The sequence below is a fragment of the Budorcas taxicolor genome, chromosome 2, assembly GCF_023091745.1.
Source record: "Budorcas taxicolor isolate Tak-1 chromosome 2, Takin1.1, whole genome shotgun sequence".
NCBI lineage: Eukaryota > Metazoa > Chordata > Mammalia > Artiodactyla > Bovidae > Budorcas > Budorcas taxicolor.
The window spans coordinates 76317073-76389161 of record NC_068911.1 but is presented as its reverse complement, the minus strand read 5'-3'; positions in this window follow the sequence as shown (position 1 = coordinate 76389161).

Here is a 72089-nt window from a genome sequence, read left to right as displayed (position 1 = left end):
TGAGAAATCTGTATGCAGGTCAGGAAGCAGCAGTTAGAATTGGACATGGAACAACAGACTGGTTCCAAATAGGAAAAGGAGTACATCAAGGCTGTATATCGTCACCCTGCTTATTTAACTTATATGCAGAGTACATCATGAGAACACTGGACTGGAAGAAACACAAGATGGAATCAAGATTGTTGGGAGAAATATCAATAACCTCAGCTATGCAGATGACACCACCCTTATGGCAGAAAGTGAAGAGGTACTAAAAAGCCTTTTGATGAAAGTGAAAGAGAAGAGTGAAAAAGTTGGCTTAAAGCTCAACATTCAGAAAATGAAGATCATGCCATCTGGTCCCATCACTTCATGGGAAATAGATGGGGAAACAGTGGCAACAGTGTCAGACTTTATCTTTTTGGGCTCCAAAATCACTGCAGATGGTGATTGCAGCCATGAAACTAAAAGACGCTTACTCCTTGGCAGAAAAGTTATGACCCACCTAGATAGCATATTCAAAAGCAGAGATATTACTTTGCCGACTAAGGCCCGTCTGGTCAAGGCTATGGTTTTTCCTGAGGTGACGTATGGATGTGACAGTTGGACTGTGAAGAAGGCTGAGTACCAAAGAATTGATGCTTTTGAACTGTGGTGTTGGAGAAGACTCTTGAGAGTCCCTTGGACTGCAAGGAGATCCAACCAGTCCATTCTAACGGAGATCAACCCTGGGATTTCTTTGGAAGGAATGATGCTAAAGCTGAAGCTCCAGTACTTTGGCCACCTCAAGCGAAGAGTTGACTTATTGGAAAAGACTCTGATGCTGGGAGGGATTGGGGGCAGGAGGAAAAGGGGACGACAGAGAATGAGATGGCTGGATGGCATCTCTGACTTGATGGATGTGAGTCTGAGTGAACTCTGGGAGTTGGTGATGGACAGGGAGGCCTGGTGTGCTGCGATTCATGGGGCTGCCAAAAGTCGGACACGATTCAGCGACTGAGCTGAACGAACTTACACTATTGGTGGGAATGCAAGCTAGTACAGCCACTATAGAGAACAGTGTGGAGATTCCTTAAAATATTGGAAGTAGAACTGCCTTATGACCCAGCAATCCCACTACTGGGCATACACACCGAGGAAACCAGAATTGAAAGAGACATGTGTGCCCCAATGTTCATTGCAGTACTGTTTATAATAGGCAGGACATGGAAGCAACCTAGATGTCCATCACCAGATGAATGGATAAGAAAGCTGTGGTACATATACACCATGGAGTATTTCTCAGCCATTAAAAAGAATACATTTGAATCAGTTCTAATGAGGTGGATGAAACTGGAGCCTATTTTACAGAGTGAAGTAAGCCAGAAAGAAAAACACCAATACATTATACTAATGCATATATATGGAATTTAGAAAGATGGTAATGATAACCCTGTATTCAAGACAGCAAAAGAGACAGAACTGTATAGAAGAGTCTTTTGGACTCTGTGGGAGAGGGGGAGGGTGGGATGATTTGGGAGAATGGCATTGAGGTATGTATGGTGTCATGTGTGAGGTGAGTCGCCAGTCCGGGTTTCATGCATGATGCAGGATGCAAATTTGGAATACTCAGCAGTGGCCACAGTATTGGGGAAAGTTAATCCTCATCCAATTCCCAAGAAGGGCTGTGGTTTGAACTAAAGAGTGTTCAAACCACCGGACAACTGCATGCATCTCCCATGCTAGTAAGGTTATGCTCAAAATCCTGCATCCTTGGCTTTAGCATTACATGAACTGAGAACTTCCAGATGTTCAAGCTGGATTTAGAAAAAGCAGAGGAACCAGAGATCAAATTGCCAACATTTACCAGATCATAGAGAAAGTAAGGGAATTCCAGAAAAACATTTACCTTTGTTTCATTGACTACACTAAATACCATGACTGTGTGGATCATAACAAACTGTGAAAAATTCTTAAAGAGATGGGAATACCAGACTGTCTTACCTGTCTCTTGAGAAACCTGTATGCTGGTCAAGAAGCAACAGTAAGAAACTTGTATGGAACAACTGATTGGTTCAGGATTGACAAAGGAGTACAGCAAAGATGTTTATTGTCACTCTGCTTATTTAATTTATAAATGAGTAATGGCAGGCTGGATGAGCTACAAGCTGGAATCAAGATTGCCAGGAGAAATTTCAACAACCTCAACTATGTGGATGATATCACTCTAAAGGCAAAAAGCGAAAAGGAATGAAAAAAACTTCTTGATGAAGGTGAAAGAGGAGAGTGAAAAAGTCAGCTTAAAACTAAATTTTTAAAAACACTAAGACCACAGCATCCGGTCCCATCACTTCATGGCAAATAGAAGAGGGAAAGGTGAAAGCAGTGACAGATTTCCTCTTCTTGGGCTCTAAAGTCATTGCAGATGGTGACTGAAGCCATGAAATTAGAAGACAACTGCTTCTTGGCAAGAAAACTATGACAAACCTAGAAAGTGCATTAAAAAGCAAAGACATCACTTTGCCAACAAAGATCTCTATGCTAAGTCACTTCAGTCATGTCCAACTCTGTGCGACCCCACAGACGGCAGCCCACCAGGCTCTCCCGTCCCTGGGATTCTCCAGGCAGGAACATTGGAGTGGGTTGCCATTTCCTTCTCCAATTTACGAAAGTGAAAAGTGAAAGGGAAGTCACTCAGTCGAGTCCGACTCTTCACGACCCCATGGACTGCAGCCCACCAGGCTCCTCCACACATGGGATCTTCCAGGCAAGAGTACTGGATTGGGGTGCCATTGCCTTCTCCGAAAGATCTCTATAGTCAAGGCTATAGTCTTTCCGGTAGTCACATATAGCTGTGACACCTGGACCCTAAAGAAGGCAGAGTGCTGAAGAATTGATGCTTTTGAACTGTGGTACTGGAGAAGACTCTTGAAAGTCCTTTAACAGCAAGGAGATAAAACCAGTTAATCTTAAAGGAAATCAACCCTGAATACTCATTGGAAGAACTGATGCTGAAGGTGAAGTTCCAATACTTTCGCCAGCTGATGTGAACAGTCAACTCATTGGAAAAGACCCTGATGCTGGGAAAGATTGAAAGCAGAAGGAGAAGAAAGTGACAGAGGATGAGATTATTGGATGGCATCCCCGATCCAGTGGCAATGTGGTTGGACAAAATTCTGGAAATGGTGAGGGACAGGGAGGCTTAGCATGCTGTAGTCCATGGGATCACAAAGAATCAGACTTGACTTGGCAACTGAACAATGAGCAACAGCATTAGTCACTTAGTTGTGTCCAACTCTTTGTGACCCATGGACTGTAATCCTCCAGGCTCCTCTGTCCATGGCATTCTCCAGGCAAGAATACTGAAGTGGTTCGCCATTTCCTTCTCCAGGGCATCTCCCTTACCCAGGTATCAAACCCAGATTTCCTGCAGTACAGGCAGATTCTTTACCTTCTGAATCATCTGGAAAGCGATATAATTATATTAAATCCTCATAAGCCAGGATAATACTCCTATTTCATTGTCAGTTGATCAGTAGTGTAATTCCATCTGCAACACAACCCCACCCCCCACTCCTGCAGTATTTAACCTAATATATTCAAAGAATGGAGTGTTTACGGTGTGGGCATTTTGGCAGAGCCATTGTTCTGCCTGCTGCAAACAGGATAAGCTAAATTATACTGTGATAACAAAGAAACAAATACACAGAAACTCCAAAATTTTTAGTGACTTACAATAACCAAGGACATATTCCCTAATTGTGCAGCATGTCCCTTTTAAATCAGCATGTAATCTCTACTCATTGCATTTAATGAGAAATAGAGGCGGACAGAGCAGTTGCCATCTTGAACACAGCTAATTGATGTGCTCAACAGAATAAAAAACTCCAGGGCATCAGCCACTAGTAACTAAATGCTCAGCCCCAAAAGCAACATGGGTCACATTTGCTCAGAATTCACCGTTGAGAACATGTCCCTTGACTTCACCCAACCTCACAGCATTTATCCAAGATAATCCTGATTTGTGCTTTGAAAGGGAAAAATCTGTATTTAGTAAGCAACCCAAATAACCATCATCCAGTTGTCACAGCACATATAAATATTGGATAAATAGAATAAAATGTAACTGACTGATAGCAGAGTTTACAAAAATGAAAGTGAAATTTTCAGATGCCAGAAGTAAAAATCCAGAATCATAAGAATATAAGCTATTAATGCTGCTGTTTTGAAGATGGAAGAGGGAAACAGAGAATAGTTGATTAGACCCAGTAAATACTAAGGGACTGAAGTTTAACATCCTCATAGTGAGGTAAGACAGGGCTACAGCCAGGAGGACAATAGGATTTGGGATTTCTGCATAAACTTCAGTTCAGTTCAGTAGCTCAGTCGTGTCTGACTCTTTGCGACCCCATGAATCACAACACACCAGGCCTCCCTGTCCATCACCATCTCCCGGAGTTCACTCAGATTCACGTACATCGAGTCAGTGATGCCATCCAGCCATCTCATCCTCTGTCGTCCCCTTCTCCTCCTGCCCCCAATCCCTCCCAGCATCAGAGTCTTTTCCAATGAGTCAACTCTTCACATGAGGTGGCCAAAGTACTGGAGCTTCAGCTTTAATATCATTCCTTCCAAAGAAATCCCAGGGCTGATCTCCTTCAGAATGGACTGGTTGGATCTGCTTGCAGTCCAAGGGACTCTAGTGTCTTCTCCAATACCACAGTTCAAAAGCATCAATTCTTCGGTGCTCAGCCTTCTTCACAGTCCAACTCTCACATCAATACATGACCACAGAATTGCTAAAAGGATATGCCACTTGTAAAAGAAGAACTAGAGGGAAAATTCTATTTAACTAAATAAGAAAAATTGTGTTTTCTACCGATACTGTAAAGGAGAGGTAGGCGTGCTCCTGAAGAAATCCAGCTCAGCAGTATGTTAAATTCTCCTACTGTATGGATTTGTTTTTTCTCCTTTTATCTCTATGTATTTTTTAAATATATTTTGAATCTTGATTGTTACATAGACTTATATACAAACTATATCACCAGTGTTCTATGGATCCTTTGATTATTATGAATTTTTTAAGTCTCTAGTAATAGTTCCTCTTTTTTTATAAAGATCATTTCATTTATTCACTTTTTTGGCCACACCACACAGCATGTGGGACTCTAGCTCCCTAACCAGGGACTTAATCCATGCCTTCTGCTTTGAAAGCATGGAGTTTTAATGACTAAACTGCCAGAGAAGTCCTATTTTCTGCCTTAAAGACTGGTTTTTTTTTGATAGTTACACCCTCAACTTAGGTTAGTGTTTGTTTAGTACTTCTTTTTCCACACTTTGCTTTCTTTAACCTTACATTTCAGTTTTGTGTCTTTTAAGCAACATGTAATTGGTTGTATTTTTAATGAACATTTTCAATCAGAATATCTAGCAAATATGTGTATGAAAAAAATAACATTGCCACACTAAAAACCAAGCCATAGAAAAAGATATTACTATAACCTGGTGATTGCAGCCATGAAATTAAAAGATGCTTACTCCTTGGAAGGAAAGTTATGACCAACCTAGACAGCATATTTTAAAGCAAAGACATTACTTTGTCAACAAAAGTCCGTCTAGTCAAGGCTATGGTTTTTCCAGTGGCCATGTATGGATGTGAGAGTTGGACTATAAAGAAAGCTGAGCACCGAATAATTGATGCTTTTGAACTGTGGTGTTGGAGAAGACTCTTGAGAGTCGCTTGGACTGCAAGGAGATCCAACCAGTCCATCCTAAAGCAGATCAGTCCTGAATATTCATTGGAAGGACTGATGCTGAAGCTGAAACTCCAATACTTTGGTCACCTGATGTGAAGAGCTGACTCATTGGAAAAGACCTTGATACTGGGAAACATTGAGGGCAGGAGGAGAAGGGGACAACAGAGGATGAGATGGTTGGATGGCATCACCAACTCAATGGACATGGGTTTGGGTCAACTCCAGGAGTTAGTGATGGACAAGGAGGCCTGGTGTGCTGTGATTCATGAGGTCGCAAAGAGCTGGACATGACTGAGTGACTGAACTGATATAATAGGCTATATATAGGTCCTACAGATAAAAAAGAAACAGATGAATATCCTAATGGAAAAATGAGCAATGTACATAAACAGGCAATATTCTGAAGATGTACTCAAATGGTCAAAGATCAAAAGTAGTGTGGTTTCAGTAGTAATCAGAGAAGTGTGGATTAAACTTACATTGAAATACCATTTCTAAACCATCATATTGGCATTAAATTTTTTTTCATACCAATGGAGTAAATAAGGAATTAGGTTCAGATATCAAAGCAAAGCAATATTAAATGAGGTACACATCTGGGAACTTCCAAAAGTTTCCACTTCACACATTCAGGCATGCATCCAAGAAAAATAAAGTTGTTTCTATGCCTAGAAGCTCACACAAATCCACTTGTGTAATGTTATTGTTATTTAGTCAATAAGTCATGTCTGACTCTTTTGTTACCCCATGGACTGTACCCCGCTAGGCTCCTCTATTCATGGGATTTCCCCAACAAGAATACCAGAGTGGGTCACCATTTCCCTCTTCCTTCTTCAATGCATCTTCTGCATTGGTGTGTGGATTCTTAGCCACCTGGGAAGCCCCTGTACTTGTGGAATAGTCAGATTTTTAATGAAGTAAGGTTTTTATTTAATTGGGTTACCTGGAATTGAGCCTCAACTATTTTCTCCTTCAACTAGAAAGACAGAATTGTATTTAATATCTATACATGTTTTCAGCTGGGTATTTCCAGAAGTTGCTGAGATAGCAGAAAACACAAGTTTCTGCAGAGTAATCAGGCAGAGGCCAGAAGAGTGTGTTCTTTGGGAGTCATCAGGAGACGTGGCTTGAACAGCCAGTGCACACTTTCATATACTCAGGAGCATGAACTGTTGTAAAACTTTGTCAGACAAGTGATCTCAAGTCTCATGGCACTTGGCAAATGTAGCAGGATTCTGAATCAGCAACAATGTGAGAAAAGTAAACTTTTTTTCTAATTTAGGTGCCAGTGTCAAAGTCTGGACAGTCCTCTAGGATAAGGCCAGCAATTTCAGTGGCATATGTCTAAGCTAATTCTGATCTTTCAAATACCTGTTCAAGTTATGGGGCACTATCTGTTGAAATCTAACCTCTCAAGGACGCATGCATAGGAAAGCAGATGGCTTGCAACAGACTGTTTAATCCCAAATCAAATAACAGAATCAGCACTTCAGGATGACTGCTTATATAGACACTTTTGTCAGATAATGTGACTGAGAGCTACACTTCCCACACAATAAGCTCCATAAAGAGTTTGTGATACACTGATTGATCAGTGGCAAATTCATTAAGCTTATACAGCAAACAGTGAGCTGCAGAGTGCATAATAAACACAGTCCCCGACTGACATGAATTTACATTAGAAGATAACAAGACATTAAGCTTTTGGTATCTAAAGCTTTTTTATCATTTATTGTTTTCATTTCTTCTTATAGACTGCAGGGAGAGGTACGGAAGTTTGACAATGAGGCTGAAGACAGGAAATATATTTCCTTGATTTAACATAATTGAGGAAGATTTCCATGAAGACATCACTGAAAATACTTCCAAATTAGCAACTTCTGGTATAAATCATCTGCATAAAATCTCCTGCCATGTGAAACAAGCCACTAATGGTGCTGTTCTTCCTAGGCAGCTTTATTTTGGTTTCTGGCCTTGGTGGTTGCAGTTTGCTGGAATCTCTACCTTTTTTAAATTAGGGCAACCCCAGACTTTGCTTTCCTTTTTAAAAGAAAGCTCTGAAATGTAAATAGGTAGAAGTGATAGCATTAAATGGCTTTTCCCAAAATGTGCTCTTCATACTACACTTCTAAAAATTTACTGTAGGAGTGACTCTATGGTCAAGTAAATTTAGCATTTTTTTTTAAATGCTAAAAAGAAAAAAGATGCATGTTTCCACAAGACTTCTCATAAATAACTTCAAGTTAAACTGGTGTGAATTTGACTCTACAAAAGAATATATTGTATGAAACATTTCCCAAGATTATTTGAGAACAAAAGTATGTGTGTGTGTGTGTGTGTGTGTAATATCTCAAGAGACTAAAAGTTCCATGGGACGCACTTTTTGAAATGTTGATGATCGTTTTTACCTTCAACAAACAGCGGCTTCTGCTTTTCAACATGTTCATTTTGATGTTAAGCCATTTTCTTTCCTCTGGTTCAGACACGCCAATAGATACATGGACTTCATAGCAATCTGGTAGTTGAGATGGAAGAAGAAAGATATGGAGGCAAGAATGTGGAAGATCGCAACAGTTGGAGCAGAAATAAAAGAAAATAAAAGAAAGTAGATTGGGGTCTTGGTGGTGGAAACCAAAAAAGAAGAAACCGGCTTTTCAAACATTATAAAAGAAATGGCAGGACATAGAAAGGTCCTAGATGCAAGGTAGAAAGAGAGATAATCAAAGATGGACTCAAGGTTGTAACCCTGGGTGATAGGAGAGTTGTCGTGCTGCTAGCAATAATGGAAAGTAGAAGGGGGAAAATGATAAGCCTGGACTATTATTATGACATTTTTAACTGAAAGGGCACAATGAAGGAGGTTTTTATATGTGAAGGGAAAAAAATTCAAAATCAAGTATGAATTTAGAAAATGTAAAAAATTAAACATTTCCCAAGCAAATGTTAAAAATACCTCTGAAATAGGATCTTATTTTTAGTTGGTACATATAAAGCTAATTGATCTGACTATTGTGGCATAATGTGTTTTTGGTTTCTTCCTCAACATTAGCATTTTAATTCTACTAATAACATATCCTTCATTAGCATTTTAATTCTACTAATAACATAAAGACACACATTATATATTCTATATATTAAAGGCATACATTTTTGTAACAGTGTATGCATAAAAGCAAATATATACCTTTTATATTCAGAAATTAACTTGACCCATAAATGCAAATACCTTAGCTGGGAAAGCAAAGGTAGTCTTGAAAAAAACCTGAAAATTGAACACTGTCAAAGAGTTCTGATTCAATTTGCCAGTCTAATGCAGATGGGAATGACAAAAAGTCTCTATTTGCTTGAAGAGCCTCTGAGGTTTTCAGTACCATTGAAATGCTGTCCTCAACTCAAGTACTTTTCATGTATCAGAGAAGTGGCAAATTTAACAAAGCCTGCAGTAATGTTTTGTATTTCTATTCTAAGTGAAATGCTTCAGAAAGTAAACATGAAGATTCAACAGTACTGCAACTGAAAACAATGAAAACTGCTCTTGTTTCTTAATATCTTGATAAGTAAATCATTTTAAGAGGCAAAGAGTATTGTTGAATGCCGAAAAACTAAACTAGTGATTTAAAAAAATAGACCATTAAAGTACTTTTGTTAATTTTGTGATGATACAAAAATATTGGCATATATATGTTTTATAAAATGCAAAAATATTATGTAGATAATTTAATATTTAAAAACATTCTGAAGAGCAAATCCAAACTGTTACTACTGGAACATTTTTAACACTATGCAGAGCAATGAATCCCCAAATAAGAAAAAGAAAATAAAGGCAGAGTAACAAATTTTCTTTGAAATAATTTCAGAGAATCTAGAAGATTTAAATCAAGAAATTGTATTTTTCCCTAAAATTGCATCTTTCTCATGTCTTTAATAATCAAAACCTGCATGTGTAATTTATAATTTGACTGAATACAGGAGAAATTTCACCTTGCTGTAGAGCACCCCTTAACAGCATTATCCATGATTAAGCAGATATTTTTATTTAAGTTTATTTTCATTGGTTTAAGTTGTTGCTGTCTGGCATATTAGCAGTGTGAATTGAGGCACATTCTTTTGGTCACTTATGCCCTGATTCTCTCAATTCAAAAACAAATTGCAGGGATAATAGGATAATAATGGATTGAATCTGGATTTCCTGCATAGTAGGTGGATTCTTTACTGTCTGAGCAACCAGTGAATCACAGTAGCATCTTAATAAATGCAAATGTTTAACACAACGTCTGCAATATAGTCAATGTTCTATAAATATTAGATTTTAATGGCACCCCACTCCAGTACTCTTGCCTGGAAAATCCCATGGACGGAGGAGCCTGGTGGGCTGCAATGCATGGGATCGCTAAGAGTCGGACACGACTGAGCAACTTCACTTTCACTTTTCCCTTTCATTCGTTGGAGAAAGAAATGGAAACCCACTCCAGTGTTCTTGCCTGGAAAATCCCAGGGACGGGGGAGCCTGGTGGGCTGCCCTCTATGGAGTCACACAGAGTTGGACACAACTGAAGTGACTTAGCAGCAGCAGCAGCAGCAGCACTGATGCTCAATTACCAAAATAAATTTAAAAGTCTGGTTCAACATAAAATCCTTAGAAATAAGCTAAAACTACATATAAAAAGTTTCAGACTAACATCTTCACTAAGATTTGGTAATAAGTATAGAGCAGAGAGGTAAAATGTTAGCAAAAAAAAAATATATATATATATATATATATACACATTCATATATATGTAAGAAAGAAAGAAAGCTGAGTGCAGAAAAATTGATGCTTTTGAACTGTGGTATTGGAGAAGACTCGTGAGAGTCCCTTGGACTGCAAGAAGATCCAACCAGTCCATCCTAAAGGAAATCAGCCCTGAGTATATTGGAAGGACTAATGCTGAAGCTGAAACTGTGATACTTTGGCCACCTGACACGAAGAACTGACTCATTTGAAAAGACAGTGATGCTGGGAATGATTAAAGGTAGGAAGAGAAGGGGACGACAGAGGATGAGATGGTTGGATGGCATCATCAACTCGATGGACATGAGTTTGGGTATACTCCAGGAGTTGGTGATGGAAAGGGAAGCCTTGCGTCCTGCAGTCCATGGGGTCGCAAAAAGTCAAACACAACTGAGTAACTGAACTGAACTGAACTGATATATACATTCATATATATATGTATATGTATGTATTTCACAACTTTTTTATCCATTCACCCAATGACAGACACTTATCCATATCCTGGATATTGTGAACAATGGTACATTGAAAATGGTGGTGCATATATCTCTTCTATATTCTATTTTTCATTTCCTTTGAATATATACACAGAAGTGGAATTGCTGGAACATATGATAGTTCTTTTTTAAAGAATCTCTATGTTGTTTTTTATACTAGCTGCCACCAACTTACATTCCCACCAGTGGTACACAGGGGTTCCTTATTCACATCCTCACCAATACTAATTTCTTCTTTGTTTGTTTGTTTTTCTGATGATAGCCATTCTAACAGATATGGGTTAGTGGACCTTAATGGCATTATGCTAAGTGAAATAAATCAGGCAGAGAAAGACAAGTCCTGCGGATTATCACTTATATGTGAAATCTAAAAGTCATTAAACTCATAGAAACTGAGAGTTTCCTCCCAGCCCATGGTTTCAAGTTACCAGGGCCTGGGAGCAAACAGGGAAGTGTTCGTCAAAGAGTACAAACTTCCACTTAGAAGATGAATAAGTTCTGGGGATCTAATGGAAAGCACTATGATAACAGATAGCAATAGTGAACACTATATTTGCAAGTGGCTAAGAGCTTAAATCTTAAATGTGATCACTGCAGAAAAAGAAATGATAATTGCTGTGACACGATGGTGCTAGCTAACACTGTGGTGGGAATCATATTGCAATATATGCGTCCTAAATCAACACATTTTTTCACTCTTCACCTTGACTACACACAATGTTATATGTCTGTTATATCTCACTAAAGCTGAAAAAAAAAGAGAGGCAATTGTTTCAACTTTAGCCAAATAGTCAAAAACTGATGAGAAGGCTATTTGTCTTCCTTTACCATAAGAGCAAAAAATATTTATTAATTTCCACAGTATCAAAAATCTTACATTCAGTTCAGTTCAGTTCAGTGCAGTCGCTCAGTCTTGCCCAACTGTTTGCGACCCCATGAACTGCAGGATGCAAGGCTTCCTGTCCGTCACCAATTCCTGGCGCATGCTCAAACTCATGTCCATCCGGTCGGTGATGCCATTCAACCATCTCATCCTCTGTCGTCCCCTTCTCCTCCTGCCTTCAATCTTTCCCAGCACCAGGGTCTTTTCCAATGAGCCAGTTCTTCACATCAGGTGGCCAAAGTATCGGAGCTTAGCTTCAGCATAAGTCTTTCCAATATATAGGCAGGATTGATTTCCTTTAGGACTGACTGGTTTGCTCTCCTTGCAGTCCAAGGAACTCTCAATAGTCTTCTCCAACACCACAATTCAAAAGCATCAATTTTTCAGCATTTACCCTTCTTTATAGTCCAAATCTCACATCCACACATGACTACTGGAAAAACCATAGCTTTGATTAGACAGACCTTTGGTGGCAATGTCTCTGCTTAATAATATTCTGTCTGTGTTTCAGTTCAGCTCTGTTCAGTCACTCAGTCCTGTCCAACTCTTTGTGACCCCATGGACTGCAGCACATCAGGCCTCCCTGTCCATCACCAACACCCAGAGTCTACTGAAACTCAAGTCTGTTGAGTCAGTGATGCTATCCAACCATCTCATCCCCTATTGTCCCCTTCTCCTCAGACCTCCAATCTTTCCCAGCATCAGAATCTTTTCAAATGAGTCAGTTCTTCACATCAAGTGGCCAAAGTATTGGAGTTTCAGCTTCAGCAACAGTCTTTCCAATGAATACTCAGGACTGATTTCCTTTAGGATGGACTGGTTGGATCTCCTTCCAGTCCAAAGGAATCTCAAGAGTCTTCTTCAACACCACTGTTCAAAAGCATCAATTCTTTGGTGTTCAGCTTTCTTTATAGTCCAACTCTCACATCCATACATGACTACTGGAAAAACCGTAGCTTTGACTAGATGGACCGTTGTTGGCAAAGTAATGTTGCTGTTATTTAATATGCTGCCTAGATGGGTCATAACTTTTCTTCCAAGGAGCAAGCATCTTTTAATTTCATGGCTGCAGTCACCATCTGCAGTGATTTTGGAGCCCCCCAAAATAAAGTCAGCCACTGTTTCCATTGTTTCCCCATCTATATGCCATGAAGTGTTGGGACTAATTGCCAAGGTTTTTGTTTCTTGAATGTTGAGTTTTAAGCCAGCTTTTTCACTCTCTTCTTTCACTTTCATCAAGAGGTTTTTTAGTTCCTCTTCTCTTTCTGCCATAAGGGTGGTGTCATCTGCATATCTGAGGTTATTGATATTTCTCCCAGCAATCTTGATTCCAGCTCGTGCTTCATTCAGCCCAGCATTTCTTATGATGTGCTCTGCATATAAGTTAAATAAGCATGGCGACAATGTACAACCTTGATGTACTCCTTTCCCTATTTGGAACCAGTCCACTGTTACAAGTCCAGTTCTAAATGTTGCTTCTTGAACTGCATACAGATTTCTCAGGAGGCAGATAAGGTAGTCTGGTATTCCCTTCTCTTTCAGAATTTTCTACAGTTTGTTGTGATCCAGCCAGTCAAAGGCTTTAGCCTAGTTAATGAAGCAGATGTTTTTCTGGAATTTTGTTGCTTTTTCTCTGATCCAAAGGATGTCGGCAATTTGGTCTCTGGTTCCTTTGCCTTTTCTGAATCCAGCTTGAACGTCTATAAATTCTCAGTTCATGTACTGTTGAAGCCTAACTTGGGGAATTTTAAGCATTACTTTCCTAGCATGTGAGGTGATTGCAATTGTGCAGTAGTTTGAGCATTCTTTGGCATTACCTTTCTTTGGGATTGGAATGAAAGCTGACCTTTTCCAGTCCTGTGGCCATTGCTGAGTTTTCCAAATTTGCTGGCATATTGAGTGCAGCACTTTCACAGCATCATCTTTTAGGATCTGAAATAGCTCAGGTTGGATTCAATCACCTCCACTAGCTTTGTTCATAGTGATGCTTCCTAAGGCCTACTTGACTTCGCACTCCAGGATTTCTGGTTCCAGGTGAGTAATCACACCATCGTGGTTATTTGGGTCATGAAGATCTTTTTTTGTATAGTTCTTCTGTTTATTCTTGTTACCTTTTAATATCTTCTGCTTCTGTTAGGTCCATACCATTTCTTTCCTTTATTGTGCCCATCTTTGCATGATATATTCCCTTGTTTATCTCTAATTTTCTTGAGATCTCTAGTCTTTCCTCTTCTACTGTTTTCCTCTATTTCTTTGCATTGATCACTTAGGAAGGTTTTCTTATCTCTCCTTGCTATTCTTTTGAACTCTACATTCAGATGGGTTTATCTTTCCTTTTCTCCAGTCCTTCTGCTTTTCTTCTTTTCTTGGCTATTTGTAAGGCCTCCTCAGGCAACCATTTTGCCTTTTTTCATTTCTTTTTCCTGGGGATGGTTTTGATCACCGCCTCCTGTATGAATCTCCATCCACAGTTCTTCAGACACTCTATCTATCAGATATAATCCCTTAAGCCTATTTGTCACTTCTACTGTATAATCATAAGGGATTTGATTTCAGCCATACTTGAATGGTCTTGTGGTTTTCCCTACTTTCCCCAATTTAAGTCTGAATTTTGCCATAAGGAGTGCATGATCTTACATTATCTTACATTGATTAGCTCATTTCAAGATCCCAATACTAAATATACTAAAGACTGTTTTATAAAGGCTCTCAAAACAGTTCGTTTTTTTATGGCTTAACGTCATACACACTGGACCCAGGTTGCTAAGGTTTGAGTACTGGCTCTGTTATTTGTGCACTTGGTGATCTAAAGGAAGTTATTTCACCTCTTTATAAAACAGAGAAATAATACTACCGGTGTCATAAGTTTTCTTTGCGTGTGTGTTTGTACATACACATACATGTGTCTATACCTAAAATGAGTCAATATATAATAAAGTGTTCAGAACAGTGCACAGAACTCAGCACCCAATACATTATCAATGTATTACAATGAACAATACTTGCAGGACACTTACTCAAGGTCACTCAGTCAGTAGGTGTTGTAGTAGGAGCCCAACCTAGATAAAAATCTTCAACTGTACTATATCTGATCAATGTTAGGGATTCTCCCAGCTTTGCTACATTACATACCCATAGCCTATGTGTGCCTTAGTTGCTTCATGTATGAATTGAGGGCATCTTATTATCATGTAGATTCATGGCAACTGACTGGTTCACAACTGGGAAATAAGTACCACAAGGATGTATATTTTCAGTCTGTTTATTTCATGTCTGTACAGAGTACATTATGCGAAAGCCAGGCTAGATGAATCACAAGCTGGAATTGAGGTTTCCAGGAGAAATATTAATAACCTAAGATAGGTAGATGACACCACTCTAATGGCAGAGAGTGAAGAGGAAGTAAAGAGCCTCTTGATGAGGGTGAAAGAGGAGAGTGAAAAAGCTTGCTTAAAACTAAACATTAAAAAACTAAGATCATGGCATCTTGTCCCATCATTTCATGGAAAAGAGAAAGGGAAAAAGTGGAAGCAGTGACAGCATTTTATTTTCTTGGGCTAAAAATCACTGTGTACAGTGACTGCAGCCATGAAATTTAAAGGCGCTTGTTCCTTGGAAGGAAAGCTATGACAAACCTAAACAGCATATTAAAAAGCAGAGACATCACTCTGCCAACAAAAGTCTGTATAGTTAAAGCTGTGGTTTTTCCAGTACTCATGTATGGATATGAGTCTTGGATTATAAAGAAGGCTGAGCACCAAAGAATTGATGTTTTTCAAATTATGGTACTGCAGAATACTCTTGAGAGTCCCTTGGACAGCAAGATCAAATTAGTCAATCCTAAAGGAAATAAACTCTGAATATTCATCGAAAATACTGATGCTGATTCTGAAGCACCAATACTCTGGCCACCTAATGCAAAGAGCTGACTCACTGGAAAAGATCCTGATACTGGGAAAGATTGAAGGCAAAAGGAGAAGAGGGTGGCAGAGGATGATATGGTTAGATAGCACCACTGGCTCAATGGACATGAATTTGAGCCAACTCCAGGAGATAGTGCAGGACTTAGGAGCCTGGCATGCTATAGTATATGCGGTTGCAAGAAGTTGGACATGACTTAACAATAACAAGTTTATGCCACTCCTAATATAATCCTGTCCCCTGATACCTCACACTTCACCAAAATATTAACACAGCTTTAATCTGTAAGAAATACTTTGCTATCTTCCACTGGGGCTCAGAATACTTGTAGTTCAGTCCACTAGGCAGCCGCTAACCATTAACTTGACAAATATTTAGTACAAGTCTCCATATTCTTTGTTTAAAATTTAAACCTCTTTATTTTAGAACAGTTTAAGAGCTACAGACAAATTTCAGACAGTATGCAGAGTTTCCATATAAGGCAAATCCATATTTCCCTATTATCAACATAGTATATTTGTATGACACAATGATTACAATTAATGAGTCACCAGCAAAGCCCCATTGATACATTATTATTAACTAAAGTCTATAATTTATTCAGAAATGTTTATATTTGCCTAATACCATTTCCTGTTCCAGGAACTTATCTTGGATAATACATTACATTTAGAAGTCATGTCTTAGTTTCCTCTTAGCTGTGAGAGTTTCTCAGACTCCTTGTTTATGGTGACCTTGACATTTTGGAAGTACTGGTTGGGCATTTTGTAGAACATCCCTAAATTAGGATTTGTCTGATCTTTTCTTCATGATTACACTGGAGTTTTTTATTTGAGAGAGAAAGACCACAAAGGTAAAGTGTGCTTTCATAGCATCATATCAAGAGTACACACTATCAGCATGATTTATTGCTGCTGATATTAATCTTGATTATCTGAGTTGGTGTTTGTCAGGTTTCTCTACTGTAAAATTATTATTTTCCCCTTTCATATTCTATAAAGTCACTATGCACAGCCTACCTTAAAAAAATAGAAGCTATGCTCCACTTCCTTGAGGACAGAGTAATTACATAAATTATTTGGAATTCTTCTGCATAGGAGATTTGGTTATTTGACATTTATTTATTTATTTATTTATTCTACCACTTATCTTATCAATAAAACTTCCACCAGAGTAGAACATTACAATTGATGAGCCTGCACTGACACATCATATCATCTTTAGTGACCTTTTATTTTTTTGGCTGTGCCATGAGGCTTGCAGGATCTTGGTTTCCTGCCCAGGGACTAAACTGAGGCCCAGGACAGTGAAACCACTGAGTCTTAACCAGAGGACCACCAGAGAATTCCCTTTGGTGAGATTTCTCTATAGCTCTTTTTGGCTATTTTTTAAATTGGGTTATTTGTTTTCTTATTGCTGAGTTTTAAAAGTTCTTATGTGTTTTGGATAATGGTCCTTTCTCATATGCCTATTTGCAAATACCTATTAGCAAACTGAAGCTTTCCTTTTCATTCCCTTAACAATATATTTTGCAGAGTGGAAGCTTTATACACCCCTGTAATGGAAGTGTGGAGACTTAAACACTGGATTGCCAGAGAAGCCTCTGAAGTTTTAAATTTTAAGATAAGTATACTCATCAAGTTTTTCTTTCATGGATCATGCTTTTGATGCATTTAAAAAATCAAGGTCAAATAGATTTTCTATTAATTTTTTCCAAACAGTTTTATTGTCATATTTTCCATCTAATTTTCTTATACATTTTGAGATGATTTATGTAAAATGTCTAAAGTATATATCTAATTTAATTTTATTTGTACATAGACATCATATCTTCTGGTACTATTCATTGAGAAAGATTATTCTTTTTCCATTGAGTTGCTTTGCTTCTTTAAAAACATCAATTGAGTATAATTGTACAGATCTTCCAGACCCTCTATTCTGTCCCACTGGTGTGCACTTCAGCTCAGTTCAGTTCAGTCGCTCAGTCATGTCTGACTCATTGTGACCCCATGGACTGCAGAATGCCAGGCCTCCCTGGCCATTGCCAACTCCCAGAATTTACTCAAACTCATGTCCATTGAGTCAGTGATGCCATCCAACTATCTTATCCTCTATTGTCCCCTTTTCCTCCTGCCTTCAATCATTCCCAACATCAGAGTCTTTTCAAATGAGTCAACTCTTGGCATCAAGTGGCCAAAGTGTTGGAGTTTTGGCTTCAGCATCAGTCCTTCCAATGAATACTCAGGACTGATTTCCTTTAAGATGGACTGATTGGATCTCTTTGCAGTCCAAGGGACTCTCAAGAGTCTTCTTCAACTTCAAAAGCATCAATTCTTTGGTGCTCACTTTTCTTTATAGTCCAACTCTCACATCCATACATGACTACTGGAAAAACCGTAGCTTTAGGACATTTGTCAGCAAAGTAATGTCTCTGCTTTTTAATATGCTGCTTAGGTTGGTCATAACTTTTCTTCCAAGGAGCAAGTGTCTTTTAATTTCATGTCTGCAGTCACCATCTGCAGTGATTTTGGAGCCCAAGAAAGTAGAGTCGGTCAATGTTTCCAGTGTTTCCCCATCTATGTGCCATGAAGCGATGGGACTGGATGCCATGATCTTAGTTTTCTGAATGTTGATATTTAGGCCAACTTCTTCACTCTCCTCTTTGAATTTCATCAAGAGGCTCTTTAGTTCATCTTCGCTTTCTGCCATAATGGTGGTGTCATCTGCATATCTGAGGTTACTGATATTTCTCCCAGCAATCTTGATTCTAGCTTGTGCTTCATCCAACCCAGCGTTTCTCATGATGTACTCTGCATATAAGTTAAATAAACAGGGTGACAATATACAGCCTTGAAGTACTCCTTTCCCTATTATAGAACCAGTCTGTTGTTCCATGTCCTGTTCCAACTCTTGAATTTTGGTAGTGTGAGTCCTCCGATTTTGTTTTACTTCATATTGTTTAGTACTTTGTCAGCTGTTCTAGATATTTTTTCATTCCACATGAATATTAGAATCAGCAGAATCAGCTTATTGAGACCTAAAATAGAGCTTGCTATAATGTTGATAGGAATCAGTGGGTCTATTGATCACATTGGAAAGAATTACACCTTACAAAAATTGAGTCTTAAGAACCTAAACACATATTTTTTTTTTTTAGTTCTTTGGTGAATTTTCTCTTTTAATATTTATGGTTTGATATATAGATTCTTTAAATATTTTGCAAAATTTATTCCTAATTGTTTGGGGGTGTTAATAATAATATTTTTAAATTTAAAATTATAATAATTCATTTCTGGAATACTTGAAAGTAATTAACTTTTGTAAATTAACTGTGAACCATGTAACCATGATATACTGTCATATTGGTTCTAGGAGGTTTTGCAGATGTGTAAATTATTTTTTAATTTTCAATGTAGAAAATCATATCTGCAAAAAAAATGACAATTTTTTTCTTTTATAGAAATGTGTATCCATTTTATTTCCTTTTCTTGTGTATTGCACTAGTTGTAGATGTTATAAAGGAAGAGTGAGAGAAAACATCCTTGCCTTTTTTTTTAATGTTAGAGGAAAAACATATGGTTTGTCAAAATTAATTATGATGCTAACAGTGGATTTTCAATGGAAAATTTCTATGGAGATGAGAAAGTTACTTTCAATTCCAGGTTTGCTGAGAATTTTTTTTATCATGAATGGGTCATAGATTTTTCTCAAATGCTTTCTGTTCTTCAAATGATGAGACCATGTGATTTTTTAAATTTAGCTTACTGAACTTGTACATTACACAGAATGATCTTTCAGTGTTGAACTAGAATTGCATATCTGAAATAAATTCCACTTGATTGTGGGATCAGTTCAGCTCAGTCGCTCAGTCGTGTCCGACTCTTTGCCACCCCCTGAATCGCAGCACACCAGGCCTCCCTGTCCATCACCAACTCCCAGAGTTCACTCACATTCATGTCCATCCAGTCAGTGATGCCATCCAGGCATTTCATCCTCTGTAGTCCCCTTCTTCTCCTGCCCCCAATCCCTCTCAGCATCAGAGTCTTTTCTAATGAGTCAACTCTTCGCATGAGGTGGCAAAAGTACCGGAGTTTCAGTTTCAGCATCATTCCCTCCAAATAAATCACACGGCCAATCTCCTTCAGAATGGATTGATTGGATCTCCTGGCAGTCCTAGGGACTCTCAAGAGTCTTCTCCAACACTACAGTTCAAAAGCATCAATTCTTCGGTGCTCAGCTTTCTTCACAGTCCAACTCTCACATCCATACATGACCAATGGAAAAACCATAGCCTTGACTAGACGGACCTTTGTTGGTAAAGTAATATCTCTGCTTTTCAATATGCTATCTAGGTTGTTCATAACTTTCCTTCCAAGGAGTAAGCGTCTTTTAATTTCATGGCTGCAGTCACCATCTGCAGTGATTTTGGAGCACCCCCCAAAAAAGTCTGAGACTATTTCCACTGTCTCCTCATCTATTTCCCATGAATTGATGGGACCAGATGCCAAGATCTTTGTTTTATGAAAGTTTAGCTTTAAGCCAACTTTTTCACTCTCCACTTTTGCTTTCATCAAGAGGCTTTTGAGTTCCTCTTCACTTTGTGCCATAAGGGTGGTGTCATCTGCATAGCTGAGGTGATTGATATTTCTCCGGCCAGTCTTGATTCCAGCTTGTGCTTCTTCCAGCCCAGCGTTTCTCATGATGTACTCTGCATATAAGTTAAATAAGCAGGGTGACAATATACAGCCTTGACGTACTCCTTTCCCTATTTGGAACCAGTCTGTTGTTCCATATCCAGTTCTATCTGTTGCTTCCTGAGCTGCATATAGGTTTCTCAAGAGGCAGGTCAGGTGGTCTAGTATTCCCATCTCTTTCAGAATTTTCCATAGTTTATTGTGATCCACACAGTCAAAGGCTTTGGCAGAGTCAATAAAGCAGAAATAGATGTTTTCCTGGAATTCTCTTGCTTTTTCCATGATCCAGCGGATGTTGGCAATTTGATCTCTGGTTCCTCTACCTTTTCTAAAACCAGCTTGAACATCTGGAAGTTCATGGTTCACGTATTGCTGAAGCCTGGCTTGGAGAATTTTGAGCATTATTTTACTAGCGTGTGAGATGAGTGCAATTGTGCAGTAGTTTGAGCATTCTTTGGCATTGCCTTTCTTTGGGATTGGAATGAAAACTGACCTTTTCCAGTCCTGTGGCCACCGCTGAGTTGTCCAAATTTGCTTGCATATTGAGTGCAGCACTTTCACAGCATCATCTTTCAGGATTTGAAATAGCTCAACTGGAATTCTATCACTTCCAATAGCTTTGTTCCTAGTGATGCTTTATAAGGCCCACTTGACTTCACATTCCAAGATGTCTGGCTCTAGATGAGTGATCACACCATTGTGATTATCTTGGTCGTGAAGATCTTTTCTGGGCAGTTCTTCTGTGTATTCTTGCCACCTCTTCTTAATGTCTTCTGCTTCTTTTAGGTCCATACCATTTCTGTCCTTTATCGAGCCCATCTTTGCATGAAATGTTCCCTTGTTGTCTCTAATTTTCTTGAAGAGATCTAGTCTTTCCCATTCTGTTGTTTTGCTCTATTTCTTTGCATTGATCGCTGAGGAAGGCTTTCTTATCTCTTCTTGCTATTCTTTGGAACTCTGCATTCAGATGCTTGTATCTTTCCTTTTCTCCTTTGCTTTTCACTTTTCTTCTTCTCACAGCTATTTTTAAGGCCTCTTCAGACAGCCATTTTGCTTTTTTTGCATTTCTTTTCCATGGGGATGGTCTTGATCCCTGTCTCCTGCACAATGTCACGCACTTCATTCCATAGTTCATCAGGCACTCTATCTATCAGATCTATTCCCTTAAATCTATTTCTCACTTCCACTGTATAATCATAAGGGATTTGATTTAGGTCACAAATCAAATGAGCTACCCCACGTCCAAGGTCAGGGGCAGAGCCAAAAGGAGTTATCCCACATCAGAGGTCAGGGGCAGCAGACTAGAGGAGCTACACTGCGTCCGAGGCCAAGGGTGATGGCAGGGAGGAGCTGCCCCACATGCGAGGCCAGGGGCGGTGGCCAGGAGGAGAGACCCCCACGTCCAAAGAGTGGTGGCTGCACGGGCGCCTGAGGGCCTAGAGGAGCTATTCCACGTTCAAGGTCAGGAGAGGCAGCAGTGAGGAGATACCCCTCATCCAAGGTAAGGAGCAGCAGCTACACTTTGCTGGAGCAGCCGTGAAGAGATATCCCACGTCCAGGGTAAGAGAAACCCATGTAAGATGGTAGGTGTTCCAAGAGGGCAGACACACTGAAACCATAATCACAGAAGACTAGTCAATCTAATCACACTAGGACCACAGCCTTGTCTAACTCAATGAAACTAAGCCATGCCCTGTGGGGCTACCCTAGACGGGTGTCTAGGTTTGTCACAGTTTCCCTACCAGGGAGCAAGCATCTTCTAATTTCGTGGCTGCAGTTGCCATCTACAGTGATTTTGGAGATCAAGAAAATCAAATCTGTCACTGCTCCACTTTTTCCCCATCTATTTGCCATGAAGTGATGGGACCAGATGTCATGATCTTACTTTTTAAATATTGAGTTTCAAGCCAGCTTTTTTTACTCTCCTCTTTCACTTTCATCAAGAGGCTCTTTAGTTCCTCTTCACCTTCTGCCATTAGAGTGGTATCATCTGCATCTCTTAGATTGCTATTTTTTCTCCCAACAATCTTTATTCTAGCTTGTGATTCATCCAGTATGGCATTTCACATGATGTATTCTGCATAGAAGTTAAATAAGCAGGGTCACAATATATAGCCTTATCATATTCCTTTCCTGATTTGGAACAAGCCTGTTTTTCCATGTCCAGTTCTAACTGTTGCTTCTTGACCTGCATACAGCTTTTTCAGAAGAAGGTGAAGTGATCTAGTATTCCCATCTCTTTAAGAATTTTCCACAGTGTGTTGTGACCCACACAGTCAAAGGTTTTAGTATAGTCAATGAAGCAGAAGTAGATGGTTTTCTGAAATTCCTTTGCTTTCTCTTTGATCCAAGGGATGTAGGCAATTTGATCTTTGGTTACTTTGCCTTTTCTAACCCCCACCTGGTAAACCTATAAGTTCTTGGTTCATGTTCTGCTGAGGCCTTGCTTGAAGAATTTTGAGTATAATCTTGCTAGCATGAGAAATGAAACAATTGTACAGTAGCTGGAATATCTGTTGGCATTGCCCTTCTTTGAGATTGGAAGGAAAACTGACCTTTTCCAATCTTGTGGCCATAGCTGATTTTTGCAAATTTCCTGCCCAAGAGAATAATAATGTGTTACTTCTACTTATTTTTCTAGAAAAGATTCTAAAAATTGATATAATTTCTTCCTCAATGACTTGCCAAAAATTCCAATGAAAATGATCTCACTCTGGTGCTTTCTATTCTGGAAAAATATAATTATTGATTTAACTTTTAAATTCATTAGCCATCTGCTTTTAAATATTGTCTATATTTTCCATTAGAGACCTTAATATGTAATCATAGTTATTTTAAATTTTTTATATGATGTATGTAATTATTTCTGTAGTTACAGATGTTGGAGGATTTAAATTCCTGTATTATCTTTGCTTTTTTGACTCCACTCTAGACTTTGTGTTTTCCTGCCTTCAATGAAAATCTGTGTTTTATGGCTTTTAAACTATAATACACTTTTATCACACTAGAGATTAGTTAGCATGGTGGTAAGATATGGGGAAATGAGGAGCATTTTATTACATAAGAAATTTGAGTCTTTTAATGAACATACATTTTGAGCTGTGACCTTCACAGTGTCTTTCCAGTACTTCCTTTCCCTGACTGTATCATTCCCTATAATTCCCTTAAGGAGTCTTGGCATCTACTGAATGTGTTTGCTTGTTTTATCTCAAAAAAAAAAAGAAGGTAGGAATGGAATAATGTGTGAGAAATGCTTTTTCCCTGCCTAATAATACTCTGGCAATCTTTTTACTAAGAGATAAGGCATTTGTTATAGAGAGCACTTGGGATGTTTTTCAATACTTATCCACTATTAGGTTCTTTCAGCTATAATTCATTGTTATTGTACTAGAGTCCTGTTGTGAGGTGATAAGACATGGGGGAACTAAAGTGTTCTCTAATCTTATGGTTAAATCTCTGGGTTTTCAATGGAATATTACTCAGCTATAAAAAAAGAAAAGAATGCATTTGAGTGAGTTCTAATGAAGTGGATGAAACTGGAGCCTATTATACAGAGTGAAGTAAATCAGAAAGAGAAACACCAATATAGTATATTAACACACATGTACGGAATTTAAAAAGATGGTAATGATGATCTTACATGCAAGGCAGCAAAAGAGACACAGAAGTAAAGAACAGACTTTTGGACTATGTAGGAGAAGGCAAGGGTGGCATGATTTGAGAGATTAACATTGAAATATGTATATCACTGTATGCAAAATAGATCACCAGTGTAAGTTCGATGCATGAGGCAGGGCACTCAATGCCAGTGCCCTGGGACAACCTAGAGAGATGGGGTGGGGAGGGACGTGGGAGGGGGATTCAGCATGGGGAGACACACATGCACCCATGGGTGATTCATGCTGATGCATGGCAAAAACCACCACAATATTGCAAATAAATTATCCTCCAATTAAAATTAACTAATTTTTTTAAAAAATCTCCTTCCTAGAGCTTGAAAGCTCAAGGAACAGACAGTGGGTAAGTATTGCCAAGACTATTAGAAGTATTTTAATCCTTTATTTGCAAGTATTGAATAGATTGTTCTAGAAAAATAAATACAATCATTTTGTAAAAAACGAAACAACAACAACAAAAAAACTGTGTTTTAATGTACCTCTTACTGTGAGCTTTCAGCTTCCCAGGTGGCTCAGTGGTAAAGAATCCACGTGCCAATGAAGGAGATGCAGGCTTGACCCTTGGGTTGGGAGGATCTCCTAGAAGAGGAAATGCCAACACATTCCAGTATTTTTGTTCGGATAATGCCATGGACAGAAGAGCCTGGTGGGCTATAGTCCATCAGATCACAGAGTCAGTCACGACTGGGTGACTAAGCACACACATGCACACACTGACATTCACCTTCTCCAGAGCAATAGCCCTTTTTTCTCCCAAATAGATGAGACAAGAAGGCTAGACTCAATTATTTATCTAATTTGTGTCTGGAGCAAGGGTAGAAATAGCTCTGAATGAGTTTAGAGTAGCTGGCAGTAGTGTGAGCAGGTGTACCAGGCCACGCATGTTAAGGAGTGTTCCGCTAAGTGCCTAAGAGAGCCATCGAAGGGCTTTAAGTAGCAAAATGAAATCATATTTTCATGTTAGATTATTCTTACCATAGTGTGAAAAACTGATTAAAGTGAGGCCAACAGAAGTGGAGGCATCAATTAGGAAGCCATAGTACTAGTCCAGGAAGTAGATGATGGTGGCCTGATCCGAATTCATGACAGTAGAAAAGGAAAGTAAGTGAATGGACTCAGGATATATTTGGGGGTGTAAAATAAAACTGGCAATTACCTTTTAAAAAGATTATCAAGGGCCAGTTTCCATTTCTGCATATGATGAGCTTGGAAATCACTGTTCCATCTTAACAAGTAAAAAGTTGAACAAACTGAAAAAACATCGACTCTTTTTGGATCTGTAAGAGAAGGTAAGACAGGAAAAACAGCTGCCCGTAAGATTCAGAAGAGGCAGGAAAACAGGGAGGCATGGTTTATTAAAGCAGACTCATGAGTGGAAACCTCCACAAACAGCAGGGCCAGCACAGAAAAACCTAAACTGTAATTGATGAATTGCTGGAGGCTGAGTGTGGACAACTCTGAAACTTAAAAGCTCCAGGAAGACCTCATCACAGGAGGAAATCTCACACTACCATAAGAGTTACCTTTGTGAAGTAGACTTTAAGTTCCCATAGTAAATATCAGAGAAAATACCCATCATGTTTCTGGCAGAGAGGAGAAAAACATTTTAAAATACAATCTACCTTTCTATTCTTTTGAACAAGGCTTGCCCTCAGGAGAAACTATTTAACCAAAGCCTAACCTCCTGGGACACCATCACACCGAAGTAACCTGGGGGAAAGAAAGTACCCAACTCCAACCCACTCTAACCATTTCATCCCACCTACAAAAGGAGGGGAAAAAAACTGGAAAACACTTGTGAAGTTCACAGTTCAAAGGCATGGGCTCACTATAGGCTGAGATCTAATCTAAGAAACATAGAATATCTTCCCTTCCCCCAACACTTTACCACAACATTAGTAAAAACAGGAGTCAAGATTAGTGGGAGAAATATCAATAACCTCAGATATGCAGATGACACCACCCTTATTGCAGAAAGTGAAGAGGAACTAAAGAGCCTCTTAATGAAGGTGAAAGAAGGGAGTGAAAAAGCTGGCTTAAAGCTCAACATTCAGAAAACAAAGATCATGGCATCCAGTCCCATCACTTCATGGCAAATAGATGGGGAAACAGTGGAAACAGTGACAGACTTTATTTTCTTGGGCTCCAAAATCACTGCAGATGGTGACTGAAGGCATGAAATTAAAAGACGCTTACTCCTTGGAAGAAATGTTGTGACAAACCTAGACAGCGTGTTAAAAAGCAGAGACATTATTTTGCTGACAAGTATCTGTATTGTCAAAGTGATAGTTTTTCCAGTAGTCATGAAGCTCCAATACTTTGGTCACCTGATGCAAAGAGCCAACTCATTAGAAAAGATCCTGATGTTGGGAAAGATTGAAGGCAGGAGGAGAAGGGGATGACAGAGGATGAGATCATTGGATGGCATCACCAACTCAATGGACATGAGTTTGGACAAGCTCCCGGAGATGGTGAAAGACAGGGAAGCCTGGTGTGCTGCAATACATGGGGTCACAAAGAGTTGGACATGACTGAGTGACTGAACAAAAACAACAATATATATGGATGTGAGAGTTGGACCATAGAGAAGGCTGAGGGACAAAGAACTGATGCCTTCAAACTGTGGTGTTGGAGAAGCCTCTTGAGAGTCCCTTGGACTGCAAGATCAAACCAGTCAATCCTAAAGGAAAGTGACATTGAATATTCACTGGAAGGACTGATGCTGAAGCTGAAGCTCCAATACTTTGACCACCTGATATGAAGAGCCATCTCATTCGGAAAGGCAGGAGAAAGAGATGACAGAGGATGAGATGGTTGGATGGCATCACTGACTCAATGGACATGAGTTTGAGCAAACTTAGGGAGATGGTGAAGGACAGGGAAGCCTGGCATGCTGTGGTCCATGGGGCTGCAAAGAGTTAGACATGACTGAGCAACTTGACAACAAGTAAAAGGCTATTTAAAACAGTTCTTTTTACAAGGTACACCGTGTTCAGCTGTGAATAAAAATTACAAAGCATGCCAAAAGGCAAAAAATTCAATGTGAAGAGAAGAATAAACATCAGAACCAGACAGGCAGGGATTTTGTAGTTATCAGGTTGTAAGTAAAACAAATGATGAGTAACATGCTAAGGGTTTTCATGGATGGCATGAAAGTAGATGGATGGCATGTAAGAACAGAAGAACAAGATAAACAGAGAGAGGTAAACCATAAGGAAATCATCAAAAAAAATTAAAAAATGCTGTAAAAGAAATAAAGAATGTCTTTGATGAGCTTACAAATATGTTGGACATGGATAAGGGAAGAATCAATCTCTGAGCTTGAGGATATACAAATAGAAATGTTGAAAACTGAAAAGCAAAGGGAACAAAGACTAAAAAAAAAGAATAAAATATCCAAGGACTGTGAGACAACTACAAAAAAGTGCAACACAATGGGAACACCAGGAGAAGAAGAAAGAGAGAAAGGAACAAAAGATATATTTAAATAAATTATGATTGAGAAATTCCCCAAATTAATTTTAGAACCACAGATCCAGGAAATTCAGAGAATATTAAATAGGATAAATGGCAACAATAATAATAATAATTAATAAAAAACTGTACTTAAAATATCATTTTCAAACTATTGAAAATCAGTGATAAAGAAATCCTGAATAAAGTCAAAGGAAAAAATATCATACTTACTCAATACAGGAATAAAGGTAAGATCTACATCCAACTTCTCCTGAGAAACCACCAAGCAGCAGAAGAAAAGAGTGAAATACTTTTTAAAGTATTGTGAAAAAGTGAAAATGGAAGTCGCTCAGTCGTTTCTGACTCTTTGCGTGTGACCCCATGGACTGTAGTCCATCGAATTCTCCAGGCCAGAATACTGGGGTGGATAGCGGTTCCCTTCTCCAGGGGATCTTCCAGACCCAGGAATCGAACCGGGGTCTCCTGCATTGCAGGCAAATTCTTTACCAGCTGAGTTACTAGTGAAGCCCTATTGTGAGAAAACCCCTTACCAACCTAGAATTCTGTACTTGTGAAATATAATACACACACTTGTGCATGCTTATATATAAGTAAAATAAATCACAACAATCACACAAGAAATGGGAGAAACTAAAATTACTTTGTTAATATAAAGTACATAACATTCATAAAATTGTATAGTGTTATTTAAGAGTGAACTTGGATTACTTACAAACATGTACTGCAAACTCTAGGAAACTATTTTAAAAAGTTTGAAAACATACAATCTCTATGCTAAGAAAGGGGAGAAAATGGAATGGAACTATATAAGATGCTCACTTGAAATAATAAAAGGCAGAAAAAGAGTGGAAAACAAAAAGAGGAACAAAGACAAGTGCAATAAACAAAAAACAGTAATGAATATGGTAGATATAAAACTATATGAACAGCACATTGAATATCAGTAATTAAAATGCATAAATTAAAAGAGGTTGTCAGCGATGATCAAGAAACAAGACCCAAGTGTATGTTGTCTACAAGAAATTCATTTTAAATATAAAATACAGATTAAAAGAAAATGGATGGAGAAAATACACAATGCTAATATGCTAACATGCAAGGCTGGTTCAGCATTCAAAAATCGGTCAGAGTAATACATGCATGTTCAGTTGCTCAGTCGTGTCTGACTCTTGGCAACCCCATAGACTGTAGCCTGTCAAGCTCCTTTGTCCATGGGATTCTCCAGGCAAGAATACTGGAGGGGGTTGTCATTTCCTTCTCCAGGGGATCTTCCCAACCCAGGGACTGAATCCATGTCTGCTATGTCTCCTGCATTGGCAGGCGGATTCTTTACCACTGAGCCACCTGGGAATCCCACAACAAGCTAAAGAAGAAAAATCACATGATCATATCAATAGATACAAAAAAAGCACTTGAAAACATCCAACACTCATTCATGATAGAAACTCTTAGGAAACTAGGAATAGAGAAGTTCCTCAACTTGATATAGAATATCTACTAAAAAACCTACCGCCCTCATACCTAATGGCGAGAAACTCAGAACTTTCTCCCTAGGATCAGGATCAAGGCAAGAATGTCTCCTCTCACCACTTCTTTCAACAATGGAAGGTTCAGCTAATACACTAAGACAAGGAGAGGAGATAAAATATACATAAACTGGGAATGAAAAAATAAACCTCTCTTTGTTTGCAGATGACATGATTGACTACATTGAAAATCTGAAATAATTTACAAAAAATACTCCCCAAACTATAAGAAATTATGTCAATCAGGAAATGACCTATCTAGGTTCAAAATCTAAAAGAACCAACAAAAGAACTTAACAGAATTAATGAGTACTTATTAGCAAGGTTGCAGAATACAAGGTTAATATGCAAAAGTCAATTGCTTTCTTATATACCAGCAATTAGTAAGTGGAACTTGACATTAAACTTACAGTATCATTTACATAAACACCCTTCAAAAGTGAAATAATTTTTATAAATATGATACAATATTTACAAATCTGTATGAAAAAACTATAAAACTGATAAAATCAAAAGAGACTAAACAAATGGAGAGACAGTCCATGTCCATGGATGTCTGTGTATTTAGTCACTCAGTTATGTCCAACTCTTTCTGATCCCATGGATGGTAGCCTACCAATTCCTCTGTCCTTGATTTTTTTTTTAGGCAAGAATGCTGGAGTGGGTTGCCATTTCCTCCTCCAGGGAATCTCCCCAGCCCACAGATTGAACCTATGTCTCCTATGTCACCTGCATTGCAGGCAGATTCTTTACCCACTAGGCCATCTGGGAAGCATGTTCATAGATAAGAGAGTCAATATTGTCAAGATGTCAGTTCTTCCCAATTTGATCTATAGATTCAATGCAATTTCAATTAAAAAAACAATCCCTGAAGGTCATGTTGTTCATATCAGGAAATGATTCTAAAGTTTATATAAAGAAGAAAATATTCATAAGAGCCAATACAATATTTGAGAAGAACAAAGTTGGAGGACTGATACCACCTGGCTTCAAGACATGCTGCTGCTGCTGCTAAGTCGCTTCAGTCATGTCTGACTCTGTGCAACCCCTTAGACGGCAGCCCACCAGGCTCCACCATCCCTGAGATTCTCCAGGCAAGAACACTGGAGTGGGTTGCCATTTCCTTCTCCAATGCATGAAACTGAAAACTGAAAGTGAGGTTGCTCAGTCGTGTCCGACTCTTAGCGACCCCATGGGACTGCGGCCCACCAGGCTCCTCCATCCATGGGATTTTCCAGGCAAGAGTACTGGAGTGGTTTGCCATTGCCTTCTCTGCAAGACATACTATAAAGCTATAATAATGAAGACACTATGGTATTAGTGAAAGAATAGATACATAGATTAATAGAAGAGAATAGAGAGCCCAGAAATAGACTTACATGCATGTAGTCAACTGATCTTTGACAAAAAAAACAAAGACAATACATTGGAGAAAAGATCACCTTTTCAACACATGATAGTGAAACAGACATCCACATGTAAAGAACTGAATCTAGACTGACTTTACACGCTTCACAAAAATTGACTCAAAATGGATCATAGATCTAAATATGAATGCATAGCTATTAAAATCCTTGAAGATAACTTAGGAAAATCTGAATAAATTTAGTACAGAAGTGATTTTTTAAATATAATACCAGTGGCATGACCCATGAAAGGAAAAGTTGAAACACTGGATTTCATCAAAGTTAAGAACTTGAGATGACACTGGAGAAAATATTTGCAAAAGACATATCTGATAAACAGCCATTACAGAAAATATAATATACTTTGAAAACTCAAAACTCAACAATAAGAAAACAAATTACTTAAATAAAAATGTGGGCCGAAGATGTTAACATATACCCTACCAAAGAAGATAGACAGGTGGGAAATAAGCATCTGAAAAGATACTGCACATCATATATCACCAGGGAAATGCAAATTTTTTTAAAAAGCAGCAATGAGATGTTATTCCACAACTATTAGAATGGTCAAAATCTGAAACACTAACACCAAATACTGACAAAGATGTGAAGCAACATTGCTGGAGGGAATTCACTGCTGGAAGAAATACAAAATGGTACAGCCACTTTAGAAGACAGTTTGGCGGCTTATTACGAAAGTAAATATGTTCTTCCAAACAATTCAGCAATTGCAGAGGTTGGCATTTACCCAAAGGAGTTGAAAATTTATGTCTAATAGAAAACCTGTACAGGGATATTTATAGAAGCTTTATTCATAATTATCAAAACTTGGAAGCAACCAAGATAGCTTTCAGTAAGTGAATGGATAAAAGAACTGCAATGTACCAGACAATGGAATATTATTCGGTGCTTAAAAGAGATGGCTTCTCAGGTGGCGCTAGTGGTAAAGAACCTGCCTGCCAATGCAGGAGACATAAGGGACACAGGTTCAATCCCTGGGTCATGAAGATCCCCTGGAGAAGGACACAGCAACCTACTCCAGTATTCTTGCCTGGAAAATTCCATGGACAGAAGAGCCTGGGGGATTACAGTCTATAGGATCCCAAAGAATTGGACATGACTGAAGCAACTTAGCACATACACATGCACCAAGCCAATAAAAGACATAGAAAAACCTAAAATGCCTATTACTAAATGAAAAAAAGCCAATCTGAAAAAATGACATACCACGGTTCCAAATATATAAAATTTTAGAAAAGATACAGCTATAAAGACAATAAAACAATCAGTGGATGCTAGGAGTTGGGAGTCAAGGAGGGATAAAATTGGCAGAGCAGAAAGAATCTTAAGGGCAATGAAACCACTCTGTGTAATATAATAGTGGATATATGTCATTATACATTTGTCCAAGCCCATAAAATGTACAGCAACAAGAGTGAATTGTAATGAAAGCTATAATCTTAGGGTGATTATGATCTGCCCATGTAGGTTAGCCAGTTATAACAATTTAACCACGCTAGTGGGAGATGGTGGCAATGGAGGATTCAATACAATCATGAGAGCAGAAGTTTCTGTTTCTTCTCAATTTTTCTGTGAACCTAAAATTGTTTTAAAACATTAAATATTTCATAAAAACAAACAAATAAACAAAAATGGATTTTCTGATCAGGTTCAAGATAGCAATATAGAAAGATCCTGAGTTTACCTCCTCCAGACACAGTGCATCTGCAGCTACACGTGAAACAAGTTTCCTCTGGAGAAAACCTAAAGCCTGCCTGAGTGGTATAAAAAGGACTTTCTGGTAGCTTGGATATGAAGGGTAAAGGAGAGAGAAAGATGTTAAGGGTGACTCTCTGATTTTTACTTTAAGCAACAGGGTAAATTGTGATTAGATAAATTTACCTGAAAGAAATAGTTTGAGGGGAGCATATAAGAAAGGTGATGGGCTCAGGGGTCAAGAAGCCATATTTAGACATTAGTCTTAAGATATCAGAGTATGAGCAAAGTGGAGAGATGAAGTTGCTGATGTCGAAATCAATGGGGTTGATGAACTCCCCTACCTAGAGAATGCAGAGTAATTGAAAAATGCAAACTTAGTAACAAACAGAGTCCAAATCAGTCAATTACAGAGGATCTTGGAAATAAACCTATTTCCTGATTCTGATTAAAAAACTACTAGATTTTCACCCAGATCTAGCACTGTATTTCTGAATTTAAATTCATATCATAGTTTAGGGCCATGTAAAATATTTTGATGTTGTTTCTTAGCCAGAGAAAATATCCAGTGACTGAATATCCATTAAATTCTAGTCACTGAGCACATGTCTTAAGAATACCAGAGGAGTGGGAAAGAAAATTTTAAAAAGAACCCAGCAACAGGAGATGAGAAAGAGAAAAGTAATAGAGGAAAATATGGAAAGAAAAATATCATTACAAAAAAGAGAAAGCATGAAATACAGATAGGATGATTAAAAATACATAAATCTTATTTAGAACGTTTTCAGTTCAGTTCAGTTCAGTCACTCAGTTATGTCCGACTCTTTGCGACCCCATGAATCGCAGCACGCCGGGCCTCCCTGTCCATCACCAACTCCCAGGGTTCACTCAAACTCATGTCCATGGAGTCAGTGATGCCATCCAGCCATCTCATCCTCTGTCGTCCCCTTTTCCTCCTGCCCCCAATCCCTTCCAGCATCAGAGTCTTTTCCAATGAGTCAACTCTTCTCATGAGGTGGCCAAAGTATTGGAGTTTCAGCTTTACCATCAGTTCTTCCAGTGAACACGCAGGACTGATCTCCTTTAGAATGGACTGGTTGGATCACCTTGCACTCCAAGGGACCCTCAAGAGTCTTCTCCAACACCACAGTTCAAAAGCATCAGTTCTTTGGCGCTCAGGGTTCTTCACAGTCCAACTCTCACATCCATACAAACACCCTCTTTCAACAACACAAGAGAAAACTCTACACATGGACATCACCAGATGGTCAACACCAAAATCAGATCGATTATATTCTTTGCAGCCAAAGATGAAGAAGCTCTATACAGTCAGCAAAAACAAGACCGGGAGCTGACTGGCTCAGATCATGAACTCCTTATTGCCAAATTCAGACTTCAATAGAAGAAAGTAGGGAAAACCACTAGACCATTCAGGTATGACCTAAATCAAATCCTTATGATTATACAGTGGAAGTGAGAAGTAGATTTAAGGGACTAGATCTGATAGATAGAGTGCCTGATGAACTATGGACAGAGGTTCATGACATTGTACAGGAGACAAAGATCAAGACCATCCCCATGGAAAAGAAACGCAAAAAAAGCAAAATGGCTGTCTGGGGAGGTTTTACAAATAGCTGTGAAAAGAGAAGTGAAAAGCAAAGGAGAAAAGGAAAGATATAAGCATCTGAATGCATAGTTCCAAAGAATAGCAAAAAGAGATAAGAAAGCCTTCTTCAGCCATCAATGCAAAGAAATAGAGGAAACCTAGAACATTTTAGTCATTGCAAAATCAAATAATTCTGCTTATTTTCTTTTCCTGGTGTAGAAAAAAACATTTGTGTCTGATTTTAATTATTGTCATTCCCAATTATCAAATGTAACAAGATGCAGAAGACAAATTTCTGACATTTAAAAGCTTATAAAATATATAAATATATTCCCTTTAAGTAATACTCCCTGATGGAGGTGTTGAATTATGTGTAAACTTGGTTTTACATATGCGAAGTCAACTACTCTGTGACTGCAATTTTGTAGCCAATTTGTAACAAAAATTGAAAAGAGAAGAAAAACACCTCCATAAAAACTGACAAACATACACTAAAATAATAACAATGATCCTTGTTAGTAGATGTTTTTTGAAAGCTGTCTTCTAACAAAACATACATTTGTTTTATAATGTGAAAAAATACGTAGTGATCTTTATGGTGTATGGAGAGAAAATATGAATTCTGCTTAAATACTTTGGTTATTACATGGGAAATAAATACCATTCCCCTGATTATTTTGACATGACTTCAATCTTCATTTCACTACTATGTTGCCCACAGAAGTATTTAACAGTCAACAAAAGTATAGAAATTGATACAATATCAGAGGAAATCCTTCAACAAATCAAAGCTATGGTTTTCCCAGTAGTCATGTACAGATGTGAGAGCTGGACCATAAAGGCTGAGAGCTGAAGACCTGATCCTTTTGAACTGTGGGGCTGGAGAAGACTCTTGAGAGTCCCTTGGACAACAAGAAGATCAAACCAGTCGATCCTAAAGCAAACCTCTGAACAGTCATTGGAAGGACTGATGCTGAAGCTGAGGCTCCAGTACTTTTTTGGCCACCTAATGCCAACCAAGAGCTGACTCACTGGAAAAGACCCTGATGCTGGGAAAGATTGAGGGCAGGAGGAGAAGGGGGTGACAGAGGATAAGATGGCTGGAGGACATCACTGACTCAATGGTTGTAAGTTTTAGTATACTCTGGCAGATAGTGAAGGACAGGAAAGCCTGGAGTACTGCAGTCTGTGGGGTCAAAAAGAGTCAGACACGACAGAGCAGCTGAACAACAACAACAATAAATATAAATATATATCACTTGTGCTTATACCTTTTGCACAACAAATTAGTTTTAGTTGTGAACTTATTCAATGGTTATTATAACATAAATCACAATTTACAGTGAACTACAAGAATTTCAGGTATTAAAAATCCCTATCACTCTTCTGAATGACAAGAAATATTTGCCCTATGAAGTGCTCCATGCTGCCCACTTAAGAGGTTCCTTTAGTGGGTGAGTTTTTTTGTCCCTGCTGATGATAGAATCCGTTCTGGAGAGCTCTACGAACAGGATATGGGAAGGACTTACTGGCACCTTCTGTTGACAATATCTGGAAAGCATTTGCTATCACATGGTGGCAAAGTCTATTCTTATGCCCTATAATGAAAGGACAGCTCACAGACAAATTATCAAGTGAAAGTCACGGCCAAATTCATAAATGTGATTCTAAATTTCCTAATAAGTTGATACTGCAGCACTGTCAATGATATAAGCACTTTCCAAAAGAATTTTTTACATAAAATCTAGAAATACAATCCGTGCATAAGACAAATTTGATCTCCCCCTTCCCATGGTATTTGTGCAGAAAAAGATAGATAGGTTTAACCTACATATCAATAGCCTGGACCAAGGTTCCTCTTTTCATTGGACTTCCCAGTATGCATAAGGGAATTTTTGTTTCATTAACTTTGATTAGGGGAGGGCTGGAGAGAATACCATGCCTCAGACATAAACCTAAACATTTATGTTTTAAACAGCAGAGGAACAACCCAATTCCTATTTTCTTTTTGCAAGTTTTCAACAATAGTAATCACTAGCCAGAGATTTTTCAGAAAACATTCTAGGAGAGAATGAATTCTCAATATATTATTTACGTTCTCATGGATATTAAAGCAGAATACTATCCAGATGCTTTCTAGAGTGTTTTCTCTTGTACCACCTGCTATGGGCTGAATTGTGTCCCCAGTTTATATGTTAATGCACTAAGCCTCAATATCTCAGAGACACCAAACACGCACACACACAAAGAGAAACAATGGGAGGACACAGCAAGGAGAGAGACCTCAGAAGAAACACAAACCTGCTGACACTTTGCTCTTGGACTTCCAGCCTCCAGGACTGGAAGAAAATAAAATTCTTGAGCCATGTGGACTGTGTTATTTTGTTATAATATCCCTAGCAAATTAACACACCACCTGTTTATCTAGAATAATCTATGGGGTTGGCCAAAAAGTTTGTTCAGGTTTTCCCATAAGATGGCATGAAAACCCAAATGAACTTTTTGGCCAATCCAATATATCTTAACATATAGATTTTCAGTCCCCATTCCAGTGCCTGAATCCTAGACCTGGTATGTAAGACTACATTTCAAGTTATTCAAAGAGAATTCTAATGTCAAGTGAAGTTTAAGAAACTCTGATAGCAATCATCTTTATAGATCAAAACTAATAAACATTTCATCTTTTCTGTTTTAAAATATTGTTTTGTGACTACATTTTAGGAGTAGTGAAGTTTAGAAATTTCACTGTGGTTCTCTCTTCAGCTCTGGATTAGCTGACACTTCTTAAAGGATCAGACTATTGTATAAAGTTTCCAAGCTGATAGGGATACTTGACAGGTAGAGGACAGGGAACTCTTCATTAACATGATGACTGATTCCATGCTTAACACTTGCCAATATCTGCATACTCAACCAAGATTTACTCCTTTGACTTATGCTCTCTTTATTCTTAAATTTTAAAAGAACCTTAAATTAAAACTCATTCACTATATATAGTATATATGACATTTAAAAAATATTGCAATACTTGTTCGAAAAATCTTGGAGCCAAAAATTGCCCTCCGTCATAGTCACCTTCCACTAATGTCACATTGGGGGCCTCTCACTATCTTCAACTAATTAAAGGCAAATCTTACAAATGTTGAAATGAGCATTCTGATCAATTTTAGGATAGTTTTTTTCTCTCCCCCTACAAAAGGAGGAACCCTGTGTTTATGCATATAAAGAAATGTGAAAAGGGGCAATGACAGGCGATAATGCTAGATCAAGTTTTTGCAAAGCCTTAAAAATAGCCTTGCTCTCAGTTCTTTAGCATGCTTTCCTGAAAAGGAAATTTCACCAATCTGCAGATATACACACAGTTCTGTTTGACTTATTGGTTTCTGAAATTATGTCCATTTTTTAGGTTTGCTTTTTGTCAGTTATTTTGTATACACTTTGATAACAAACTTAGGAACCTGAATATTCCTTATCACTTCAACTCAGGTCCAAAGATACTAATTTAATGCTTCCTATATGTCAAGCACTATGCCAAGTTCCACAGTGCTCACCCTTTTGACTCTGAGATGTGACATGTCTTCCTTAATTGAGAATACAGTATTTCCCAAGTGTGCACATACATACCATACACTCAGGCACAAAACTACACATGCATAATTCATATTTTCCTGTTCCTCTCTTTCTTCCTCCTCTTTCTCTCCCTCCTCTCCCCACCCTCCTTTTCTCTCCTCCCTCTCCTCTTTCTCTCTTATATAAACTGAAACCATCCTTCCTAGGACTTTTAGTTTCTATCTAACCAATAAACATAAAGTCAGAGAAATTTTCTAAGTTGAAAGTGATGTGTTTGTTAGTCACTCACTCATGTCTGACTCTGCAATTATACATGGACTGAAGCCCTCCAGGTTCCTCTGTCCATGGAATTCTCCAGGTATCCAATTAAAATAAAGTAATTAATTTAAAAAAAAAAAAAAAAAAAAGAATACCGGAATGGGTTGCCATTCTCTTCTCCAGGGGATCTTTCCCACTCAGGGATCGAATCCAGGTCTTCTACATTGCAGGCAGATTCTTTACCATCTGAGCCACCAGGGAAGCCCTTTTTTAAGTTGCCATGGAGGAAGTAGTATAATCTTCATTCCTGTAACCCCACTATATATTTCTAGTCTCTACTCTAAAAATGAAGCAGGGGGACAGTTATATTTAATGGTTGCTTATTTCTGTACTAAAAACCATGCTATGTGTGGTCTACATGGATTATATAATATCATTGTTATCTATATCTTGTAGATGAGTCTTAGGGTAAATTTTCCTAGGTTGCTGAACTAGCACCTCATGGAACAAGGCATCTAACCTGGCTGTTCTAGTTCTAGAATCCATCTGTTTAATAAAACATGCCATTTCTAGTTCTGCTGAAACAAAAGGTTTCTATAGAGCATGCAAATGCTTTTAGATTTCACTAAGATCATTACTGGAAACAGCCATTTGAGTGTGGATTTACCTTTGAGAATATTATTCGTTAAGGTACTTGAAGACTCTTGCGTTTAATCGTTTTCAAACTCATTCCAATTTTTTTTTTTCACATCTTACACTGGCATGCTGACTATTTGGATTACATGCTTTTTGTACTGTTTTTATTTCCTGAAATTTGGACCACTGTACTTCTTTTTATTCTCTACATTATTTAATATTTTATTAAATATTGCTTTTATATTGCAAGATACAGGATGCTTGGGGCTGGTGCACTGGGATGACCCAGAGAGATGGTGTGGGGAAGAAGGTGGGAGTGGGGTTCAGGATTGGGAACATGTGTACACCCATGGCGGATTCATGTGGATGTGTGGCAAAACCAATACGGTACTGCAAAGTAAAATAATGTAAAAGAAAAAAATATTGCTTTTATTATTTCCACTCTTACTAGAGTTTTAAGTTCACTTTGGTGTAACTTCTTCTTGCTTCTTTGGGTGGGTATGGATATTATTTATTTTCATCAGTTTTTATATTTTTAACAAAAGTATTTGAGGCGGTCAATTAACATAAAAGTACTGTTTTAAATGGGCTTTCCCAGTAGTTCAGGTAATGCAGAAGACATGGGTTTGATCTCTGGGTTGGGAAGATCCCCTTGATGAGGATATAGAAACCCACTTCAGTATTCTGGCCTGGAAAATCCCATGGAATGAGGATCCTGGCTGGCTACAGTCCTTTGGGTCACAAAGAATCAGAAAAGATGGAAGCAACTACGCATGAACAGACGCTTTCACTGTGTGACACAGGATTAAATGCACATATTGATTACTTTCAATTTCCTCAATTACAAAAAGCCATAATTATTTTTCATCCCTATTATGATTTTTTGAATAATCTATTAACTATTCAGGACTTCATTATAAACTCTCCTAACAGGAAGAAAAGGTCAACGTTTTCAATGTTGATTTTTAATTTAATTGCATTATTAAAGAATATGGTATGTTTGATAAAAATTGTTTAAACTTATTTACAAACTAGTACCTGGTAAATTTTAGTAAATGTTCTAAAAGTCTAGCAAAAAATATGAATTTTCTATTTTGAGAAAGCAGATTTCTATCACAGCTATCAGCTCAAATTTGTTAATATTATTGCCCAAAGTATCTACAAATTACTTATGACCCTATTATATTTTTACAGATAATATAAAAATGTATACTTATCTCTGTTTGGTCAGTGAGTTTCTGACAGAGCTGCATTAAAATTGCTATCATTATGGTTTCTTGAATCCCTTACTATCATCCTGCTTGGATTGCTCTATATATTTTTGAGCTATATTCATAAGTACAAAAAACTTCTGAATAAAATGTCATTTAGTGAATTTTTATTTTTATCATGTATAATTACCCTTTTCTCTTTTTAATTGTGAAGTATGCCAACATTTTGTTTCATATGAATTTTGCTAATTTTATTTGCCCATTGTATTACTAAACATTATTTTATTTTTAACTATTCTTTGGAATTTGCTTTTGTATATCACTTATACATAGCGTATAGGTGGTCTTTGGACTTAAAAAGGTAAATTTAATTTGCTAATATGTATAATGGCATCCTGTCCCATGATTTCCTGACGAATAGAAGTGGGGAAAGTGGAAGCACTGACAGATTTTATTTTCTTTGACTCCATAATCACTGTGGACGGTGATGTAGCCATGAAATTAAAAGATGCTTGCTCCTTGGAAGGAAAGCTATGACAAATCTAGACAGCATATTAAAAAGCAGAGATATCACTTTGCTGACAAAGGTCGATATAGTCAAAGCTATGGTTTTTCCAGTAGTCATGTATGGATGTGAGAGCTGGACCATAAAGAAGGCTGAGCACCAAAGAATTGATGTTCTCAAATTGTGCTGGAAAAGACTCTTGAGAGTCCCTTGGATTGCAAGGAGATGAAACAAATTAATGCTAAAGGAAATCAACCCTGAATATTCATTGGAAGAACTGATGCTGAAGCTGAAGCTCCAATACTTTGGCCACCTGATGCGAAGAGCCAACTCATTGAAAAAGACCTTAATGCTGGAAATAATTGAGGAGAAAGGGGCGGCAGAGGACGGAATGGTTAGATAGTGTCACTGACTAAATGGACATGAATTTGAGCAAACTCCTCGGGCAAACAGAGGAGACAAGCATGCTACAATCCATGGGGTCGTGAAGAGTCGGACACGATTAGAGACTGAACAATAAAAATGGCTATACCAATATATTTAAAAATCTTTTCTCCATATCATTTTATGTTTTTTGCTTACTTGGACTGCAAGGAGATCCAACCAGTCCATTCTAAAGGAGATCAGCCCTGGGATTTCTTTGGAAGGAATGATGCTAAAGCTGAAACTCCAGTACTTTGGCCACCTCATGAGAAGAGTTGACTCATTGGAAAAGACTCTGATGCTGGGAGGGATTGGGGGCAGGAGGCAAAGGGGACGACAGAGGATGAGATGGCTGGATGGCATCACTGACTCCAAGGACATGAGTCTGAGTGAACTCCGGGAGTTGGTGATAGACAGGGAGGCCTGGCGTGCTGCCATTCATGGGGTCGCAAAGAGTCGGACACGACTGAGCGACTGAACTGAACTGAACCGTTCATGCTATTTGTCCTATTTCTTTTCTGTGTTTTCACATGGATTGACAAACATTCTATGCTTTTTTTTATTGCTGATTTTTGCAATGTAAGTCATTTTTTTTCATCTTTTAGTGTTTACCTTTATTTTTGATATATAATATTACAGACATTCTAAAATCAATAGTATTAGTAATCCTAATCTCTTTTTGGCTATGACAAGGAAATATTTTCACTACTCTTTAAACACACTCTCCCTCAAGTCTTATTTTTGGTAAACATGTTTTAATTCTTTAAAACTTATCTCTTTGCTTTTACAAAATTAGTTTTCTTTTTTTTTTTAAATGAGGGAATGGATTAAATTTAAATAGCAAATTTTATTAATGTTTGCGCTCACTATTCCATTAGCCACAGCTTGTCTACTTTTCTCATCTTTTTCTTTACTTGCTGAAAACATTTTTAACGGGTTTTGTTTTTGTCTTTTTTGTAGATGTGGCTTATGTGTTTACATATCTTAATATTTGGTAGTTTTAATTTTACTTTCACTCTTTAATGACACTCTGGTGGGTCATAAAATTTTCAGTAGACAGCAGTTTATCTCAGCATTTTAAAGTTATAATTTCCTAGTTTTCTGGCATCCATTATTATGAATGAAAAGTCGAATTATCAGTTACTCTGTATAAAGTCAATATTATTATTAAGTGATAAGAGTTAGGCATTTCCAAGTAAATCCATATAAAAGATCAGTAAATATCTACTTCACAACATTCAGAAAAAAAAAAATACCAGGTGAATTAAATTCTTACATATAAAAATTTAGATATTGGAAAAAAAGAAGAAGAATTATATTATATTATAGAATTTATTTTTGTACCCCTGGCCAAAAGACATTATAAACAAAGTTGAAAGACAAGCATTAGACTTGGAAAGATTTTGTAACGCATGACACATGAACCAGTATCAAGAGTATAAAAATAAATACTATCAGCTATTACGTCATCCTTACTATCTGTGTGTGTACGCAGGCATACAAGATAAAGATTTAGCTATATCATTTTTCAACTTTTGACAAAAAAAAAAAACATGCTAGATGTTGAGCTATAGATTTTGATCTACTTTCCTATCTCTTGAGTTCAATTTTAAGAAAAGTTTTATTTTACAAATATACACAGCAGTTCCAATGAAGCAAAAGGTAAGGTTTTTACTACTCATTTCTAATCTTCAGTGGAATTATTTTCAAAAGAACAAAAGAGACCAAGGCAAAGGCCTTTATGTAGTTCATGTAGTCTTATGTGCTTATATACTGTAGACATGTGTCAGGCTATAAAGAAAAAACATGTAAGCTGGAGAAAGAAAACAATACAAATTTAGAGGCAGTTCTACTCTTTATTAATGTGTGATCTTGGGCCAACTGCTCTACTTCTCAAAACCTCTGTTTTCTATCTTTAAAGTAAAAATAATAGTACCTAACTTGTATTTTTTTTATATTTAGTAAGTTAGTCACACAGCACACCTAGTACAGAATTTAAAAAACTGTTTTCTTTCTATAATAGCTATTTGTATAAACTGCTTTTTAAAATAATTTTTAATTTATGGTTTTTGTGTCTTACTTTGATTCTTTAAGTATTTTTCTTTCAATTTTATATCTTTTTGATTTGAGACTGGCAAAAACTCATTCTATTAGTGGATCCTTGGGGATCACAGGAAAAAATGAAAGATCTACAATTACAGTCCGCTACCCTTTCCTCATAAAAAGTCATCGAAAACTCATGTGTTTAGTGTCATACCCAGAAAAAAAAAAACAAAAAACATTTTTATCCAAAAGCAGAATGCAAAATATTAATCTGGGATCACTAGATCTACAACTGCATACCAGTTGTAGTAAATAGTTGACTAAAGCCAGATTATTAATTTTTTCAGATTATTAATTTTGAGTAATAAATCCAATAATGAAATAATAAAAATGGTTCAAGAATGGTTAAAATATTCAAGGCAAGACCTCTCTCAGTGGGCAGTCAATTTAAAGGAATAGTAGAATATCAGCAACACAGGTCATTTCCCACTATGTAAAAGCCATCTTGAAATTTTATTATATTATCTAATTTAATTTTTAACAGTTTTTTTGTATGGAAATTTTTCTTTTTCCCTATACTTTTATGTTTAGCTGTATTTGGACAGTATTTTCTTTCAAAGTACATCAGTTCAGTTCAGTTCAGTTCACTTGCTCAGTCATCTCTGACTCTTTGCAACCCCATGAATCACAGCATGCCAGGCCTCCCTGTCCATCACCAACTCCCGGAGTTTACCCAAACTCATGTCCATCATCGGTGATGCCATCCAGCCATCTCATCCTCTGTTGTCCCCTTCTCCTGCCCTCAACCCCTCGCAACATCAGGGTCTTTTCCAATGAGTCAGCTCTTTGCGTGAGGTGGCCAAAGTATTGGAGTTTCAGCTTTAGCATCAGACCTTCCAATGAACACCCAGGACTGATCTCCTTTAGGACGGACATAGCCAGTGATAATGATATTTTAGGAAACCTTTTCATATTGAACTTCTTTTATTCTGCTCACATTTAAATTCTTTTCATAATGAAAGGATAAATTTTATTTTTCTCTTTCCCTGGACTGGTAAAGTGTGACAAGAGCAACAATAGCAATTCCTTACAGAATTCCTGCTGGATTTCTCTGACAGTGGCCTCACAAACTATTAAATGAAGTTGAAATTATCAACAAGTTCTCTTTCTTTCTTACAATCCAAGTTAAATGACAGCAAGTTTCTATCCATTTGACCACCTTACCCTCCTTCTTCACCATCCAAACAGCTACCACCTTAATCAGAGCCCTCATCATTTTTACCCTAGGCAATACCGCTTCCCTAGGACTCTCTCTCCACAGGTCACTTACATCCTCAAAATACATATCTATTAATGTGACTCTCTAGTTTTAAAATCTGATTTTAACTTTGTACACTTACGGTTTTGACACTGTTTTGTTTACATAGATAGTTTTAGGACCAGAAGGTTCAGCTTTGAATATTATTGATTCTAGATAAGTGTGAGGAATGTGGGATAAAATTAGGATTTTTCTATGGGAAGAAGAAATCACAGAACAATGATGTAGGTCTTTCAGTTGAATTACTAGCTTAAGCTTCTTACTGGTCACGGGATTAGAACAGGGAGGGCACAATTTTAGGATCTATGATCACACAAATTTTTTCAATAAGAGCAAAAACTTTGAAAATGTACCATGTGCTATTTCCAAGAGCAACCTCTAAGCAGTAGAGAGAATAAAACAGATTAAAGAAATAATTACATCTTCACAGAAATACTTTGGAGGGCTTAAGTTACCACAATAAACAACAAAAATAAAGTCCTTTTGCAAGCAGAAGAGTCACATGCCTTTTTCATTGATTTTGTCACTTCATCATGCACAACAAATCTATGTCAACATGAGTGGAGAATCTCAAATGGAAAAAAAAAGCACAAGTCAAGGCCATAAAAGCACCAAATCTACTTAGTAAATTGTCTACTGTAGTCATAATGAGAGGGTTTGTCTTTTAGAATAGGATCCACAACCCACTGTATCTAAAGAGATGTTAAAGATCACTTTACTAATTTAACATGGTTGTCTCTCAGTTAATATCAATTTTTTTTTAGATAGAGAAAAAAATATGGCAATGTATGGTAGTCTTCTAATTGGACATTATTTTCATAAAGTATTCTTAGTTTTTCACTGTATCAGTTTGGTAGGGCTGCTGTAACAAAATACACACACTAGCTGAGTAGCTTAAACAATAGAAATATATATTATTTCATGGAGACTGGAGGTTCAAGAGCAAGGTGCCACAGGGCCATGCTCCCTCTGAATATGCTAGGGAAGTTCTAAGCCTCTCTTCTAGCATCCATGTATGTTTTGTTTCTACCCAAATTTCCCCTTTGTATGAAGACATCAGTCACACTGGGTTAGGTACCCAACCAGCTCCAGTATGATATCACCTTAACCAACTGTATCTTCAATAACCCTGTTTCCAAATCAGGTTGTACTGTGAAGTACTAGGGTTTAGGACTTCAGCAAATGAATTCGGAAGGGACCCAACTGAACCCTTAACACCTACTAATACAAGTATTTCCATTACCCTTAAACATTATGGATAGTGTGAGAAATCATGCTTCATTTGTTTTTGTTTGTTTTTTTGAGCAGTTTTACTTTGAGCAAGAAAACAATAACAACAAAAGACAAGCACTGTCTTTTTCCTCAAAGAGTTTGGAAGTTTGGAAGGAAGATACATAGATAAATGAAGAGATATCTCTTAAACAATATATAAATCATGTGGTCAAATAAATATCATTAAGTACAAGAATAAGGGAGTTCTAGAAAGATTCTGCAAGTATGATCAAACTTTATAAAAAGAATGCTGTACAATGAGCAGAATTTTTGTCCAAAAATGTAGAAGTGGTGAGCTGTACACTATACAGACACACACAGGCACACAAACACACATTTACACACAAAGTCAAGATTCCTAAACGGTGAAAGTGGGGCACAAGGCTGAACTCTTTGGAGAGAGCCTTAAATGCCAAGCTAACAAGTTTGGATTTTGTCACATAAGCAAGGAGAAGACATAAAAGTATTTAACAGTAACATTCTAAAATGATATTTCAGGGAAATTAATTAAGGCAGAATTGAAAATGACTGAAGGAAGGAAATTGTGGGAATAACATATCAAGTCTCTTTAGAGGATGAACCAAAGGGTGGACAATGTCTTTTCACATATGTGAAACCCCCATTCTCTTCTAAGAATTCATTTTGCCAGTCCCATTCCTTTCCTGACACTTCATCAATTAGGAAGCAGTAAAAGTCTGGAAAAACTGCAGGCGTAGAGTTCCTGCTGTACCTGATTCAAGTGTGCTGGATCATCATGAAGCAGAACAGCACAGTAATTTGAAAACCCTCGCCTCAAAGAACTAGAGATCATAATTTCCCAAATCCACTGAACACCTGTGGTCACAAGACGGAAAGTGAGTTGATATTTCTGAAATATTTTAAATATTACCAGAAGGTAATGATGAGCAGGTTTGTACTGAAACTTGTTAAGTGAAGAAGGTCACTGTTATCTCAAACTGCATGTGCAAAAAAACTATGTTACGGAACAGAGGAAAAGAGTCCCCTCTTTGTGATTCCAGAGAGACTGAAGCAGGAATGTGCGTTTAGTTTGGGGATCTCATTATGGGAAAAAGAGAGACATGCTGCAGGAAGTTCAGAAGAAATCAACAGGAATAATTAAGGAACTAGAGGTATTTACTCTAGAGGAAATATTAAAAGAATAAATAATGTACATGCAGTTGGCTAACTAATGGGAACATGAGAATTGTCTACAAATACCTAATGTGTGTAAACATTGAAAACCCAAAGTCAATACAAAGCCTAGAGCAAGAAGTTAAAATTAAAAATAAGGCAATTAAATGGAAAAGAAAATTCTGGCAGAATACAAGAGAAAGCAAGGCACATACTGCACAAATAGTAACGGTTGGCCTAACTTTCCCAGAATATTTAAAAATAAAGTGGCCAAATAATAACATGTGCTATGCGGGGCACAAGCACCCAGGAATAAATGTTTTATCCAATAAGATGTTACTTTCCTTCCTTTAATTTTTTAAAAAATATTTGATCACTAATGGATCAAAGATATGGGAAAAACAAATTCTGGCTCTACTGTAAAATAAAAGTGCAATTTAGTCATCTAAAATATTTGAAGACAGAATGTTGCTTTTGTACTTTGAGAGACTCCAGTCAATGTCCTCTCTTATCTGGGATAAATTCTAATTACCTTCAAATGGGAGAGATGAGCTGAATATTTACATTGTTTATTTCTTTTTATTACCACTATCCCCATGGAACAAAGATGAGTGAAAAGGACACTTCCATAAGGCTAGACAACTGGTTCCCCTCTCCCCTAGGCTTCGCCTCTCACCTAGGTCTGCTTGATCATTTCATCACCACAAAGTCACACAGCTATAACCTCTGCTTTTATTCCTTTAACCCCAAAGTCTCTCATTTTAACCTATCTGATTTGAGTGCTCTCAGATATGCAGATGACACCACCTTTATGGCAGAAAGTGAAGAGGAGCTAAAAAGCCTCTTGAAAGTGAAAGTGGAGAGTGTAAAAGTTGGCTTAAAGCTCAACATTCAGAAAACGAAGATCATGGCGTGTGGTCCCATCACTTCATGGGAAATAGATGGGGAAACAGTGGAAACAGTGTCAGACTTTATATTTTGGGGCTCCAAAATCACTGCAGATGGTGACTGCAGCCATGAAATTAAAAGACACTTACTCCTTGGAAGAAAAGTTATGACCAACCTAGTTAACATATTGAAAAGCAGAGATATTACTTTGCCAACAAAGGTCCGTCTAGTCAAGGCTATGGTTTTTCCAGTGGTCATGTATGGATGTGAGAGTTGGACAGTGAAGAAAGCTGAGCACAGAAGAATTGAAGCTTTTGAACTGTGGTGTTGGAGAAGACTCTTGAGAGTCCCTTGGACTGCAAGGAGATCCAACCAGTCTATTCTGAAGGGGATCAGCCCTGGGATTTCTTTGGCGCAAATGATGCTAAAGCTGAAACTCCAGTACTTTAGCCACCTCATGTGAAGAGTTGACTCACTGGAAAAGACTCTGATGCTGGGAGGGATTGGGGACAGGAGGAGAAGGAGACAACAGAGGATGAAGTGGCTGGATGGCATCACTGACTCGATGGACGCAAGTCTGAATGAACTCCAGGAGCTGGTGGTGGACAGGGAGGCCTGGGGTGCTGGAATTCATGGGGTAGAAAAAGTCGGACACGACTGAGCGATAGAACTGAACTGACAGTGATTCCATGGTAAAGAATTCTCCTGTCAATGCAGGGGACTCAGGTTCCATCCCTGGGTCAGGAAGATCCCCTGGAGAAGGAAATGACAACCCACTCCAGTATTCTTACTGGGAAATCCCATGGACAGAGGAGTTGGTGGGCTACAGTCCATGGGGTCCCAAAGAGTTGGACATGACATAGTGCCTAAAGAACAACAATCAGTACCTGTAGAGCATAGGGGAAGAGCACTGAGGGGAATTTCTCATCACCAGAAGCAGAATGCCTCTGCTCATCAGCTCCAGTTTCTAGCACAGAGCTGGTTCAAATATCAGAATATGTTTGCAAATTAAATAAATGTGCCATGCCCTCAATCCTTTCTTCATAACGAGAAGGAAATGATTCTTTAAAACTCCATGAATGATAGGACTTTCTGATTATTTCATAAGCATTGTTATGGAAGTATTCTTGGTTTTGGTTTTCCAGGAGCATGACTATTGTATCCTCACTGATAGAAGCAGAGTATTTCATTCAAAACAGTCTTCATGAAAAGCACTATGCATGTTTCTGATTTCACGCAAGAATCAGAGTGGCCTTTTGCCCCAAAATCAGGTCATAGTGTTTACAAGTGTCTCTAGAACTGGGGATGTACACTGAGGCTGAATTTGCTGCACTGTTTCAAGCCAAAGTTTCTGTTTTCATGTGTATAAACAGGACCCACTCCTGCCTGCCAGTGTCATCAGCAATGCTTCACTGTTCTGAACAAAGTTTGGTTTGTGAAGGCAAATTGAAACACCTTTAGAAGACCAATGCAAATCAAGTAACCACAGAATTTCTTGACCACTACTGTTAGAAGAAGGACAGAGCCATGGAAGGCTGCCTCCCAAGCCATCAACATGCAGAGAGGACCTTGCATCCAATCTCCTTTTAATATTTTAAGGTAGTTCCTCTTGTTACTCTGGTCGTCTGTCACATTATAGTTTCAAAGTCACACCTTTATTTATAACAAAAGTGACTTTCACCCAGTCTGAATTTTATAAACTTTATAAATAAAAACACCTCAACTTTCATCTCATTGCACAAAACCAACTGACAAATTTCCTGCAGTTTTATACTTCAGCCAGTAAAACTTACTATCTATTCCCTGACCTATACTAGTAAAAAATTAATTCTTAAAAACTTAAATATAAAAACTCATATTCTTATAACTTAAACTTTTATTGCTAAGTATGTTCCTTCCCATTAAAGTTTTAAGAAAGCAATGGTGAGATCAGGTGGGCAGTAAATTGATCACAAGCCTCTGTCTAATGAATTGGAAGACATATGGTGCGACTTGGAGCTGGAGAGCCACTGTTCTCTTGGTCTAGCACAGCTCATGAAGTGGACTGTAAAATAGGACACAAGTGACTTGGGTACAGTAATTTAGCATCTGTTCCAGTCACATTCACTCAAGTTGGACATCATATGAAGGCAAGAACATAACATGATGCAGAAACATTAAAAAAAAAAACATAATTGTAAGTTTAATAGTCTGGCAAAAAATGAATGTTTAATTTTTGCAGGCAAGAAACTCAGTTTGTTTTAATAGTAAGGGTTTCCATTCCCTTGAAACCATTACAATACACCATGAAATGAACGCATCCTTTCTCTAATAAAGGCAATGATGATCACTATTTGATCATTTATTCATTCACTCATTCTATAAATCTTAGCTCAAATACTAGTGCCTTCATTTCCAGGTGGCGCTAGTGGTAAAGAGGCTGTTTGCTAGTTCAGGAGACAAAGAGACATGGGTTCAATCCCTGGGCCAGGAAGATCCTCTGGAGGAGGGCAGAGCAACCCACTCCAGTATTCTTGCCTGGAGAATCCCATGGACAGAGGAGCCTGGTGAGCTATGGTACACAGGGTCGCAAAAAGTCGGATATAACTAAAGTGACTTAGCAAGCAGTTTTAAAGGGATGCATATTGGCAGTAACAGATAATAGTCAATACGAATGAGTGTGCAGAATCAAAAGTAAGAAATTAAGTGATTTGGATATTAGTTTTATATCAGAAAAGCATGTCAGACAGTAGGTGAAATAAAAAACACATTGTGTAATATGAGGTACTTTGATTAAGGACTTGAATAAATCATACGTTTTCACCAACTATTTACTGTAGTACTGTGAAGATAACTTTCTTACGTGTGGTTTTGCCAGGAAAGGGAGCAATAGATCACTATTCCTCAACTTTGGAGTTTATTCTGAGGCTATAGCCACAATTTCAGCAATTTTAAATGTAACAAATGTAGCCAAAAGAATAGTAGTCAATATGTTTTGTTTATTAACATCAGGGTCCATTGAAAATTCAACAGCTTCATAACATAGCTTTAGAAAACAATTGCTAAATCTGTGAATGAGGACTTTATATTATATACAAAACTTGTCAATAGGAAGGAAATATAGGAGGAAAGAGGACACTGAACTAGGAGTCAGGAAATGTGGTTTCTATTCATGGACATTAATTACAAATGAATCAAATCATTATGAGCTTCGTTTTCTCCACTGATAAAAGCAGTGAGCTGGATCAGATGGTCTCTAAGATCCCTTCCATATCTATGGTCTATTTTAAATTTGTGTTCTATTATTGTTTAGAAATTATAAAATTGACTTAAATTTGTAAGTACAGTTGATGTTACTTAATAAACCTAACTTTGCCATGAGTTATACATACTGTTAATGAATCTCCATTAGCATTAGTACCATCTATTTCCAAAATGGCTTATTGAAAAGCAGTCTAAGGATAAAAACTAGAATGTTTCTGGGAATGAGGCTTCTGAGTATTTTTGAAAATAGACTCACAACTTTAGTCTCATTGACTTATTTGTTCAAAACACCATTTTATTGAGTGCCTACAATGTGCTAGGAATTAAGCTGGTTATTGGAAATAAAGCAAGCACAAAAATATTTGCAACTATGTTTGCTGTTATGAGTATTCTCATGCCTTACAAAAGTTTTCTGTATTATATCACCCATAACAGTATTTCTAAAGCCCATTTTTTTCTGAACTGAAAATGTAAAACTTCGTAAAATTTTTTAATTGCAATATGGAGAGAACATTTTTTAAAAGTTAAAAATTATCATGAAACTTTTTAAGAAAATATAAAACAGAGTACACAAGCTTATTGTTTTGAAACCAAATAATTACTCAGAACCCGTTTCCATGATAGCATATCTTTAATAAAAAAAAAAAAACTGAAAATTTTCAACTAAACATTGTTATATAAGGGAACTGGTAATATATTAATATAATGTTTATCATATAATTTTTTCAGTACATTCTGCTATGTAATATATAGGCATAAAAAAATTGGCATGGTGGATTTAAGTAGTTTCTAGTTGTAAAAACATGAAAAAACATATATAAAATAAAAGTATATTAAAATGTAATAGCTTTACAGAGTATATAATTTAACAATAAATTCTCTCTGTGTTGTTAACAGTCCAGAAAATGGTCCAAATAGATTTCCAGCTTCATTATTTATTATCTATACCCTCAGCTCCTACGCCAACCAAAGGTACACCGCCCCATTCATTTCCCTCCACAACCTGGCCCTGTAGCCTCTCTCATCCTCAACTGCTTTATCAACCCATTTCCACCTGCAAAAAGTACAATATTGTTCTGAAGCACAATATCACAGTTCACATGATAAGCAGATAATAATCACTTTGCTAGATTGTATTTCTGTTTCTAATTTTACTGTTCCTAATTTTTCAGGTCGTCTCATTGAAGAAGGTCATATATCCCAGTCCACTGCCTTGTAAGGCCTTCCTGAGGGAGGAACTTGAAAACTTTCTGCAAAGAAAGTACTCAGTCATGGCATTGGAATAAGTTCTCCAGTAACAAATGGAGAAAGATGTTATGATGTAAAGATACATGATAATCTTTCATAAAAAGGAAATTAGAAGCTCACAGTGATTTAGAAGGTGTTAATCATTGAAAAAACTTATTTTCAGTTTCCTTGGAAATCAGTGATTCTTCTCAAAGACATCAATTATATTGGAACATTTAGCTTTGTACATTGCAAAATGCACATGTGATCAGAATGAATAAACTACAAATTGAAAGAAGTAAATATTTTAAATAAAATATTGAAAATGTATTAACAAACATTATAGGGACTCAAATGAGTTTGTGCTTGGAATTTTAGTCATGAATATAAGAAAGTAACTCATTTTGTGTCAAAAAGGCAAGCAAATAGCATATCTTGAGCACTTATGAGTTAAGTAAGACTAATACTAATAACTGTTAATAATACTGCTGAGGATAATAGCCAACCTATAGTAATTTCTATTTGCCAGACACAGTTCTAAATCCCTTACATATATTAACTCATTTAACTTCCTGCAACAAATCAATGAAAAAAGTGCTATTATTATCTCCATTTTATAAGTCAGCAAACTGAAAATTAGTGAGCTTAAGAAACTTTCTCCCAGTTTCTACTATGTGCCAGGAATTATGCTAAGCTCTATACACCTTAAATTATCATATTCAATTGTCCTAACTACCCATTGAGGTAGGGATCATTTCACTGAAGAGAAAACAGGATTTAGTAAGGTTAACTCATTTGGCAAATGTCACAGCTAGTAAGTGACAGAGTCAGAATTTGAATTTTATCTGTTTGATTTCAGAGAATGAGCTCTCAATCACTATCCCAGTCTGAAGAAATACACACATGCATACAACAACACACATACACGCATGTCCATATATACAATTAATTTTTGAGTTACATAAAGTTTAGTGATAGTGATAGTGAATTTGCTCAGTCGTGTCTGACTCTTTGCAACCCCATGGACTGTAGACTGCCAGGCTCCTCTGACCATAGGATTTTCCAGGCAAGGATACTAGAGTAGGTTGCCATTGCCTTCTCCAGAGGGTCTTCCCGACCCAGGGATCGAAACCAGGTCTCCTGCATTGCAGGCAGTCTCCTCACCATCTGAGCCACCAGGGAGTGTTATAAAATATGTTGAATGATAGAGTTGAGATTCAAAAAGATCCCTAACAGATGGGAAAGAACTTAAACTATTATTAGAAGAGGTTGATAAAAACAAATGCCTTAAAAAAAATAAATAAATAAATAAATGCCTTGCCTTACATTTGAATCCAATGAAGCATCAGCACAAATAGAATATAAAAAGGTATAACTCCTTAGGAGGAGTTACAGAAGGATTTGGGGGGAGGTGTTCTACTTATTTTATCAGGAGTCAGTGCTATAGGGTGGTCATTGAAATTGCTAAAATATAAATAATGGCCCTCTCTACTCTGTACTTATCAGACCACCAGAAACACCACAATCAGTGATGAAGGTCCTGGAAATGTTAACCTTTAGAATTGAATAAGATGTGATAGTTGTCTAGATATATTACTATATCAGGGAGAAAGAATATGATTGGCTTAGTATGGGCCTAAATGAAAGAATGCAGTATGGTAATTGCAAGACAAATTTTTTTTTTTCAACTTACTAGTCAGATCAACCCGCTCCAGTGTTCTTTCTTGCCTGGAAAATTCCACGAACAGAAAAGCCTGGTAGGCTACAGTCCATGGAGTCACAAAGAGTCGGTCACGACTGAGCAACTTCACTTTCACTTTCTACTAGTCAGATACCTTCAAATATACACTTGGTTGCCTTCATGAGAACACCAGAATACCATCATTCAAGAAGAGACTGCAGCACAGCATGTTGACGGTATTGTCAATGGAGCCAATCATCTGCAAATGCATGCATGCAACCAGATAAATGTCTGAAGGCCTCTGACTATTAAATTGAACCAAAAATCTGTCTCCTTGTAGTTACCATACCTCATCATCTGCCAATAGGTCATATTTAATGTCTTTTACAGATCTCACTTTCTATGACTCCGTGCAATCTCATGCATGTAGAAGAAAAACAAAACAAACCTAAAAGTTTGAGTAAAATTTAAGCTGACAATGTAAATAAGATGGCAAGTTATTTAATGGAGCCCCTCAATTCCTCCCACAAATCCTGGACTAGTTTGACCCCTATGTACCTTTCAGAGAGTAAAAGAGCAAAGAGCCTGATTGACAATTTAATTTTCTTTCTTTCTTTTTTTTTGGTTTCTACTGAAATATCTTTATTTTGAGCCATTGTAGTTGTTTGTTCTTCAGTCACTCAGTCCTATCCAACTCTTTGCGACCCCATGGACTGCAGCAGGCCAGACTTCCCTGTCCTTCGCTATCTCCCAGAGTTTGCTCAGACTAATGTCCATTGAATTGGTGATGCCATCCAACCATCTCATCCTCTTCATTCCCTTCTCCTCCTAAAAAGCCATTTTAATTACACACAGGAATCCATACCTATGAAGGCAACTCTTTAAATTTTTTTATTTTTAATTGGAATATAATTGCTTTATAATACTGTGTTGATTTAAAGTGATTTGAAGACATTACTTTGCTGACTAAGGTCTGTCTAGTCAAGGCTATGGTTTTTCCTGTGGTCAGGTATGGATGTGAGAGTTGGACTGTGAAGAAGGCAGAGCACTGAAGAATTGATTCTTTTGAACTGTGGTGTTGGAGAAGACTCTTGAGAGTCCCTTGGACTGCAAGGAGATCCAACCAGTCCATTCTAAAGGAGATCAGTCCTGGGTGTTCACTGGAAGAACTGATGCTAAAGCTGAAACTCCAATACTTTGGCCACCTCATGCGAAGTGTTGACTCATTGGAAAAGATTCTGATGCTGGGAGGGATTGTGGGCAGGAGGAGAAGGGGACGACTGAGGATGAGATGGCTGGATGGCATCACTGATTCAATGGACATGAGTCTGAGTGAACTCTGGGGGTTGGTGATGGACAGGGAGGCCTGGCGTGCTGTGATTCATGGGGTCGCAAAGTGTCAGACACGACTGAGTGAATGAACTGAACTGAACTGAACTGTGTTGATTTCTGCTATACAACAACTTGAATCCCCTACACATAAACCCCCTCCCTCTTTGTTTTATTTTCTGGTGAACACACTTCTGTTTTTCCACTTAACATATTGGAAACAAACTTTATAAAATGACTCATATTTCAACAGACTCCAGCTATGCTTTTCTCTTATATATATAGAATATCACTGGCCCCTAAACATGAAATATCACTTTATAAGTAAAATGTAATATTCTATTAAATCTCATTTCAATAGAGCTTCAAGCATTCAGGGAGAAACTCTCACATTCTTTTTCTTTCTTATAAGTAGTAGACTGTATGAAAAACATGTATGAAAATGTATATTGCCTCTTTAGTTACACATTTCCTGTCAAAGGTGTCTCCACTCTCCCTTCCCACCTGACTGTTGTTTCCAGCATTCTGTCTCTCCATTATCCTTTGCTTGCTAAAGTAGCTTAGTCTATAATAAAGGCAACTGAGTGTCGGCTTGAGACTGCCATGAAAACTCACATCCACATAAAGCATTTTTCCACTTTTGTTAAGCTTCTTATCACATACACACAAAAGAAAGAACTCTCTCTCCTTCTCTCTCTAGCCTCTCTCTCTCTGCCCTTTTTTAAACGTTCTAATTTTATTGAGACTCTTGTTACGAGGGGACCACACTACAGTTCACTCACTATAGGAAAGTGAACCCCAAAGAGCCAGCTTGCAACTATGACAAACCATTTCCACTTCTTATGTTAACATTTCATCTCAGAGGACTCTTTTCTCTCACTGACAGTTGCAAGGCACCTCTTTGTCTCTACTGTGCTTACTGTGTGAAGGTGCGTCATTGACGATACCGAAGTGAACTTGAAATTGCCAACTTGAAGCTGGCACACGTTTTAACAATTTTGTTGAAGTTGATGCCCCCACGGGACTTGTGCTGCCCTAAGCAGCAGCTTATACTTTCATGACATTTCCCTTCTGAGACAGCCTTAGGTAGAGCCAACACATCAACTTCTGTATTTGGGGGGTTGGGAGAGTTGGTGATTTGATGGAATTCATTTGATCACACCTGCAGCCCCCTCCCGTGTTCCTCATAGGTGTCCTTTCTCACTGTTCTCTCTTCTCTCTTCTGAACTCACTTGGTTCTTTAAAGTAGAACAAGTTCTAAAATGGTAACTGTGGTGGCCCTCTCAACAGGAGGATTTCCCAGCAAGAGAAAATGCAAGGCACTAAGACAGTTCACTTTCCAAAGCTCTAGGCAAAATTCTCTTCTTCTTAAAGTCTATTTCTATGTCCTCTGTTAGGACATACTTCATAAGAAAAATTATGCAAAAGAAGCAGCTGCTCTTTCCTTTCAAGGGGACACTAAGTGTGCTGAATATCATTTAGACTAGTGGGTCTCAAAATGTGATCTGAAGGCCAGCAGCATCGGCATCACCCGCCACCATGTTAGAAATGCAAATTCTTGGGCCCCACCTCAGGTCTATAGAATCAGAAACTCTGAAGGCAGAGACCATTCCTCTGTTTGAACAAGAAAGGCCTCCTTATGATTCTTACACATAGTAAGGTTTAAAGTGTCTAACTAAACTAAGCCAGTAACTCAGATACTATTGCATTTGATGAACATCTGTGATTGGAGTAGAATCAAGTGCACATGATAATTGCAAACGTGGAAGAAATATGACTATATATAATTCATGATGAAGCAAACTAGATTTTAGCAAATTAAACTCATCAACAATTCACCATTTCAAAAACTGATACTTTATTTGAAAACTATCCTTAAGAATATGCATAAAAATAACACCCCAATCAAGATAAGCTGCTCTAACAGTATCAGATAAACTAAATATGAGGATCAGTTACTGACTCAACAAATACATCTAAGTACTTGCTTTATGTGTTACCTTGTAACACATCCAGGAAAAGACACAAAGATTCTAACCTCACATCTGTGAGAAAAACTAGGAAATTTATTATATAATGCTACAATACAAGAAGGACTCTAAATCCATAAGGCAAAAATAAAATGCTCTGGAAGTTCAGAAGAGGATGAAAAACTTTCACCTAGTAAATCAAGAAAAGTTTTCTGGAAAATGTACCAATTCAATTTACATGAAAAATAAAAAGGTCAATAAATAAGTGGAAAATACACTAATCTTGGAAACGAACAGAGATTGCATCCAAGTACTGTATTTCAGATCCTGAAAGATGATGCTGTGAAAGTGCTGCACTCAATATGCCAGCAAATTTGGAAAACTCAGCAGTGGCCACAGGACTGGAAAAGGTCAGTTTTCATTCCAATCCCAAAGAAAGGCAATGCCAAATAATGCTTAAACTACTGCACAATTGTACTCATCTCACATGCTAGTAAAGTAATGCTCAAAATTCTCCAAGCCAGGCTTCAGCAATACATGAACCGTGAACTCCCAGATGTTCAAGCTGGTTTTACAAAAGGCAGAGGAATCAGAGATCAAATTGCCAACATCTGCTGGATCATGGAAAAAGCAAGAGAATTCCAGAAAAACATCTATTTCTGCCTTATTGACTATGCCAAAGCCTTTGACTGTGTGGATCATAAGAAACTGTGGAAAATTCTGAAAGATCGGAATACCAGACTACCTGACCTGCCTCTTGAGAAACCTATATGCAGGTCAGGAAGCAACAGTTAGAACTGGACATGGAACAGACTGGTTCCAAATAGGAAAAGGAGTACGTCAAGGCTGTATATTGTCACCCTGCTTATTTAACTTCTATGCAGAGTACATCATGAGAAACTCTGGGCTGGAAGAAACACAAGCTGGAATCAAGATTGCTGACAGAAATATCAATAATCTCAGCTATGCAGATGACACCACCCTTATGGCAGAAAGTGAAGAGGAATTAAAAAGCCTCTTGATGAAAGTGAAAGAGGAGAGTGAAAAAGTTGGCTTAAAGCTCAACATTCAGAAATGAAGATCATAGCATCTGGTCCCATCACTTCATGGGAAATAGATGCTGAAACAATGGAAACAGTGTCCGACTTTTTTTTTTTTTTTTGGCTCCATAATCACTGAAGATGATGACTGCAGCCATGAAATTAAAAGACACTTACTCCTTGGGAGAAAAGTTATGAACAACCTAGACAGCATATTGAAAAGCAGAGACATTACTTTACCGACTAAGGTCCGTCTAGTCAAGGCTATGGTTTTTCCAGTAGTCATGTGTGGATGTGAGAGTTGGACTGTGAAGAAAGCTGAGCGCTGAAGAATTGAGGCTTTTGAACTGTGGTGTTGGAGAAGACTCTTGCAAGTCCCTTGGACTGCAAGAAGATACAACCAGTCCATTCTGAAGGAGATTGGCCCTGGGATTTCTTTGGAAAGCATGATGCTAAAGCTGAAACTCCAGCACTTTTGCCACCTCATGTGAAGAGTTGACTCACTGGAAAAAACGCTGATGCTAGGAGGGATTGGGGGCAGGAGGAGAAGGGGATGACAGAGGATGAGATGGCTGGATGGCATCACTGACTCGATGGACATGAGTCTGAGTGAACTCCGGGAGTTGGTGATGGACAGGGAGGCCTGGCGTCCTGCGGTTCATAGGGTCACAAAGAGTTGGACACGACTGAGCAACTGAACTGACTGACTGACTGACACTAATCTTGTTAAACATAGTAAGTAAAAACAAACAAACAAACAAACAAACAAACTTCAAGGTATGCTTTTTACCTTTCAAAGTTGAAGTCCTTTTTCAAATGAAGGTATAGTGAGTCAGAAACTTCAACCATTGACTGAGATTGCAAATTGGTATGTTTTAGAGGAAACCGTAAAGAATCTACCTGCAATGCAGGAGACCCGGGTTTGATTCCTGAGTTGGCAGGATCCCCTGGAGAAGGGAATGGCAACCCACTCCAGTATTCTTGCCTGAAAACTCCCATGAACAGAGGAGTCTGGCAGGCTATAGTCCATGGGGTCGCAAAAAGTTAGACACGACTGAGTAACTAACACTTTCACTTTCAGAGGCAATTTATACATTGAAAGCCCTATAAGTGTTTATACTATTTGACCTAATAATTCCATTTTATGAATTTAATCAGAGCAAATAATCAGAAATATGTAAAATCTTTTAAGTATCAGAATAATCCCTGAAGCAAGGGAGAAAAAGGAGATAAGAAAATGAATGTTCAAAAATAGTAGACTGAATACACACAGCACATCCATATAAAGGAATTTGTGCTGCCATTAACATCACATTGTAAAGTCATATGCACTGACATGAGAAAGTGCCCAAATTATATTGGTGGGTGAAAAAAAAGGCAAGTCATAAAACTATCTATACCCTCAATCTTTGCTTTTTTTGTGTTCTTCTATATATCGAATAAAAAAACATACTGAAGAGAAATGAGTTGAAATTTTGTATATGCTTAGTGTTTTCATTGTGCTATGGGTTATTTTTCCTTATACTTTTGTAGTTTTTATATTTTACAGTAACCTCAGAATAAAATCTATCCCTTTCCATGGCCCTGGCTTCTACCTTCTGAGATTTCATGGCCCTGGCTTCTACCTTCTGAGATTTCATTTAACATTTCTCTCTCCCTCACTTTCTGAAAGTTACTCTATGCTTTTTTGTTCCTCAGCTACTCAGAGTGCAGTCTGGTCTTAGAACATTTGCACCTACTATTTCCTCTGCCTGGAGCACTCTGCCCCAGGTCACTGTGTGACTAACTTCTTCATATCATTCTGTTCAATATATCACATTCTCAGAGAAGACCAGCCAAACTGAAGCCACGTCCCTGCCCCATGTGTTCTTCCACTCTTATCAATATCTTGTACACGTGCTTGTGTTTTCTTGCTCTCTCTCTCCTCTCTCTAAGAATGCATTGTCCCTGGGAGCTCACTTATCTTAGATACTGGTGCATCTAAGAACCATGACCAGTGCCAGATATGAGCAGAACCTCATTCTACTAGAATTTGTATTAAAAAATGAAAACACAGGTTATTTGGTACTTTCTGGGAATCAAAACCCTCCTGTATCTAGAATCTTCCTTTGTGCCCAACCCATTTTAATTCTATGTGTCCCAATTTCTTCCCCCGCCTTTTTTGGTTGTCAAGAACCCAGTGTCCACTGGAAAGAATAAGCCACTAAATGATAATACACATATTCTGGTACATTTCACTGTAAAAGTAGAATTGTAAAAAAAGAAAACCACTAGCACAAAGTGCCCTAAAGAGGAAGGGCTTCTTGGAAGACATTGTTAAGAAAATGATAAGATACAGATTCACAGAGGAGTGGTAAAAGGATATTCACATGTTGGGACAGCACGAGCTAGAGTTAAGCAAGTCATGTTTGATTTACCCCACTAAGATTCTTCAATTCTTCACAGTGTTTTTAAGAATTGGATGACATACACATATAAGATATATATATATAGTATAGTATAGTAAGTACACAAAAACCCCACAATCTCTAAAACTTTAATGTTATATAATAAAAAATTTGGTCTTTCTCTATTCCTTTTTACCTGAGAGAGGGATCCTAAACCTTTAAAATTTCCCATTGATAGGAGGAGAGTCTTTGTTATTCACTGCAAGCATCTCAAGGGACACAAGTTTATGCTAATGAAGTGACTTTCACAATGGGCTCCTAGACAGTTTCAAGATGGAAGTTGGTTGTACCAGAAGGACTAGCCAGATGAGTAGAAGGTTGGGACTGAGCCCCAATTACTTGCCTACCCTCAGGGAGGGGGTAGGGGCTGGAGACTGAATTTAACCAAGTGACCAATGATTCAATCAGTCATGTCTACCTAATAAAACTCTAATAAAAACTCTAGATGATAATAAAGCTTGGGTGAGCGTCTTAGCTAGTGATACAGATTTACTGGGAGACTGAAGGGTCCTGGGGACACAGAGGCTTCACATCTGAGACTTTCCCAGACATCTCCCTATGTATCTCTTCCTTTGGTTTATATATATCCTTTTTAATTAAAGTATAATCATAAGTATAGGACTTTCCTGAGTTCCATGAATTATTAAAGCTGAGGGGTAGTGGGAACCCTTGATTATGTAGCCAGTTGTTCAGAAGCAAAGGTGACCTGTACACTCTAGAGTGTATGGCTGGTGTCCAAAGTGACGTGAGTATTGTGGAGGAGAGTGCCCTCAACCTGAGATGTTAATGCTAATTTTAGATAATTATTGTGAAAATTACATTGCATTCAATAGAAAAACTTGATTCTCCATGAGCTTAAAATTTGTTTTCTTAATCTGGCTATAAGAATTTTAAAATATTCCCATTTCTCAGACTGTTAATCAGCCAAAGTGAAAGAAAGAAAGTGAAGTCGCTCAGTCGTGTTCAACTCTTTGCAACCCCATGGACGGTAGCCTACCAGGCTCCTCTGTCAATGGAATTTACCAGGCAAGAATACTGGAGTGGGTTGCCATTTCCTTCTCCAGGAGGTCTTCCTGACCCAGGAATTGAACCCAGGTCTCCCTCTTTGTAGGCAGACGCTTTACCATTTGAGCCACAAGGGAAGCCCAAACCCATATAAAATTTCATCACTAGCAGAATAATATCATATTTGTAAACTGAAGTTTAACCACAAGTAGATTCAACTTAGATTCAGAAGCAGATAAAATAAGTACAATATACTCCCGGGATCATCCAAATGATATTCAACAGTGGAAGTTCTAGCTCTATAAAGGCTCTATATGAACTCTTTATAAAAGCATAAATTCTCCCTGAAAAGCAATTTCTTCTCAGCAGTTGTAGAAATTGAAGAATAACATCACCTAAATGATTCCTACCTGTACTGAATTGTAGAAAAGATTAGAGAAATTAGAAGTTATGTACAGTATACTATTCTTGCTTTCTATATTTTAACGCAAAACTTTAAAATTTATTTGTATATCTCCTATACTCAAACAATAATTGTAAGATCAAACCTTGGAGAAAAGAGAAGAAAAGCCTTAAAAGGACATCAATTGACTATAAAACTGTTTTTTATTCTTCAAGTTGCTTATTTCAGGAAAGTAACTGTAAATAGTTCTCTGAGATAGTAAAATTCAGAAATTGGCCTGAATCTTCTAAAGAGGGAAAGTTTTCATGTTCACATCAAAAAGTTCCTTCTATTCTCTATTCTTGAAAACACTGAAATTGCTCCTTAAAAAAAAAAAAAAAAAAAAACTCACTTTTTTGGTTTTGCTTTGTAAAATGCCAAAGTTGAGAAATATCTAGTTCAAAACATAATTATGGAGTTAAACTATAACATGACAGAGATCGTAGATATGCATGCTGAGATCAAGGCTGAATTTTTCAATCCTTAGAAAAAAATCCCCTAAGAGAAATGAGTCAAGGAATATAATCGCCATTTCCCATTTAATGATGTGGAGTGTTTATTTTAAACAGAGTGAAAATAGATACAGAACAAGCAAATCTTCAAAACATTTTAAGTCCTCTGTAAACTAGTAGAATTTTCCTATGGTGATGCAAAGAAGTCAAACAACTGGAACTGAGCTGGGGTCCTCTGTAGTAGAACACTCTTCTTATTAACAGCTAATGTGCAAAGCTGGTTCTATAGAATGAAAAGGGGGCAGGACCAGGACTTCCTCCTTAGCAGTCTCAGTAGCCAGAGACAAATTATTGCTCCTTTCACTTAATGACTCTGTGAATCTTCAGATGTACAAACCATGCCCACTGACCCCATAATCTCAATTATTATGACAGAGACTTTGTCTTATCTCTATATTTCATAACAATAAAAATTAAGACAATTGATATTAAGTGCCCAAAACTGTATGATCAGCATGTTTACACCTTATTTCATCTAATCTTAATAATAGATCTACTAGGTAAGCAGCATTAGTTCTATTTCCAACCATCATAATTGAGGAAAGATATTAAGTTACTTGCCCAAGATTGTTTAGCATTAAGGGCCTAGCAACTTGTAAGTAGTAGAGCAAGGCTTTGAACCTAGGTCTGTCTGACTGGGGATTCCCAGGAGACTCAGTGGGTAAAGAATCTGCCTACAATGAAAGAGATTCAAGACTCACAGGTTCGATTCCAAGTCAGGGAGATCCAATGGAGGAAGGCACGGCAACCCACTCCAGTACTCTTGCCTGGAGAATTCTATGGACAAAGGAGCATGGCGGACTACAGTCCATAGGGTCACAGACCACTGGACACGATTGAAGCTACTGAGCACCCACACATGCACTGTGTGTTTTAAAGTCCCAAAGCTTAGTCACTACAAGAGATGGAAAAGAATGGCCCTGTGAGGGAAAAGTAGTGGTAACAGACATTTAACAATTATTATTTAGAACTAGTCTTAATAAGCTTGTAGGTATATTGTCTGGCAAAGACCAACACCAAGAAATTTGGTGACCAAAATGTAGTTCTGAGAGGTCAGTAGAGATTATATACAATTGTATATGCTCTGTGAATATACAAAAATCAAGGGGAGAAATAGATAAATGTCAAAACAGAATGGTTTTTAAAGTAGAATCTAGAGTTATTCAGATCAGAATTTAAACCCCAGTTCTGTGAATGTTTAGTATTATCTGGTGTCCTCAAACCTTGAATAGAAATGATATTTATTCTTGTCTTACTCAGTTTGGGCTACTATAATAAATAACCATAGACTGGGTGACTTAAACAGCAAAGATTTATTTCTCATTGTTCTAGAGCCCAGAAGCATACGTTCCAGGTGTCAGCATAATTAAGTTCTAGTGAGGGCCTTCTTCTGGCTTAAAGACTGACGGCTTTCCTTGGTCTCCTCATATGATGATAAGAGGGCAAACTATCTTTTTAGCCTCTTCATATAAGTGGACTAATACTATCCATGAGGTCTCCATCGTCATCAAAGGATGAGATGGGTAGAGAGCATCACTGGCTCAAAGGACATGAATTTGAGCAAACTGGGAGATAGTTAAGGACTGAGGAATCTGGCATGCTGGAGTTCATGAGGTCACAGAGTCGGACAAAACTTAGGACCTGAACAACAAAAACAGCCACCCTCATGGTGTAATTATCTCCTAAGAGCCTAGTCTCCAAATACCATCACACTGGGGATTCTATTTTGACACATGAACTTTGGGAATCACAAACATTCAGTCCATAGCAGTGCTGATCTTAAGGATCAGATGACATGGTACATATGAGGTGCAATGTCTGATATACAATATGGAATCAATCACTTCAGTTCAGTTGCTCAGTCGTGTCCAACATTTTGCAACCCCATGGACTGCAGCATGTCAGACCTCCCTGGCCATCACCTTACTCCAGGAGTTTATTCAAACTCATTCCCATTGAGTCAGTGATACCATCCAACCATCTCATCTTCTGTCATCCCCTTCTCCTCTCGCCTTCAATTTTTCCCAGTATCAGGATCTTTTCAAATGAGTCAGCTCTTTGCATCAGGTGGCCAAAGTATTGGAGTTTCAGCTTCAGCATCAGTCCTTCCAATAAATATTCAGGACTGATATCCTTTAGGATGGACTGGTTGGATCTCCTTGCAGTCCAAGGGACTCTCAAGAGTCTTCTCCAACACCACTGTTCAAAGGCATCAATTTTTTAGTGCTCAGTTTTCTTTATAATTCAACTCTCACATCCATACATGACCACTGGAAAAACCATAGCCTTGACTAGATGGATCTTTGTTGGCAAAGTACTGTCTCTGCTTTATAATATGCTGTCTAGTTTGATCACAATTTTCCTTCCAAGGAATAAGTCCCTTTTAATTTCATGAGTGCAGTAACCATCTGCAGTGATTTTGGAGCACCCCAAAATAAAGCCAGCCACTGTTTCTACTGTTCCCCATCTATTTCCCATGAAGTGATGAGACCAGATGCCATGATTTTTGCTTTCTAAATGCTGAGGTTAAGCCAACTTTTTCACTCTCTTTCACTTTCATCATGAGGCTCTTTAGTTCTTCTTTGCTTTTGGCCATAAGGGTGGTGTCATCTGCATATCTGAGCTTATTGAGATTTTTCCTGGCAATCTTGATTCCAGCTTCTGCTTCATCCAGCCCAGCATTACTCATGATGTACTCTGCATATAAGTTAAATAAGCAGGGTGACAATATACACCCTTGATGTACTCCTTTTCCTATTTGGAACCAGTCTGTTGTTCCATGTCCAGTTCTAACTGTTGCTTCCTGACCTGCATACAGATTTCTCAAGAGGCAGGTCAGGTGGTCTGGTATTCTCATCTCTTTCAGAATTTGCCACAGTTTCTTGTGATCCACACAGTCAAAGGCTTTGGCATAGTCAATAAAGCAGAAATAGATGTTTTTCTGGAACTCTCTTCCTTTTTCCATGATCCAGCAGATGTTGACAATTTGATCTCTGGTTCCTCTGCCTTTTGTAAAACCAGCTTGAACATCTGGAAGTTCATGGTTCATGTAATGCTGAAGCTTGGCTTGGAGAATTTTGAGCATTACTTTACTAGCATGTGAGATGAGTGCAATCATGCAGTAGTTTGAGCATTCTTTGGCATTGCCTTTCTTTAGGATTGGAATGAAAATTGACCTTTTCCAGTCCTGTGGCCACTGCTGAGTTTTCCGTATCTGCTTGCATACTGAGTGCAGCACTTTCACAGCATCATCTTTCAGGATTTGAAATAGCTCAACTGGAATTCCATCACCTCCACTAGCTTTGTTCGTAGTGATGCTTCCTAAGGCCCACTTGACTTCACATTCCAGGATGTCTGGCTCTAGGTGAGTGATCACACCATCATGATTATCTGGGTGGTGAAGATCTTTTTTGTACAGTTTTTCTGTGTATTTTTGCCAGCTCTTCTTAATATCTTTTGCTTCTGCTAAGTCCATACCATTTCTGGCTTTTATTGATCCCATCTTTACATGAAATGTTCCCTTGGTATCTCTAATTTTCTTGAAGAGATCTCTAGTCTTTCCCATTCTATTCTTTTCTTCTATTTCTTTGCACTGATCACTGAGGAAGGCTTTCTTATCTCTTCTTGCTATTCTTTGGAAATCTGCATTCAAATGAGTATATCTTTCCTTTTCTCCTTTGCTTTTCACTTTTCTTCTTTTCACAGCTATTTGTAATGCCTCCTCAGAAAGCCATTTTGCTTTTTTGCATTTCTTTTCTTGGGGATGGTCTGGGGATGATATCAATAAATATTAGCTAATTATCATTGCTGTTTTTGGTTGGACCAATTATCACTGGTCTGTTTTCATTACAATCCCAAAGAAAGGTAACGCCAAAGAATGTTCAAACTACCGCACAATTGCACTCATCTCACAAGCTAGCAAAGTAATGCTCAAAATTCTCTAAGCTAGACTTCAACAGTATGTGAACGTAGAACATCAAGCTGGATTTAGAAAAGGCAGAGGAACTAGAGATCAAATTGCCAACATGTGTTGGATCATAGAAAAAGCAAGAGAATTCCAGAAAGACATCTTCTGCTGCCACATTGATTACTCTAATGCCTTTGACTGTGCAGATCACAACAAACTATGGAGAATTCTAAAACAGAGAGGAATGCCAGACCACCCTACCTGCCTCCTGAGAAATCTGTATTTAGATCAAGAAGCAACTGTTAAAACTCAACATGGAACAATGGACTGGTTCCAAATTGGCAAAGCAGTACATCCAGGCTGTATATTGTCACCCTGCTTATTTAAGTTATATAAAGAGTACATCATGCAAAATGCTGGGCTGGATGAAGCACATGCTAGAATCAAGATTTCCAGGAGAAATATCAATAACCTCAGATATGCAGATGATACCACCCTTATGGCAGAAAGCAAAGAACTAAAGAACCTCTTGATGAAAGTGAAAGAAAGGGGGAAAGCTGGCTGAAAACTCTACATTCAAAAAATGAAGATCATGGCATCTGGTTCCATCACTTCATGGCAAATAGATGGGGAAACAATGGAAATATCAAGAGACCTTATTTTCTTGGGCTCTAGAATCACTGCAGATGGTGACTGCAGGTTTGAAATTAAGAGATGCTTGTTCCTTGGAAGAAAAGCTATGACCAACTTAGCTAGCATATTAAAAAGCTGAGACATTACTTTGCTGACAAAGGTGCATCTAGTCAAAGTTAGACTGGTTTTTCCAGTAGTCATTTATGGATGTGAGAGTTGGACTATAAAGAAAGCTGAGTGCCAAAGAATTGATGCTTTTGAAATGCGGTGTTGGAGAAGACTCTTGAGAGTTCCTTAGCCTGCAAGGAGATCAAACCAGTCAATCCTAAAGGAAATCAGCCCTGAATAATCAAATCAAGGACTGATGCTGAAGCTGAAACTCCAATTCTTTGGCCACTGGATGTGAGGAACTGACTCATTAGAAAAGACCCTGTTGCTGGGAAAGGTCGAAGGCAAGAGGAAAAGGGGATGACAGAGGATGAGATGTTGGGTGGCATCACTGACTCAATGGACATGAGTCTGAGTGAACTCCGGGAGTTGGTGATGGACAGGGAGGCCTGGCATGCTATAGTCCATGGGGTCGCAAAGTCAGACACAACTGAGCGGCTGAACTGAACTAACAGTTCAGTTTCATTGCTGTTATGATTTTAATTATTGTAAGTACTATACTTCGCATTGGAGAAGGCAATGGCACCCCACTCCAGTACTCTTGCCTGGAAAATCTCATGGACGGAGGTGCCTGGTGAGCTGCAGTCCATGGGGTCGCTAAGAGTCAGACACAACTGAGTGACTTCACTTTCACTTTTCACTTTCATGCATTGGAGAAAGAAATGGCAACCCACTCCCGTGTTCTTGCCTGGAGAATCCCAGGGACGGGGGAGCCTGGTGGGCTGCCGTTTCTGGGGTCGCACAGAGTCGGACACGACTGAAGCGACTTAGCGTACTTCCAATAGAGGAACTCACACACTTCTAAAAAAATATCATTGCTGTTATAATTTTAAGTATTGTAAGTACATTTGCACACACTACACTTTAGCATACAGGAACTCAACAGGGCCTATGGCACTAAGATTAACTCCATACTACTGCTTACTGTTGCATGATCAGGCATGCAACAGTAATTGATTTGAGCCCAGACCACTTAGCTAGATAGAACTACTGGGTCCTTCAGCCTAAAAGCAACATTATTCCACACTAATGACAGAATCAAAATTTGCCCAGTTTAAGAATGATAAATCTTTTTTGATTTTCAGTAAAATATCACATGAGTCTCTCTTCAAAGTAAAGGTTCTTTCTAAGTTATGTATACCTGGTTTAAACTGATTAATTTGCCACAGGTTAAGGATAAGTCAATGTTTAGTTTAGAAAAAAAGAAAACATCGGTCTCCTGAATCACTTATTATTTCCTATTAATTTTAATTATAAGACACTGGTCAAAATTTAATGTGTTAATATCATTTAAAGAAGTAGTCTTTGTCATTGCACAGATTCGTACTAATAACCAAAATGAATACTTTAAAACAAGCATGCACTATTTCCATCCACTTGAATACCTTTTCATATGGCCAAGAGCAGTTTTCTGAACAGTATCAGGAGAATCTAGACAAATGAGTCTAGCAAAAATGGTATGCTAGCAAAAGTGGGGGAAAATCATATCATACCATGTACACTTACAGTTAACATTAATAAATGTTATTTTCCCCCAAGAAAAAGAGAATTATGCTCCTTATTAATAAAAACAACAACATCAAAAAAACTTTTTAAAATTTTTATTGTAGTATAGGTGATTTACAACATTATGTTAGTTCCAGGAGTATAGCAAAATGAATATTTTAAACTGGAATGGAATGACCTGATAAGGGATAGACATAGGATGTAGAATCTAGTTGTGTGCTCCTGCTAAGGAAAGCAAAAAGGACAGTTGCCTTGAAATGAGGGGAAATTGGGAGTAGTTTTGATTGTAAATTTTAACTTTGTCAGTGTAACCCAATGTTAAATCAGTTTCAGAAACTAAATGGACCCGAACTGGATAGCTCTGGGTGGCACTAGGAGAGACCTGTCTTATATCCAATAACTTTTATAGAGAATAAGGACATTTTTATATAAGAGCTCTATTAAAAATAATTGGTCAAAATTTAAAATAAATTGTCCAGAGCTTTAAATACACCTTTAGCAAATCAGAAGAAAGATACAATTGGATAATTCAATAAAATTTCTTTGGCAATATTTCAAAGAAATAAAGAAGCATAATGTCAACATTTTCTCAGGCCTCAGGAGTCTTGGTGAATATTCTATAGACAATAGCATTTCAACATTATCACCAGTCACAATCATACCAGATGTTATACTTCCAACCTTTATTCTGTAGCTCATAGTGAAAAGAAAGGGGAAAAAATTATCTTTCTATTTATAGCAATAGGAAAAAAGGTGACTATTTTATAGACCATCAGTTCAAAGATGGTAGGCTCAATAGTTTTACCTTGAACAGAATCGTATTATAATGGCAAATAAATGCAGTGTAGATTTTTGATATCCTGTTTTCTCAAAACTGAGCTAAACTTGAATTTTACTCCATTCACCGTCTTTCAGAGGAAAACTGAAAGAGATATAACCTCTGCAGTAGTTAGTGGCAACTTTCTATGAGATTGGAAATGTATTCACCATGAAAATATTGAGTCACTAAGCCTTCAGACTGCATTCCAAAAGTCTACTAGGGACATTTCAATCAAGGGTGTGAGAATGTGACAGCTAGGCCATTTGGGCTAAAAAGCCTTGTGCAGAATTATGTTGGTGAATCTAGTGCCCTCCAAATGACCTCATGTGTGGCCATTATTAAGTCATGGAGAAACCTATTCATAAGTTGAATATTTTTTCCAAAAAACGGGAGAAAAGAAAGAGTCTTGAATTCCCAGTAAGAATGCTAAATTACCCCATCTCCCAATGGAATGATTCACTTTCATTTCCAATAGCAGTAAACCCTATTGACCCCCGCGGTGTTATCCTTCTCACTGCTCATGCAGGACTTTCTTTAATCTCTTGGATCAAAGACTGGTCAATAAAAATCATCTCTGCTTTTGTGGGGAGCAAACATACCTCTCAGTCTTATGATAATTGTAAGTTTTCACAAAATTCTAAGACAGAAATTCCCATGTGTTGTTATTAAACTGGCAAAGGAAAAATACTTGTCTTCTATTTGGTATATAAGTCCCACATAAAATGCACTAGGGTTTCCAAGTAAGGTACATATTACTCCTCTTGGGGAGTTTTTGTTCTGTTTTCCCCCCTCTTCCTAAAATTTTAAATGAATTTTGAATCAGTGAAAGATCTCTTACCAATGACCCTGAACACTGAAGTCCAATTTTTCTATAGAAAAAAATTATATGGATGTGTCATTTTGAAAAAAGAACATCAATATAAATGACAGCCTCAATATGAACTGCCCTTTGCAATAAAGGAAACATGCCTCAATCCCAAATGAAAAAGACAACTTCTTTGGTGAAAGAGTAGGCCAGTTGTTTTCTCCATTAAAGTTTGGTCACTTTGCTAAATAGTAGCAAGTTTCAGGAGAAGATAGGAATAATGTCTAATTTTTGTTAGGTTTGTGATTAGTCAATTGAAACTAGACTCAGTTCGTTGACTTAAAAATATATCTTTTAACAGTCACTCATAGGATATTCATTCAAGGCTCTAATAAATTATTTTGAAGTTGACAAATGGCTAATTATTAGGGTACAACTTGCCATTTCCAATTCCAATAAGCTTTTAAATTTTTATTTTAATTTCATGATTGCTGATCATAAGAATATACACTGCCTTCTGAACTGTTTCTTCTATCCTTATTCCTTATTTAAATTAAAAAGTAATGGAAATTAACACTTTGCAGAAGTGAACTCTGTGGGGGGGTATTCTGATAACTGTGCCATCAAAGGAAAATAAAGATCAATTTCAATGATATGGGGTGAAATACTATGGGGAATTGGCTATTCTATATATTACTAGGTATTTTATGTAATGCACTAGGAGAAAAGAAGCAACTAAAACTGTGAAACTAAGGACTATGAAATACAAAATAGAAAAACTGATTGCCAGGAAGACAGAACACGCTCTACAATGAGGTTTGCATTCTGACTTTTTTTCATTATTTTGGCGTTAATATGGATGCTGTTGTTGTTGTTGAGTAACTAAGGTGTGTCCAACTCTTTTGCAACCCTATGGACTGTAGCCCATCAGGCTCCTCTGTCCATGGGATTTCCCAGCGAATAATACTGGAGTGGGTTGCTATTTCCTTCTCCAGGGATCTTGCTGACCCAGGGATTAAACTCACATCTCCTGCTTGGCAGGTGAATTCTTCACCACTGAGCCACCTGGGAAGCCCAATATAAATGTTACTGCAAATATTTTCTGTATAAGCATGTGTTTAATAACTTTTTGGTGTCATACAAAATTATAATATTCAGCTATCTCATCTCTTATAAGCCATATACTTTAAAATCATTAGAGGAATAGATTAAGTGAATCTAAGAATTATTGTTACTGCTAATTTGAGAAAATAATTCAATGAAATTTTACCATTTTTAAAAGCCAGTTATCATTGATTAAAAAAAAAAAAAAAGATAATTCAGAGCATTGGCTTTAGAGTTAGAGATATTTGGACTAAAATTCCAGAATCATGACTTATCCTTACTCAGTTCTTATAATCGTTGAGTTTTAGTTTTTTCTTTCATAAAATTAGAATTCAAAAAATATACATTATCATTTTGTGGTTAAGATTAAATATGAATAGTACATATAAGGGGTTTCCCTGGTGGCTCAGTGGTAAAGAATCTGCCTGCAATGCAAGAGACCTGGATTCCATCCCTGGGTTGGGAAGATCCTCTGAAGGAAGGCATGACAACCCACTCTAGTACACTTGCCTGAAGAATCTGTGCACAATTCAGGAGATCTGGGTTCGAACCCCTGGTTGGGAAGATCCCCTAAAGCAGGGGATGACAACCACTCCAGTATTCTTGTCTGGAGAATACCATGGACAGAGGAGCCTGGCAGGCTACAGTCCATAGCATCACATCGAGTTGGACCTGACTGAAGTGACTAAGCAGAAGCAGCAGCAGTACATATAAAATGCCTGGTACTACTCTTGGCTTACTCTAAGGACTCTAAATAGCTAGGTTATGAGTACTTAGTATTGGTAGGCTGTGTTCTGAGTACTTTTCTTATATAAGATTATTTAAACTCCAAACTAATCTAAAAGTGAACAGTATGATAAACATGTTCACAGACAAGGAAACAGAGAAATTTGGTAATCTGCCTAAGGCTATTCTGAGTGGCATAGGCAGAATTTAAGCCCAGGTGGTCTAATTTAAGAGATTGAATTTTGGGGTTCCACATTGTCAGGGGAGTGTGTAATTTCCTCAATTCTGTCTCCTTGCAGCAAAAATTTGTAACAATGGACCAGAGTTATAGCTTGGTTACAGCTCAGTTTAAACAGCAGACCAGTGATATAGCTCAGTTAC